The 72,089-nt window shown below is 39.8% G+C and overlaps 1 protein-coding gene across 2 annotated transcripts; it reads left to right on the top strand.

Moving 5' to 3' along the window:
• Positions 1–22,370: 22,370 nt before the first annotated feature.
• On the top strand, positions 22,371–50,352 carry PGAM5 (PGAM family member 5, mitochondrial serine/threonine protein phosphatase). 2 transcript variants are annotated; one of them, XM_053701897.1, is made up of 6 exons: positions 22,371–22,568; positions 30,139–30,326; positions 33,112–33,237; positions 46,589–46,677; positions 46,796–46,926; positions 49,313–50,352. In XM_053701897.1, the coding sequence occupies exons 1-6, from the start codon at positions 22,414–22,416 to the stop codon at positions 49,461–49,463; spliced, it is 840 nt and encodes a 279-aa protein (XP_053557872.1). In that variant the 5' UTR covers positions 22,371–22,413; the 3' UTR covers positions 49,464–50,352. The 2 variants fall into 2 exon arrangements, with proteins under 2 accessions (XP_053557872.1, XP_053557871.1); XM_053701896.1 differs by having other exon boundaries at positions 46,793–46,926.
• Positions 50,353–72,089: the final 21,737 nt, after the last annotated feature.

The raw sequence follows: 72,089 nt of genomic DNA, 5'->3' as shown, positions 1-72,089 counted from the left end.
ATGTGCAATTACCTATACCTCAGCAGATAAGCAAATTTTAAAATATTACATAACAAAAGAGATGCACACTTAACCTAACAGAGATATTTAACTATATATGCACAATAATTTGCTATAAGAACACAGCATGAAAATATTTGTTTTTTTTTTTAAAAAAGCTGCGTAAGTAACAAATGGGTTTTTGAAATATCAAGCCACGCAAAACATAATATATATATATATATATATGGAGAAATAATTACGGAGGGGGACGCAGCTGCTATGAGCTAGTCGAAAAAATCCAACCAGTTTCAAATAAATACTGGTTTGGTCATGAATGTATCAAATATATGGTGCAGACCCTTGAAATAAATAACATGAGTTGAAAAGGAAAGAATGTATCCTGGAAAAAATGTATACCTGGATAAAAGACAGGGAATTCAGCACTCTTTTTATAAAAGTTTTTATTTAGCTCAAAAAAATATATTCATGGTGTATCCAAAATTTTAAGCTATGGTAGCTACAAGAGAGGTACATCTCTGGCACCTTATAATTTCAAAAGAAATTCATCTCAGGCACCTTCTAACTAAATCTCTATATGAATATATTAATAGGTTGAAAACACAAAAACCCAAACAGTATATATAGCGGTGGAAAATACATAGAAATAACAACAAGCAAACCTGACCGGTCAGGGGATAGTGTTCATGCATGTACCGTGAAAAACCACATGCTAAGTGGTTTAATAATATGACAAATTAACAGCAGATAAAATAACCTACTGTTCTCCTATATCTTAACTTAGCCAACATTTACTTCTCAATATGCATGCTTGAGTATAATTGTAGTATTTAGGAGGGGAACCTTAATCAGACTACTACACCCTGCTGCGTACGGCACCTTAATATATAAGGCTTAGTGCCGGGCAGGTTGAAAATGGGATCTAAGTAGATTCTTATGGTGTGCCCCAAGATACATGTAGAAAAATGATACAGATTAGGCATAGGCATAACAGTGTACATACATGTATACGTTAGAGATATATATTGATGGGGAACAGTTATCAAACTACTACACCCTGCTGCGTACGGCACCTTAATGAGAAAGGCTTAATGCCGGGCAGTTATAGTAATGGGATCTAAGTAGTTTCTGATAATGTGCCCCAAAATATGTACATTTGTCATATAGTCAGCAAGCAAAGCATTAGACAAAGTTAAAGTGAAATAACTCAGCAAGAATGATAAGCAGGTAATTGCGTAGATACTGTAGGTAGTAGTATAACCCTGTCTTTTATCCAGGTATACATTTTATATATATATATATATATATATATATATATGCAAGCTTGGATATTTTAACCTCAAAGTTTAATAAATTTATATAGATATATAGTTGCATAAAGTCCCCACATTTGTGTTTGACTCCAAGTATAAAGTTTGAGCGTTCAGATATCTCAACAAGTGAGTGATTGCCTTTGAAAAGACTAGGCTCTTATAAGTATCCGGTTAGCATTATTTTCATCTGTAGATGTAATAGAAATGTGCAAATGTCCCAGGAGAATTGATATTATTCCAGATGTAATGGATACAATTTGCAGATAACTCAAAGAATTATTTGACTTCTGATGGAGAGTCCTTCTTTCTTATGTGATGGAGGTATTGGGCTCCAAAACTATTTTTAAATGATAATAACACTCTCTGTATTAATACTGCTCTTCAAAGCTTGGTATTTAAGGATCCATGTTTTAACCCTCCAAAGTTGTAACAGAGTAAATGAGTGGTGTAGTCCGTTAAACGCCCGCTGTGGATAATTTGAGGGCTGGGGGCTATTGTGCCGACTAGTAGGCCCTACTCTCGCAGGAACTCACCTACCTATTATTAAACATAGTAATACGGAGTTATACACATAGTTTGCCCCATTATGTGTTTCCAGTGAGTTTTGTGCAGAGTAAACTGAGTACAAAAAAGGCTGTACTTATCTTGCCCTTGTCTGGATGATATTTAAGCATGTAGGTAATATGTTTCCTTCAAGCGTCACAGCTGGAGTCCCTTCGAATACCGGACTTAACGGTGGGTCCATTCTCAGGTTTATTATACACCTGCATGATGGTCCTTTGTTTCCTCAGATTAGCGCCATAGTTGCCGGAAAGCTGTAGGGTGTTTCTGCTACCACCGCTCATCCGCGGGTCCTGGCAGGTGGTATAATCCTGTAGAGATTCCGGTACCACTACCGCCTTGATGGTATACTTGGGGCATCCCTTCCACACCCTGGCCTTCCAAGCTGGCGTACCCACTATCTGCCTCTCACACAGTCCTCAGTGTATTTCTGACAGGGTTGACTCCTCGCCAAGGGAACTCCACACTGTGGCTTGGGCACAGGCCTCCGATCTCTGCCAGCTTACTCTCACGTGCCCACTCTCATGGCTACACCCACTGGAAGTCTCACACTCTCTTCTTTTAATTGTTGTTTAATTTTATTTACATAATACCCTTTATCCATGACCACAGTAGCCCCTCCTTTATCCGCTCTTTTCAAAATGAGTTTAGATTTAATTTGTAAAGGTTGTAATGCCATAGCATCTCTAACAGAGAAGTTGTTATCCTTTATATATGTCTTGCCTCTTTTATGTTTTACACCTTCTGTTTTAATCTGCAACTTTTCTATGTCTTTCTTCACTAAGGATACAGATGTTTAAAGTTACTCTCCTGAGTATGGGCAAGAAACTGATTGGAGCTAGTGCAGGTGGCTCCTAGCAACCACTTCAAAGGGAAAGCTACTCCTCTGCCTTCCTGTAGAAACGGCAGCCCACTTGGGGGCTGTGACAGGATGTAATGGACCCTGTACTAATTAAGATAAAAAAAAAGAATTAAAACTTAAAATCATTTTTAAAATTATAAATATTACACACTGCAACGATTTTATTAAGTAGAACCCACTGCTTAGTGTGTTTTCATTGCAATAATGAAACAGGTAGACGAATGCAGAAGAAGGCGGACCCTCATGCCATTCGGCTCTATTCTGAGCCACATTTATTCTTGTGAAAGTGCAACACACTATGATCTGAATTTGCACAGATCGTAGAATGTTGGTTATGCAAAACTGGGGAATGGGTAATAAAGGGATTATCTATCTTTTTAAACATTAAAAATTCTAGAGTAGACTGTCCCCTTAAACACTCTCCAGGAGTCAATGGATTGATACAGTTTTGTTATGCAACTCCCTTTGTTGCTTGAGCTAATTTAGTTCCTAGCTATTTTGAGTCACATAGGATGAGCTGGAGCTCTGCTTGGTCTATACTTCATGTCTAGTTTTTTTGGACCAAATAAATAAGTGACTGGAACCTGGTGCAGAAACTGAAGCATTCTTGACAGGACCTAGAAATCTTATAATCAAAACTAGCAGTGTCAGTAAGTTGAAAGCTGAGCAGGATTTGGCAATTACAAAGTTATGAATGGACTGGGTCCAAAACGTTTAAGCAGAAAATTACTTGGCAATCTTAATAATAATAATAAGTGGAGGAATACAAACATACTGTATCTACCAAAAGTCATTGGTGCCCTTATCAGAAACACACAGATGCTTGACTTTAAAACTATGTGTTTAACCACTCCAAACACACATTGAAAAATGGTCATTCCTAAAATGCTCTACCAAAATAAAGCCTTCTTCTCGTAAACTAGAATGTTCCTTTAATATAGCATACTTACTTTAGGGACAATGCATGGAGTGGCAAGATGGTATGGGTTAATTCCACTAATCATTTGTAATATCTTAAAAACATTAACTCTGTGTGACCTTAAAGTTACAGCATAGAACCAACATGAATTAGCCTATAACCAATGTGGTCTGCTATGGTCAATGCAAAAACATGCAGAAATGAGATGCAATGAACAAGATTCACAAGCAGACAGATTGATTCATGGAGTGCACAACCATATAATCAGTGGTCTGGAGTTTCCTGCTTCTTTGTCATTCCAGTGTATATAATGGGTATGTTACTTCATAGCATATATAAACATGTTCTCATAAATTCCAACAGACAGAAATCTGGTTCTTTATTCTACTGATTCAGCTTATTGTAATATTAACCTCTTTATATATGCTGTTTTAGAATTTTTTTATGTAAAATATGAACTTTAATACAGATAAATACACACAATTTAATTTTGGCCATTCTATCTCTATTTATAGGTCACCAGAATTTTGCAAAACCTTGTTCATTATCGTAACACTTTGAATGGTTGCACTAAAGTAAAATAACCCAATTATATTTTTGCCCATCTGGGTTCCTATTGTGATGGAGCATCAGTATTCCTGCTTATATATTGCAGTTCTAGCGTGATCTTATAAAGGTACATTACATTAAATTAGAAAACTTGGTCTAGCTTTGTAAATTAAAACAAGAAAAGAAAAAATATTGTGGATTTGAGCACAATCATGGTACACTGGATCATACTGTCCAAAAGTACATATCTACTGCTATCATACTTGTGAGGGGACTTATCTGTTCTTGTTGCAACCTACATTCACCAATATAGAACTCACTGCCCCCTCGGGAGATATGGTTAGAACCCTTCTTCCTTTACCTTTTCAATATTGCAGCCCTTTCCACCTGCCCCTAATTCATAGTTCTAGTCAAAAGTTTTGCAGACATAACTAAGGGAATAGGTTCTTCCTTTTCATGGGGGTGACATTCCTACATGTAAGGACATCTGAAAGTTCTGTCCACATGCCCAAGGGGAGTGGATTTGTGTTGGCAAAGATAGTCTAGAGATATGAGCCAAGATATTGAATAATCTGTATTTTCAATGTAATGTGTTTTTTCCCGGCTCTGCATTAGGTAATCAACCCCATAATCCCCCCCATTACTTGCACTTTTTTCCGTGCCATATAATGTATTCCTGTAAAGGAGATGCTGAAAGGCAGCCTTGATAATGTGCAGAATGTATAAAACTCTAAATCTCACTCCATTCATGTCTCAGCTCTCTATAATACAGGGATTTGAATTCATGGTGACAAATATTTTAATGTAGGCATATTTGCTTGTCTTGTATAAATTGTGTCAAGTGTTCGGACAAAACCAGACAGCCATTGTGTGTGGCCACATATGGACCTCTGCCATGATTGAGGAGTGCCAGAGCAAAGAGCATTCTATCTTGGTGAATAACAGAACAATATATATATATTATTTTTTTATTAAATTTTTTACATAAATCTTAACAAACAAATCGTACATCATTGTTAAATGGGAGTACAGGTATAACAGCATGAGATGATCATTAAAATACAGTGTTACTACTAGAAATGTCAACAGTAGGACCCTCTCTTACCTCAGAGGATTTCAAATCTAAAGAAGGCGGTTGAAATGCAAAAAAACACTTTTGGATCCCAATTGAAAATAATAAACCTCAAAGAAATAGTAACATGCAAAGTTTATAAGAAATCTTACTGCTTGAGATAAGTTACTAGGAAATATGAACACAAATATGTAACTAAAACATAAAATCTAGCATGTCTCCAACACCTGCCACTGGTTACCAGTATCTTAGTGAGCTAAACGTTTGCAACATACAGTATATACAGGAGGAATATGGGAATAAAATGGAGGAAAAGATAGTGAAACCTTACTTTAATCTCTCTAATATATATATATATATATATATATATATATATATATATATATATATATATATATATATATATATATATATATATATATATTTGTCTAAAAAATAACTAGGTTTTGAGAATGTTACCATTAACCTAATTAACCATATCCAAGGTAGGCCATGCTGGAATTATTTATAGTAAGGCTGAAATTAAGCTATAATAACAACAACAAAAAAACTTTGGAAAACCCCAGAAGGAGAATAACAAGAGAAAAACTGGGCAAAACTAAAAAGCTAAGCACATTCTTAGCAAAAAAAAAAAACATTATCCCATAAATGGAGATCTAGTATCCATAAGTCTGCTATTCATAGTTGTGCTGTTGAGCTTATACTATGACCACATAAATTATAATATGCCAGGCGGTGGAGATTATAATACGTAATAATAGACAAATTAGGCAATAATTTATACAAATAAAGGGAACCAGTTATGCCATATATAGACAATAGGGATATATTGTAGACCTCTAAAAGTACATTAGTCCGCTATCTTAATATATTACAAAAGGTTCTTGTTGTGTCATGGAAGTAAAAAAAAGGAATTGACTGCAAAGTATAGTCCAGATAGATCTAAACTCAGACATTAGCATGAAAGTCAAGTAAACAAATAAACTACTAACAAACGACACAGTTTAGTTTACTCACTAAGAAACTTGGTATGATGCATGTTTTTTGGATCAGCAACTATGAACAAACTACAGTATAGAGAACCCCATAGCTCAAATGTTTAGCATTCATACAAGTGATGCAGTAGTCCTTAGTAGAGCAATCATAGAGTTAAAGAGACTAACAAGTCAGCGAATAAGTGAGAAGCCCCATTTATGAAATTATTAGGTCTCTGAGCCCCACCAGATATTGCAAAATTAAAGTGATGGTAAATCCTAGCGTTTGTGAAACACTAGGATTTACCATTGGAACTTCATGCTGAAACTTCCTTTATTTGTTTGAAGTGTTCACCGCACTGAGCTGCTCAGGCAGCCCACGGCAGACAGCTATTTTGTTGAGAGGTGACGTTTCCACCTCTTAGCCAATAGCCGTGCGGGCTATCTGTCTTGGTGGCCACACAGCTATTTACTAAGAGGTGGAAACGTCACCTCACAGCAAAATAGAATTCTGCCGTGGGCTGCCTGAGCAGCTCAGTGCAGTTAACACTTCAAACAAATAAAGGAACTTTCAGCATAAAGTGTTTTATACTTCATGACTGAAATTCCCTTTTATTTGTTCCAATGGTAAATCCTAGTGTTTCAAAAATGCTAGGATTTACCATAACTTTAAGCTGTCCAAGCTCCAATATCTGTGAAGACTCAGGTGACTGCATACCGTTTCCTTTTTACACTGAGGTAACAGTACAGGGCGATACCTATATATGTGCACTTCTTCATTGTTCGAGTAAACTGCCCTTACAACCTAGGTCAGCCACAGCCTCTTAATCAAATTCCTCTTAGGGCATCTCTGCTGAGTTGGCCTCCAACCTCCGCAGCAGTAAAAAGCTTGTCTCCAGGACCTCGTGGCCGTGGACAGTCCAACATGGTAAGTGACTTGTGATGGGGCCCCAAAGTACAGACATGCCCCCACCCCGTTGTGAGCCAGTAGGATCCCATATGAATTATCAGCAGGGATTACAGCATACAATGAGTTAATGCTGCCATCACAATTTGCTTATAGGTCTTTGCATAATCTTCTAATAACAGATGGAGCTCCCTTATACTATATAAGTAGCTGCCATGGTCATTATAAGTCCCAAGTACCAAGTGTTGGATTCAAAAAGCAATAAATGTAGAATGCACCTAATGTGCAGCTTTACAACAGGGACTGAGGAGTACCCTGTCGGGGGGGGGGGGGGTTGATGAGAGGCCACAACCTCAGGAATGTTTCCCGAATCGCTGATGCCAACATATACGATAATAATAATGGGTTCTCTTGATAGAGGCTCAGACGGTGATTACATCCCTGCTTTGTTTTATTCTAGATGATGTCTGTAAAAGATGATTTTATACATATGTAGCTGAAAAGATAGAACAGCAAACAGCTATGTGACCGGTCATGGCCGTCGCCAGAAAGTCCCCTCCATAACAATATTTTTTATACTGTAGCTCCTCTGTCTATATTTCTACAATTACTGAAGTGAAAAAGAGAATAATATGGATTCTAAAAGAAACCACAGAATTCAAATGACACAGGCGCTATACAGCTTAAAATAGTGATAGTGAAAAAATGAAAATTAATTAATTCTCAAATGTGTAAAAACAATTAATTAATTTTCATTTTTTCACTATCACTATTTTAAGCTGTATAGCGCCTGTGTCATTTGAATTCTGTGGTTTCTTTTAGAATCCATATTATTCTCTTTTTCACTTCAGTATTTGTTTAGAGGTAGAGAGATTCTTCTTGTTTTTCACAGGCTTAATAGGGTTTCACGGCGCAGTTAACCCATTTTTTCTTTTTTCACAGACTATATTTCTACAATACAATGTAATAACTTTTTTATACTTATATCGTACTGGAGATTTGAAATGAATGCTGACAAATTGCAATGTAGGTTTTGAAGGTTTGTAAAAAAAAAAAAAAAAGTTTGATTCTCATGTATGTTGAAGAAGTTATAGAGTATATATTTAATTTCAGATAATATAAGAAAAGAAACAAAATTGTTTAACAAGATGGATACATGGTAGAAAATATCCATCCCATGATATAAAGAGAAGCACTGCTATATAATCACATAAAAAAACTAAAAGTATGCCATCTATTTCCCATTAAATTAACCCCCCCCCCAAAAAAAAAAAAAGTATTAAAGGTACTTATTAAGTCTCCTCACTTAAAGGGATATGAAACCCAAACATTTTCTTTTGTGATTCAGACAGAGCATACAATTTAAAAAATGTTTCTAATTTACTTCTATTATCAAATATAGGCTTAGATTTGGAGTTTGGCGGTAGCCGTGAAAACTATCGTTAGAGGCTCCTAACGCTGGTTTTAGGCTACCGCCGGTATTTGGAGTCATTCAAAAAAGGGTCTAACGCTCACTTTTCAGCCGCGACTTTTCCATACCGCAGATCCCCTTACGTCAATTGCGTATCCTATCTTTTCAATGGGATCTTTCTAACTCCGGTATTTAGAGTCGTGCCTGAAGTGAGCGTTAGAAATCTAACGACAAAACTCCAGCCGCAGAAAAAAGTCAGTAGTTAAGAGCTTTCTGGGCTAACGCCGGTTCATAAAGCTCTTAACTACTGTGCTCTAAAGTACACTAACACCCATAAACTACCTATGTACCCCTAAACCGAGGTCCCCCCACATCGCCGCCACTCTATTAAATTTTTTTAACCCCTAATCTGCCGACCGCCACCTACGTTATACTTATGTACCCCTAATCTGCTGCCCCTAACACCGCCGACCCCTATATTATATTTATTAACCCCTAATCTGCCCCCCACAACGTCGCCTCCACCTGCCTACACTTATTAACCCCTAATCTGCCGAGCGGACCGCACCGCTATTATTATAAAGTTATTAACCCCTAATCCGCCTCACTAACCCTATAATAAATAGTATTAACCCCTAATCTGCCCTCCCTAACATCGCCGACACCTAACTTCAATTATTAACCCCTAATCTGCTGACTGGAGCTCACCGCTATTCTAATAAATGTATTAACCCCTAAAGCTAAGTCTAACCCTAACACCCCCCTAAATTAAATATAATTTTAATCTAACGAAATTAATTAACTCTTATTAAATAAATTATTCCTATTTAAAGATAAATACTTACCTGTAAAATAAATCCTAATATAGCTACAATATAAATTATATTTATATTATAGCTATTTTAGGATTAATATTTATTTTACAGGTAACTTTGTATTTATTTTAACCAGGTACAATAGCTATTAAATAGTTAAGAACTATTTAATAGCTAAAATAGTTAAAATAATTACAAATTTACCTGTAAAATAAATCCTAACCTATGTTACAATTAAACCTAACACTACACTGTCAATAAATTAATTAAATAAAATACCTATAATTATCTACAATTAAACCTAACACTACACTATCAATAAATAAATTAAATACAATTCCTACAAATAAATACAATGAAATAAACTAACTAAAGTACAAAAAATAAAAAAGAACTAAGTTACAAAAAAAAAAAATATTTACAAACATTAGAAATATATTACAACAATTTTAAACTAATTACACCTACTCTAAGCCCCCTAATAAAATAACAAAGCCCCCCAAAATAAAAAAATGCCCTACCCTATTCTAAATTACTAAAGTTCAAAGCTCTTTTACCTTACCAGCCCTGAACAGGGCCCTTTGCGGGGCATGCCCCAAGAAGTTCAGCTCTTTTGCCTGTAAAAAAAACCATACAATACCCCCCCCAACATTACAACCCACCACCCACATACCCCTAATCTAACCCAAACCCCCCTTAAATAAACCTAACACTAAGCCCCTGAAGATCTCCCTACCTTGAGTCGTCTTCACCCAGCCGAGCCAAATTCTTCATCCAAGCGGAGCAAGAAGAGGTCCTCCATCCGGTAGAAGTCTTCATCCAAGCGGGGCAGAAGAGGTCTTCCATCCGATTGAAGTCTTCATCCAAGAGGCATCTTCTATCGTCATCCATCCGGAGCAGATCGGAACAGCCAATAGAATGCGAGCTCAATCTGATTGGCTGATTGGATCAGCCAATCGGATTGAACTTGATTCTGATTGGCTGATTCCATCAGCCAATCAGAATATTCCTACCTTAATTCCGATGGGACGCCATCTTGGATGACGTCATTTAAAGGAACCGTCATTCGTCGTTCAGTCGTCGGCCAGGATGGATGTTCCGCGTCTAAGGTCTTCAGAATGCTGCCGCTCCGCTCCGGATGGATGACGATAGAAGATGCCTCTTGGATGAGGACTTCAATCGGATGGAAGACCTCTTCTGCCCCGCTTGGATGAAGACTTCTACCGGATGGAGGACCTCTTCTTGCTCCGCTTGGATGAAGAATTTGGCTCGGCTGGGTGAAGACGACTCAAGGTAGGGAGATCTTCAGGGGCTTAGTGTTAGGTTTATTTAAGGGGGGTTTGGGTTAGATTAGGGGTATGTGGGTGGTGGGTTGTAATGTTGGGGGGGGGTATTGTATGTTTTTTTTTACAGGCAAAAGAGCTGAACTTCTTGGGGCATGCCCCGCAAAGGGCCCTGTTCAGGGCTGGTAAGGTAAAAGAGCTTTGAACTTTAGTAATTTAGAATAGGGTAGGGCATTTTTTTTATTTTGGGGGGCTTTATTATTTTATTAGGGGGCTTAGAGTAGGTGTAATTAGTTTAAAATTGTTGTAATATATTTCTAATGTTTGTAAATATTTTTTTATTTTTTGTAACTTAGTTCTTTTTTATTTTTTGTACTTTAGTTAGTTTATTTCATTGTATTTATTTGTAGGAATTGTATTTAATTTATTTATTGATAGTGTAGTGTTAGGTTTAATTGTAGATAATTATAGGTATTTGATTTAATTAATTTATTGATAGTGTAGTGTTAGGTTTAATTGTAACTTAGGTTAGGATTTATTTTACAGGTAAATTTGTAATTATTTTAACTATTTTAGCTATTAAATAGTTCTTAACTATTTAATAGCTATTGTACCTGGTTAAAATAAATACAAAGTTACCTGTAAAATAAATATTAATCCTAAAATAGCTATAATATAAATATAATTTATATTGTAGCTATATTAGGATTTATTTTACAGGTAAGTATTTAGCTTTAAATAGGAATAATTTATTTAATAAGAGTTAATTAATTTCGTTAGATTAAATAATACATTTATTAGAATAGCGGTGAGCTCCAGACGGCAGATTAGGGGTTAATAATTGAAGTTAGGTGTCGGCGATGTTAGGGAGGGCAGATTAGGGGTTAATACTATTTATTATAGGGTTAGTGAGGCGGATTAGAGGTTAATAACTTTATAATAATAGCGGTGCGGTCCGCTCGGCAGATTAGGGGTTAATAAGTGTAGGCAGGTGGAGGCGACGTTGTGGGGGGCAGATTAGGGGTTAATAAATATAATATAGGGGTCGGCGGTGTTAGGGGCAGCAGATTAGGGGTACATAGGGATAATGTAAGTAGCGGCGGTTTACGGAGCGGCAGACAAGGGGTTAAAAATAATATACAGGGGTCAGCGATAGCGGGGGCGGCAGATTAGGGGTTAATAAGTGTAAGGTTAGGGGTGTTTAGACTTGGGGTACATGTTAGAGTGTTAGGTGCAGACGTAGGAAGTGTTTCCCCATAGGAAACAATGGGGCTGCGTTAGGAGCTGAACGCGGCTTTTTTGCAGGTGTTAGGTTTTTTTTCAGCTCAAACAGCACCATTGTTTCCTATGGGGGAATCGTGCACGAGCACGTTTTTGAGGCTGGCCGCGTCCGTAAGCAACTCTGGTATCGAGAGTTGAAGTTAAATATGCTCTACGCTCCTTTTTTGGAGCCTAACGCAGCCATTCTATGGACTCTCAATACCAGAGTTATTTTAAAGGTGCGGCCAGAAAAAAGCCAGCGTTAGATACGCGGGTCCTTACCGACAAAACTCTAAATCTAGCCGTAGGTGTCTAGACTAGAGCACTATATGGCAGGACATAGTGCTGACATCTAGTGCTCTTACAAATCAATAACTTTCTTGCAAACCTGCTGCCATATAGTGCTCCAGAAATAGGCAAGCTTCTAAGCTTATGTCCCTGCTTTTCAACAAAAGATACTAAGAGAATGAAGAAATTTGATAATAGAAGTAAATTAGAACTTTTTATCTGTGGGTTAAATATTTAAATATTTTTGTTTTCCCAAAGGATGTGTCCCCCTGTGTTTTGTTTTGTTATTTAAAAAAACAGAGCTCCGTCATAAAAAGCTGTAAGTGTCACTGGAGAAAACTTTATTGCCTAAGGTTAGTTTTACAGCCCCAACTTAACTGTTCAGCTACATACCAGTACTGTATCTCTGCTCCTTCAACAAAGAATACCAAGAGAATGAAGAAAATTATGTAATTGAAGAAAATGGCAAAGTTGCTTAAAATTGTATGTTCTATCGGAATCATGATTTTTTTTTTGTTCTTTTAAGTATTTTCCTTTTTATTACATCTTGCTGAATTCTCCATTATTTATTTTTTTTTAGTTTTCTTTCCTCACTCTTTGACAATGGTTGTCACAGGATTTCAACAAGGTTATATGAAATATACTGGTACAAATATACACTCACTATGGCAGCAATAAATGCACTGTGCCTGTAGTATGAAGGACCAGGCAGTGCCCTAAACACGTGGGCTCTGTATACACATAGGCCCCATTAATTATCTGCACATGCCCTCCTGAAAGCATTAATTGCCACAGTTTTATATAAAACTGTAAGATCAAGATACCACTGACTTATTTTGAAATGTAATTTTCAATGGATTAAACAGTGTGACATCTAATATAGCGTTTCTTACCCTGAAATGACCACTAAAATCTTTCCACTCTATATTCCGGAGCTGAATTCCTCAACCTGATAAATCATTTGTAATTGCTATAAATGGACTAGTTGAGTTTATTTTAACACACTATAATAAACAGAAGCATTGTTTGTAGTAATGCAAGCTGTTCCGAAATAGGTATTTTAAACTGATTATATTGTTAAAGATTTAGCCTCATTTTATTACATATGTGGGATAATCTCTAATATTTTGTTTTGGGACATTGCAGTGCATGCAAGTAACCACGACAACCATGATGTTGTGCACATTATACAAAACTGCTAAATCCCCTAAATACTTTTCACGAGGCTCTGCAGAAATGGGTTTGTTTTAATGTTCGGTTAAAGTCAAATAAACTGAAAATATGAATTAGCAAAATTAGATGAGATTTCTGTGTAGTGTTTGTAATTTACTAGCTTGCTGAATAGTCAAAATTAAACTTTCAGGATTCAGATAGAGCAGGCAATTTTAAGCAACTTTCTAATTTACTCCTATTATAATTTTTTATTTGTTCTATTTGTATCTTTATTTGAATGTATGCTTAGGAGCCGGCACATTTTTGGTTCAGAACCTAGGTAGCACTTGCTGATTGGTGGCTACATTTAGACACCAATCAGAAAATGCTACCCAGGTGATGAACCAAAAATGGGCTGTCTCCTATGCTTATATTCTTGCTTTTTCAAGTAAAGATAGCAAGAGACTGAAGAAAAATTGATAATAGGAATACATTAGAGAGTTGCTTAAAATTGCATGCTCTATCTGAAACATGAAAGTTTAATTTTGACTTTATTGTCCCTTTAGAGGGATACTAAAGCCACATTTTTGCTTTCATGATTCAGAAAGAGTATGAAATTTTAAGCAACTTTCTAATTTACCCCTCATATCAATTTTTCTTCATTCTTCTGCTATCTTTATTTAAAAAGCAGGAATTTAAAACTTAGAAACCAGCCAATTTTAGGTTCAGCACCCTGGATAGCACTTGCTTATTGGTGGCTGGCTACATATAGCAAACCAATAAGCAAGCATAACCCAGGTTCTGAACCAAAAATGGTCCGGCTCTTAAGATTTACATTCCTGCTTTTTATATAAAGTTAGCAAGAGAAAGAAGCAAAATTGATAATAGGAGTAAAATAGAAAGTTGCTTAAAATTGCACGCCCTATCTGAATCATGAAAGAAAAAAAATTGGATTTAGTGTCCCTTTAATGCTATAAACTATTTAATCTATGGATTGTAAATAATGAAAATAACGACTCACAATCTCAAACTTTGACGAACCACATCTAATTGTAGAGATACTTTTAACATACATTTAGATGGTGCTTGTCCGAAGAGTTGCAGGGAAGTGTCATCTGGCATGTGCAAGCCCAGTCACTTTCTTTACCTTCACTTTTTAAAGCTCCTCCCTTTTATACTCTACTGATTCTGTGTTTGAGGGAGGACATAACAATGTAAGGCACTTAGCTTGAGTGCCACAGTGTTATAATATGATGTGTTAAAATAAACACAGGAAGAATCACATCTATCCAGATGTTGAATGAGAAAAGCACATCATTAAGGAGTTGCTTATGGAGTAAATAATGATCCCTGTCAGCCTAATCCCCGCTCTGGTCTTCGGCCTCTCCTCAGTGTACAGATAGAATGTACTATGAAAATGAAAGTAAAATTATCTTAGACTGTTAGAACGTGGCCATTCAAGAACAGTATTGGAAAGGACTAAGAGAGAGGCAGGTGAGTTAGATCACAAACAACTTATCAGAAATTAAGGGTTTTGCGGTGGCAGATCTGGACATTCTCCTGTGGGTGTGACCTTTGTAACACAATCTTTACAATATTCCCATATTTGTAAATTATATAAACATTTTTCTTTATTGTCAGCAGATGAGAAATTACAACAGGTAGTATCTGATGGATGCTGCTTTTCCTATAAGAGAGGTTGTTCTGGGAAAATGGCAAACTTGTGAAATTAGCGAACCACGTCACTTCCTGTGACATGGGATCAGCTGTTTCACAAAGTTTGACCATATTGCGCATTCATGCCAGCATCATTACATACCTGGCCGCATACATCACTGCTACAGTTTCGAGACCCGTGAAATTTCTGGATCCTCTTTACCGTGCATGCGCTTTGCCATACATATATACACATTCTTCCCATTACAGTTAATACAGTGACATTAAAGTAATTAACCAGTATTTTGAACAATAAAATAAATTGTTATATTAAAAAATATATATTCTATTCATGTTTTTAATTTCACCATATAACTTTAATGGGAATGCGTATAAACGTACTTCAAAGCGGGGGGCGGTATTGACAGTTTCAAATGCCACGCATATGCGGTAAAGAGGGTCCAGGAATTTCACGGGTCTTGAAACTGTAGCAGTGACGTATGCGGCCAGGTATGTAATGATGCTGGCACGCATGCGCAATATTGTCAAACTTTATAAAACAGCTGATTCCACATCACAGGTTCGCTAATTTCACAAGTTTGTCGTTTTCCCAGAACAGAGGTATTACTGTTTATATTCTATCTCCAAGTGAACTATAAAAACACAAACAAAGTGGTAGCTCATAGCAAGCTTGTAAGGGGAATATTTAGATGTCGCAACTCACAGTGTAAACCTTGTGGTGATCCTGATGTGAATACACATTTTGCCTCTTTTGTCACCAGATGCAGTTTTGACATTCGTTCATGTGTCCGCTGTAGATCAAAATTTATAGTCTACGTCATGTGGTGCACACAATGTAGCCTACAGTATGTAGGATCTACCACGCAAGAAATAAGAGAAAGAATACCAATCAAACATTAAGAGACTATATACTTGCTCTCAGTTGGCAAAACACTTTATTGAGAAATACTTATGTGTGACTGCTACCTTGGATAATCATTGAGAATGTGGCCATTGCACATTACATCTTGGTATATGTGAATTCATCAATTTGCTGCTGAGGCTTCAATCATAGTAGTTAGTCTAGTATATATTGTAACTCAAAATTAATTATTTGAGAGTGATTGCAATTTTTTTTTTTTTTTTTACAAAGGTTTAATGTAATGAAGTAACTATAAACCAAGTTGACAAAACAAACAAAATAATTTCTTTAACTTTGAATTATTTTTAACTTTTTGAGTTTCATTACTTTAAATAGGCAATAATGTGTGGGACAAGTTTGTATTTGAAATAACATACAGGCAGTCCACGGGTTACAGACATCCAACTTACGTACAACTCGTACTTACAAACGGAGAAAATAGAGCTTTATCGCCAATCTTCTTTCCAGGATAACCCAAAACACTCAAAATTAAATTGTCACAAGGACAGGAAGTGATGTGAAATTTTCTGAACAAGGGCACAGATGGCAAAACAAACTTTTTCCCTATGCTATCCAAATTGAAAAAAATGTTTAGCTAGAGTTTCCCCTAAAAAAAAGTGCCTGTTCCAACTTACATACAAATTCAACTTAAAGGGACAGTCTACACAATTGTTATTGTTTAAAAAGATAGATAATCCGTTTATAACCCATTTCCTAGTTTTGCATAACAAACATAGTTATATAAATACACTTTTTACCTCTGTGATTACCTTTTATCTAAGCCTCTGTAAACTTTCCCCTTATTTCAGTTCTTTCGACAAACATCCATTTTAGCCAATTAGAGCTGGCTCACTGAAATTCCACGTGCGTGAGCACAGTGTTATCTATATGAAACACATGAACTAACACCCTCTAGTGGTGAAAAACTGTCAAAATGCCCTGAGAGAAGAGGCAGTCTTCAAGGGTTTAGAAAAGTGCATATGAACCTCCTAGATTTAGCTTTCAACTAAGAATACCAAGAGAATAAAGCAAAATTGGTGGTAAACGTAAATTGGAAAATTGTTTAAAATGACATTCTCTATCTGAATCATGAAAGTTTATTTTGGACTAGACTGTCCCTTTAAGAACAAACCTGCAGAACCTATCTTGTTCGTAAGCATCAATAGTCCGTTCCACCCGGTAGGGAAAAGAACAAACAGACCCCTCCGTGGTAAACCTATAGGATACTTCAATTAGGCGTTCACATAGCAAAAATAGATAATCAAAAATGTGGAAACTCACCCCCTTCTTCACGGCTCTTCGATGTATTAAGCACCTGTAGTTTGTGGCTGTTAGGTGTAGCACTCTCTGCGCTTTAGCCGGACTCTGTGTATCGGCTTGGAGCTTCCACGCTCAAACAAGCCTCACGTCGGTCGCTGTCGCTCTGACTCACCCGGCCTACAGGCGTGACGTCATCCTCCGTAGCCGACTTGCAGGGGGTAAGGAGACTCGGATTATTATGTTCAATCCTCACTCGTCCACCTCGTAAGTATCCAACTTGGAAATTCTTGTACTTTATTTTGGGAACTTAGAGCAAACAATTGCCGACTCCAAAAAACGGCTGTAGGTAACTAAGAAAAAAGATGCTGGAGTCGCAATTGTAAATTGATTACAACTTTTATTTTCATCCGGTAAAACAGGTCACAAAAGTAACAGCCCTTCCATGGTGTACAAGCTTACGCGTTTCAGCAGTTATGCCGTAGTCATAGCTTAATTACTCCCTCCTTGCCTTGGGCTTAAAAAGGGGTTAAAAACAAACTATTGGTTGAGAGGCTGTGACCAGTTTAACTCTTTCTTAACTGGTGTACTTGGTGTCTCTGTATATACTCTGTTAGAGACCTATCTACGCTACCTGTAATAAGCGAGTGTATCAGTGCTCAGTGTGTGATAAACTTAAATTAATCTATGTATATATTTGCTTACTTAACTAAAGTGTACTCATTATGGTGTCTAATTTACTCCTCCTAAGTGGGTCCTAGTATATATACTTAACTAAAGTACTAGTCCCTTCTGCTGACCCTAAAGGTTCCTACATCACCTATTTCATTATCCTATGTTTGTTCCTTTTATTATTTTTATTTTATTTTTGTTCTTTTTAGGATTCCTTCTTGTTGCAACCACTGCATATTCTTAATGTCAATAGTGTACTCCTATCACCTTTCATATTGAAAATAAAATCTAATTATATAATTCTCATTATTGATATCTTTATTGTTGCTATCCTAAACCAAAGGATTTTGTCTTTAGGGGCCTATAAGCAGTTAATCCTGCTGAGTAAATTAAAAAAAGTGGGAATTATTTGGACATATAACCTTGCTTAGTCTAAGTCTTCACTATCACATTGTATATAATTGAACTGTTTTAGATCCAATGATTAATGAGATCATAAGCTGAATTAAGTCCTGTGGGGTATCTTGTCTTTAACTTAAAAATCCAGAAGACTTCTTTTTTTGCAAGTACGGATTTTCTGTCCCCACCCCTTTGCCCAGCTTCCACTGTTTCTATTATTGTCCATTTAAAGTGTTTACTATCCTTGTTATGGAACAATTTGAAATGCTGGACGAGTGGGGTGGTCAGAGAGCCCGCTTTGATGTCCAACAAATGTTCCCTAATCCGCTCCCTTGTCTCTCTTGTAGTCATGCCCACATATTGTAGGTTACACATGACACAACCTGCTAGGTAATCACAAAACTGTTTCTGCAATTCATGCACTGTTTGTGATTAAAAAGTGCATTGGTGGCACTACATCTGAATCCCTCTCCTATTAGGAGATGTTCACATGCTTTGCAAGATTGGTTGCTGCACCTATAAACTCCTTTGAACCGGAGCCAGGAGCTATTTTGCTCCCTCCGTATATTTTTTAATTGTGTCGGAGCTAATAGATTACCCATTGTGACTCCCTTCCTAAATGAGCATTTACAACCCTTTTCCACCACATCTGCTAGTGCGTTGTCCGCAGCTAGCAATTTATAATGTTTCCTTATTATTTGACAAATTTTGTTATATTCGGTACTGTAGTCTGTTACAAAATATGTCTTTCCTCCCTTGTCTCTTTTTGGTTCTGTTTTCTCTAGCAACTTTCTTCTATTACAGGAAGTAACTTCTTCCCTTGCTTTTCGAATGACTGATGACTGATAACCTCTTTCTTTTAAGCGTTCTGCCAATTGATCAGCGTGAAGCTCAAACTGCTCAAAATTGCTACAGTTACGCTTCAATCGGGTGAATTGACCCTTTGCTACTGATCTAAAAACCGGTTATGGATGACTGCTCCTGGCGTGGAGTAGTGTGTTTCCCGTTATTGGTTTTCTGTAAACTTCGGTTTCAACCCCAACCTTGGGAATGCCTCTTAATGTAAGATCCAGGAAATTAATCTGATTCCTGTTTAGTTCGAAAGTGAACTCCAACCCAAAGTCATTGTTGTTCAACCATTGCACAAAAGCCTCAGCTTCCGCCTCTGTGCCCCTCCACACCAGGAGCATCTTGTTCGTAACCTGGGGACTGTTTGTAATGCAGCCACCAATCACCAGCTAGCTACCAGTAGTGCACTACTGCTCCTTTAACCCCTTAACGACCGAGGACGTGCAGGGTACGTCCTCAAAAAAAAGGCAGTTAACGCCTGAGGACGTACCCTGCACGTCCTCGGTGTGGAAAGCAGCTGGAAGCGATCCTGTTTGCTTCCAGCTGCTTTCCGGTTATTGCAGTGATGCCTCGATATGGAGGCATCCTGCGATAACCTTTTGAAGCCATCCAATGCAGAGAGAGCCACTCTGTGGCCCTCTCTGCACCGGAGATCGGTGGCTTCCTTCGTTGGTGGGTGGGAGCAGTACCGGGAGGCGGGTGGCGGCCATCGATGGCCCTGGAGATGTGGAGGGGGGCGGGATCGTGGGCGGGGATGCCCGGGGGCGCGCACGGGGGCGCGCACGGACGCGCGCGCACGGACGCGCGCGCGTGCACGGGAGGGCAGGGGCAGGTGCGTGCACGGGGAGGGAGCGGGTGGGAACCGCTACACTACAGAAAAAGGCAATCAGTTAAAAAAACTAAAAAAAAAAAAATACGATCAATGAGGTGGTGGGGGTTTGTGGTGGGGGGGGGGGGTGTTTGGGGAAGCTACACTACAGAAGAAAAAAAAACTAAGGAAAAAAAAAAAAAGCCCTTTTTTGTGCAAGCTGGGTACTGGCAGACAGCTGCCAGTACCCAAGATGGCCCCCAATAAGGCAGATAGGGAAGGTTACAGAGCTGTTTTGGGGGGGATCAGGGAGGTTGGAGGCTAAGGGGGGTCCTACACAGCAGAAGAATTATTATTTTTTTTTTTTTTTAAAAACCTAAACCCCCCAAAAAGCTTTTATTTTATTACTGGCAGACTTTCTGCCAGTACTTAAGATGGCGGGGACAATTGTGGGGTGGGGGAGGGAAGGGAGCTGTTTGGGAGGGATCAGGGGGTCTGATGTGTCAGGTGGGAGGCTGATCTCTACACTAAAGCTAAAATTAACCCTGCAAGCTCCCTACAAACTTCCTAATTAACCCCTTCACTGCTAGCCATAATACACGTGTGATGCGCAGCAGCATTTTGCGGCCTTCTAATTACCAGAAAGCAACGCCAAAGTCATATATATCTGCTATTTCTGAACAAAGGGGATCCCAGAGAAGCATTTACAACCATTTGTGCCATAATTGCACAAGCTGTTTGTAAATGATTTCAGTGAGAAACCTAAAATTGTGAAAAATTTAACGTTTTTTTTTTATTTGATCGCATTTGGCGGTGAAATGGTGGCATGAAATATACCAAAATGGGCCTAGATCAATACTTTGGGTTGTCTACTACACTACACTAAAGCTAAAATTAACCATACAAGCTCCCTACAAGCTCCCTAATTAACCCCTGCACTGCTGGGCATAATACACATGTGGTGCGCAGCGGCATTTAGCGGCCTTCTAATTACCAAAAAGCAATGCCAAAGCCATATATGTCTGCTATTTCTGAACAAAGGGGATCCCAGAGAAGCATTTACAACCATTTGTGCCATAATTGCACAAGCTGTTTGTAAATAATTTCAGTGAGAAACCGAAAGTTTGTGAAAAAATTTGTGAAAAAGTGAACGATTTTTTGTATTTGATCGCATTTGGCGGTGAAATGGTGGCATGAAATATACCAAAATTGGCCTAGATCAATACTTTGGGATGTCTTCTAAAAAAAAATATATACATGTCAATGGATATACAGGGATTCCTGAAAGATATCAGGGTTCCAATGTAACTAGTGCTAATTTTGAAAAAAAGTAGTTTGGAAATAGCAAAATGCTACTTGTATTTATGGCCCTATAGCTTTCAAAAAAAGCAAAGAACATGTAAATATTAGGTATTTCTAAACTCAGGACAAAATTTAGAAACTATTTAGCATGTTTTCTTTTTGGTGGTTGTAGATGTGTAACAGATTTTGGGGGTCAAAGTTAAAAAAAGTGTGTTTTTTTCCATTTTTTCCTCATATTTTATAAAATTTTTTATAGTAAATTATAAGATATGATGAAAATAATGGTATTTTTAGAAAGTTAATTTAATGGCGAGAAAAACAGTATATAATATGTGTGGGTACAGTAAATGAGTAAGAGGGAAATTACAGCTAAACACAAACACCGCAAAAATGTAAAAATAGCCTTGGTCCCAAACGGACAGAAAATGGAAAAGTGCTGTGGTCATTAAGGGGTTAAAGTGGCTTAAAATCACATGCTCTAGCTGAATCATGAAAGTTTAATTTTGATTATTTGCCTTTGTTCTGTAGTGATTCTAAGTTGATGGATGATTATCTCTGAGGTGCTGCCAATGCCAGATGCCCCCAATTTAGGAAACTGGACTTATTAAACAACTGGTTGTGGTAAAAATGACAGCTTTGTTTTTCCTTTCTTTTTTTTCAGATGTTGCAGTAAAACTTGTAAAAAAATGTTCATATTCACTAATATGTAAAGATGGCAGTTAAGACATTTAAAATGAAGAAGTACATACATTTGCATTGCAAAAGATGCCAAATATTAGCTTCACCGATGTCTGTCTATGCGGGGTTCTGTATGTGAATGAGAGTTACCTAAATTAAAATATACTGCTAAAAAAAACAAACAATTGATATGGCATAGTATTGGTACTGATTCCTTCCTCAACTGACATTAATTTTTATGCAAATTGCATGTATTAAACAATGTTTATTTAACATAAACATTTAAAATTAGGTTAAGAGCAAGAGGCAGGTTGATGCTGTAAATTCATTCTTCATTAAGAAAACGTATAAAATCTAAAGAAGCAGCCGCTCAACCTATCAAAGTCGATAGAACTACAAATCCCAGCATGCTCTATGGTTGATGTACCTCTTCAGCCTCCGTAGCACTATATTGCCTTAGCTTAGTTCCTGCTTGTGTTTCTCTGCTGTGATAGTTCGTTGACCATGTATCTTCGCAGAGTTCTTCTAGCCGGGGGTTCTGCAGCTGCCGGGGCTCTTCTGGCAGCTGTAGCGGTAGGGAAAAGAAGTGGAGACTCAAACTCTGCTAACGGCTCCCAGGCTGCGGCGACGGCAGCGCGATGGGACCATAACTGGGACCGGTGAGGCTGAGCTTGCGCATAGTTTTTTTATTATAAGGAGGCACACAGCATCGGTTCAAAGGGATTATCGGCTATTTTAGGTTAAATCTTATTTTAGCGTATTCAATTATTTTCTCAGCCATACAACATTATTTAAGACATAAATAATTATGGTGGTTCTTATGGGAGCTACCAACAATACTACACCTTCCTTGTGTCCATTGACCAAAAAGGGGGCCTTAAAGGACAGTCAAGTATAAATTAAACGTTCATTATTCAGATAGGACTTTTAATTTGAATTGACTTTCCAATTTACTTTTATCATCAAATTTGCTTTATTCTCTTGGTATTCTTAGTTTAAACTAAACATAGGTAGGCTCATATGCTAATTTCTAAGCCTTTGAGGGCTGCCTCTTATCACATTCTTTTTAAATCTCTTTTCAACACAAAGAGACAGAAAGTACAGGTGGGCTATATAGATAACACTGTGTTCAGGCACATAAAGTTATTTAAGATCTAGCACAATACAATGCTAAATTTAAGACAATAGATACTAAACAGTAACAGTCATGTGATCAGGGGGCTGGAAGAAGGTTCCTAGATACAAGGTAATCACAAAGGTAAAAAGTACATTAATATAACTGTGTTGGTTATGCAAAATTGGGGAATGAGTAATAAAGGGATTATCTATCTTTTAAAACAATAACAATTCTATGGTTGACTGTCCCTTTAATTTAGAATGGTAAAATAAGATTTTATCCTATTTGTTTTATTTTTTTATATCAGTGTTCTCCCCAGGACCTTTTTAGCTGGTGCAGTACCCTGCTAAAATTTTAGCCAATATTAAGTTAAAATTAGAAATGTTAAATTTGTGCTTTGGATAGCAGAAAATGATATAATATTAGAAAAGTCTTACACTGCCCTCACCCTACTTAAAGTGATTGTAAATCCTAGCATTTGTGAAACGCTAGGATTTACAATTGGAACAAATGAAGGGGACTTTCATAAAGTATAAAATACTTCACGCTGAAAGCTTTATTTGTTGGACGTGTTCACCACACTGAGCTGCTCAAAACACTATTTTGCTGAGGTGACGTTTCCACCTCTTAGCAAACAGCCGCCGGATAGCCCGCACGGCTATTGGCTTAGAGGTGGAATTCTCCCTAAGAACAGAAAAGGCAGAGGGGAGTGAGAAAAGACAAAGGAACTAAGTAGAGGAATATGGGAGGGCATAAAAAGACATGGACCAGGTGGCTCAAGTAGGCTCCAATAGCGTGTTGTGCAGTAAAGCTTTATATCATAAGGGAATAGCTATATTCTCCAAGTAATGCAAGTTCTGATGTGTTACTATAGCACATATATGTATAGTGTGGAAATAATAGGGGATTTGTAGAAGATGGAGTCTTATTATATAAAAACAAAATGTGGCTTGTATTCGAATAGGGCTATTAAAGGTGGAAGGGTGAAGTTTTTACATAGAAGGGTGCTAAAAGTTTTCTCTATCAAGGTCCAAAGGGTGACTTTTAATATACTTCCACTAAATATGTGACATAGTGCCTATTTCATCCCAATCTCTCCAGCAGTCAGACATACTAGGATACCAGGATCTTTTTTTAAAGGGACACGTAAAGGTATAGTAAAGTCCAAATTAAAATTTGATTCGGATAGGTCATGTAATTTTAAACATCTCTCTATTTTACTTTTATCATCAAATTTGCCTTGTTCTCTTATTCTTAGTTGAAAGCTAAACCTAGGTAGGCTCATATGCTAATTTCTAAGCTCTTAAAGGCCGCCTCTCATCTGAATGCATTTGACAGATTTTCACAGCTAGAGGGCGTTAGTTCATGTGTTTCATATAGATAACACTGTGCCCATGTACGTGAAGTTATTTAAGAGACAGCACTAACTGCCTGAAATGCAAAAGATCTGAGATAAGAAGGCAGTCAGCAGAAGCTTACTTCCATCAGCAAAATGTGCAGTCTTTTTATATTTACACTTTTCGAGACACCAGCCCCAACTGAGCATGTGCAAGAATGAACAGAATATACACATATGCATTTGTGATTTTCTGATAGCTGCATGGTTCAGTGGGAGTGGAAATAGACATAACTGAAAATTGTCAGAAACAAAATCTATTACTTATTTGAAGGTCAGACTAAGTGCTATTGCATTGTCTTGTTATTATGCATGTGTTCATTATGCTAATCTACTACATTTACTGGTCCTTTAATGTGACATAAAACCAAAAATATTTTAATTTTTTTTATTATTCAGACATAGCATACTACTATAAAAAGTTTAAAATGTACTTCTATTATCAAATGTTCTTCATTCTCATTGTATCCTTTGTTGAAGAGATACCTAGGTGTGTCGCATGCACATACCTGGAGCACTCTTACAAATGTATTACATTCTTGCATGGTGGATTTGGTTTAAATTTGTTCGATTTAAATCGCTAGTCACTAAGGGGCCGAATTATCAAATGGCAGACAAACATGATAAAATCAAACACATCATGAGAAAAGTGCAATTAAGTCTTATTAACCCACACTGTCTGCATGTCTTCTCTAGTACGGCCACAAGCAAGAAAGTACTAATAATACTAGTTGCACAAAAACAAAAATATACAGTGAAAGTTAAACAATAAATAATGCCTGCATAGCTTCACAACTAAATAGGATAACTATTATAAACCATAGATTTTCAACCCCTTTGCTTAATGGAGGCGCCTTTTGCATACTCAAAAAATCTAGACTGTTTTAGGGGTTAGTATATAAAGACAACTTTATAGGAATAATATAAATAAATTAATAAATATTTAAATGTCCATTTGCTGCATAAGTAAAGTAGTAGCTGTTTAAAGGGACACTGAACCAAAAATTTTTCTTTCGTGATTCAGATAGAGCATGGAATTTTAGGCAACTTTCTAATTTACTCCTATTATCAAATTTTCTTCATTTTCTTGGTATCTTTATTTGAAATGCAAGAATGTAAGTTTAGATGCCGGCCCATTTTTGGTGAACAACCTGGGTTGTTCTTGCAGATTGGTGGATAAATTCATCCACCAATCAAAAACTGCTGTCCAGAGGTCTGAACCAAAAAAGGCTTAGATGGCTTTTTTTTTTCTTCAAATAAAGATAGCAAGAGAATGAAGAAAAATTAATAGGAGTAAATTAGAAAGTTGCTTAAAATTGCATACTCTATCTGAATCACGAAAGAAATAAAATTGGGTACAGTGTCCCTTTAAGTAGTTAGAATATTAAAGGCACATGAAACCCAAAATGTTTCTTTCATTATTCAAATATGTCATATTAAACAACTTTCAAATTTGCTTTTTTGTCTATTATTCTTCATTCTTTTGGTATCCTTTATCGAAAGAGGAGCAATGTACTACTGGGAGCTAGCTGAACACATTGCTAAAGTAATGACAACAGGCATATATTTGCAGCCACTAATCAGCAGCAAGCTCCCAGCTCCGGAGGCTACCATTTCAACAAAGGATACCCAAAGTATGAAGTAAATTAGATAATAGACGTAAATTGGAAAGTTTTTTTAAATTGTATGTTCTATCTTAATCATAAAAGCTTTTTTTTGGGGGGGGGGGATTCATGTCCATTTAAAGTGTTTTAAGTTTTAAAATACTATTAAAAACAGGGGCACTTTCATTCATCAAAGTTTAGAAGGCAGCTGTTTTGATTAAAAACTTACCTTTTGTTTTTTTCACAGCCAGAGCAGTTTCCCCCACCCTGAGATCCTCTCTTCACACGTCAGCAATGACTAATCCAGCTTCCTCCAATAACGGCATGGCCTCAGGCAATGACTACCCTGGGGGGAAAGCCGTGATTGGAGGAAGCTGGATTAGTCATTGATGACGTGTAAAGAGAGGATCTACGGGTGGGGGAAGCTGCTCTGGCTGTGCAAAGGCGAGAGGTAAGTTTTTATATATTAAACGGCTGCTTTGTAAACTTTGATGAATGAAAGTGTCCCTGTTTTTAATAGCATACTACTTGAAACGGCTTTCCTATATACTTCTATTAGCACATTTTCTTAATTATCTTGTTATCCTTTGTTGAAGGAGTAGCAATGCACTACTGGGAGCTAGCCAAGCACATCTGGTGGCCAGTGACATGAATCATATATGTGCAGTCACCAATCAGCAGCTAGCTCCCAGTGGTGTATTGCTGCTCCTAAACCAGGCTACGTATGCTTTTTAACAAAGCATATTAGATAATGGAAGAAATATGGAGAATTGGATGCTCTTTCTGAATTGCAAGAGAAAAAAAATTTGGTTTCATGACCCTTTAAGCTTGCCAGAATCTCTGTGTATATTGTAGCTACACAGAATCTGCTCAAGAAATGTATGTTAAATGGACACTGTAGTGTAAAACTTACATATTCTGTTTTGTTTGAACATTTTATAAAACTCTCATTTTCATAATTTGATGTTTACTTCAGTTTTTCAACATTTAAACCATTCCATAAAAACTCAGCTGTTCAGTGAAGCACTTAACCTATGAATTTTATTACAAGACAGGAGGCTTAGCCACTTTGCTACTGGGAATTTCAGAGAAAAACGTGCCAAAAATACTAGCATAGAGCTGCTGTTTTAGTTCATTTCTTGCTGTTTTAGTTCATTTCTTGACTTACTGTTCGTCATATAATAATAGTTTTCTAGGACTATACTTTATTTGGATAATTGGTAAAAAAAAAAAATACTGTTAAATCTGATTGTTACACAGAACTTAATACAGAATAATACAGTATATTGATATTTAATATTGTTTTAAGTCGGGATGCCCCGAAATTTGTTTGCAGAAATATTTTGGCTGAAAATGGCATTATTTTTTTTTTGTTCTTGGTAAAATTATTGTGTAGCATATTATTGTTTTAAGATATTGTTGTCCAATTTTAGTGTGTTGCTTTCAATAAAAGTGTGGTTATTTTATTTTATTGGCTTGCAGGTTTTCAATTCAGATTCATTCATAAAATAGTCTAATTATGCAAAAAAAAACTAAAAGAAAAATATTTTAAAATAATTTGGAAAAAAAGACATTTTCAGTTTCTGTGTCGGCTAAGTGCATCCTGGATTTTCGGATTCGGTTTCGGTCCAGAAGATCGTTGTTGGATCTTAGGGGACGGGCTGGAGTATATTTGTTGATGAGTGAGCACAGGTATGGGGGGGCTGCATTGGTAAGGGCTTTGTAGGTCAGAGTGAGAATTTTGAATTTAATTCTCTGTGAATGGGGAGCCAGTGAAGGGACTCACAGAGGGGTGCAGCGGATACAGAGCGTCGGGAGAGGTGGATTAGCCCAGCAGAGGCATTTAGGATAATTGAAGGGGGGAGAGAGGAAGGCCAGTTAGTAGGTTGTTACAGTAGTCAAGCTGGGAAATTACTAGGGAATGGATTAGCTGTTTAGTAGTTTCAGCACTCAGGACGAATTTTGGAGATATTGCTTTTGGAGATATTGCGTAGGTGGTTGCGACAGGATGAAGAGAGCGATTGGATGTGGGGTATGAAGGACAGATTGGAGTCAAGTGTAACTCCTAGGCAGCAAACTTACGGTGGTGGGGAGATAGTGGTGTCACCAACAGTGATAGTAAAGTTAGAAACTGGAGTAGAATTAGTTGGGGGGATTAGAAGAAGCTCAGTCTTGGACATGTTGATTTTTAAGTGTTGAGAATGCCAGATAAGCAGTCGCTGATGTGGGAAAGGACAGAAGGAGAGAGTGCAGGGGTGGATAGGTAGATCTGAGTATCATCAGCATAGAGGTGATTGTTGAAGCCATAGCTACTGAAAAGTTTACCCAGTGAGGAAGTATAAATAGAGAAGAGTAGAGGGCCTAGAACAGAGCCTTGAGGTATTCCAACAGACAGAGGCAATGGAGAGGAGGAGTCTCCAGCAAATGAGACAGAAAAGGACCTATTGGAGAGATAAGAGTGGATCCAGGAGAGGGCAATGTCACAGAGCCCAAGGGAGCTGAGAGTCTGTAGGAGGAGGGGATGGTCAACAGTGTCAAAGGCAGCATATATAAATATATAAATTCTTCAATTTTTTTTTTTTCCAAATATGTTTTTTGAGTGACGATTCAACAACAATTACAAACTGATATCCAATGGTTACAATAAACCTGATAAGAAATGTTCTTTAAAGAGTAATCAGCCTTGTCTCTAATACATAAGGTAATACAAAAACAAAGATTTATCTTGTGTTGTCAAAATGTCCCTCACCCCCCTTTTTTTTTCTTTTCTTTCAGTTTCTAGTTATTTTTTATTTTTAATGTAGTGTAGTTGTCCTCCCCTCCCGGGGATTGTTATTTAGGAGCCCCCATCCTAACCTTTTTCTGTAGTGCAGTGTGCCATCCCTCCCTCTCCCTTCAAAATATTTTTTTTTTCTGCAGTGTAGTGACCCTCCCTCTCCCTCCCTCCGCTGCTTGGCGGTCCACTTGCCTCCCGCCCAACACCTCCTGCAGGCACCAACAGAGATCGTTACTGACTGTCACTGTCTGTAATGATCTGGCAAGCTGCCTTAATATAGTAACGGTTACTGTATGAAGGCAAATGCCTGCAGCTTAGGAATAGCATCTCTCTGCTGTCACTTGACAACCGAGACTTCTGGAGCTTCCTGAAGCTGCAACATAGATCTATGGTATGCGGTACAATGGACTATGGACCGCATGACTTAGATCTATGTCATTTAGGTGCAAGGGGTTAAAGGGACATGAAACCCAAAACATTTCTTTAATGATTCAGATCATACAATTTAAAAATGTTTTCTGTTTACTTCTATTGTCAAATTTATTTTGTTTTCATGATATTCTTTGTTGAAGTGATTTTTAGGTGATTTTCATTATGTCTTAAAGGGACACTGAACCCAATTTTTTTTTTGTGATTCATATAGAGCATATAATTTTAAGCAACTTTCTAAATTACTCCTATGATCAAATTTTCTTCAGTCTCTTGGTACCTTTATTTGAAATGCAAGAATGTAAGTTTAGATGCCGGCCCATTTTTGGTGAACAACCTGGGTTGTCCTTGCTGATTGGTGGATAAATTCATCCACCAATAAAAACGTCCTGTCCACAGTCCAGAACCAAAAAAAATCTTAAATTCCAAAATTAATAATAGGAGTAAATTAGAAAGTTGCTGAAAATTGCATGCTCTCTGAATCACAAAATAAAAATTTGGGTTCAGTGTCCCTTTAACTAGGGCACATGTGAAATAATAATTTGAAGGGTGAGAGTAGGTTAGTAACCATGGTTACTGATCAGCTGATTATTACACCTGTGCTCTAGTTAAGATATAATGAATATCTGGCTTGTTAAGGGTCCTGAGGACTGGAGTTGAGAAACACTGATTTAAACTACAAATTTAAAGAGCCACCACATTAAATTAAACTTCATAACCACACTTGTGTGCAGTAGCTAGATCCTGCTGTTCACTGTCTACACAACCACTTCTGTCTCCTGTTCCCAAACAATCAAGACAATATGCTTGAATAACTCATTATTTTATATCTAGTCTTGTCACATCTTAAACTGGTGGTTATTACATCCAACATATTCACTTGTTTGGTTTCATTTATTTGTTTAAGTCGAGAGCCACTCTCACTTGTCAACCTACACAAAGTGACTAAAGCAAATGAAGAGACTGGGGAGGAGGAGCTACAGCTGCACGTGAACAAGCGCAAAGCAAGGGCCACTCGACACATCTTTCTCATTCGACACTCCCAGTATAACTTGGATGGCAAAACAGACTCCGAAAGAGTACTTACCTCACTTGGTTTGTATTTTATCATTTCTGCTACCAGTAAGAAATGTAACGTGTCACAAATAGTGTTGTATGCATCAATACATTAAAATGCTTTCCTTTAGGTTTAATCAGTTTCCTTCCCCAATATAGACTGTGTTTGGATAGAAACCACACACAAACAACACACCCCGAAGCTTGCTGGCATTGTCTTTATGCAAAACCAGAATTGTGTAAGGGTTAAGGGTAGATCGAGAAGTCCTAATCCTAACTGGGGTGCTCTGAGTTTTAAAGGTTCAGTAAACATCTTGAGATTTTTATAGAAATTGTTTAGTTATTCATACTGAAATCATTTTGCAATTTATTTTCATTATTTTGCCCCCTTTTTATTTAATTTTGCTCTGAAAATTGAGTAATTTCTTATCAGAACTTGAAATGCACCCTACTGACTTCTAGCTAACTCTGCTACATGTCTGCCCCTGATTGGCTTTATCAGATAACAACTGCAAAACAATGTACTTTATACTAACTTTATGACAGTCTAGCCTTATTGTCTTTGGAAAAATAATTGTAGTCAAAATTTGTTTTAAATATGTTAAGACTTTGCTGATATGTTATAGCAGCATAACAGAAATGTCTTGTAACTGTAAGATGTTTGTCTCTTTAGACAGCTTATGTTAACTTTTTCTTATTTATAGGACATTTTGTGTGAGCTGTTAAAAATGTATTAGAAAATAATGAAAAGTAAAAATTGTACAGTCACCAAATACTTCATTTAAAAAAAAAATCAACGGAATTGCATAAGAATATGGTTGATACATTAGGAGACTTGTCACTATTTTAGCCTGCAGTTTTAACCCCTTTGCTACCATGAATTTCAGAGATAGACTTGCCCAAAGTACTGGAGATTTTTTAGCAGCCAGTATGCAGGTAGTTTCTTTATTATTATTATTATTATTATTATTATTATTATTATTATTATTAATTTCCTGTATTGATCTCTCCTCACCCTACCACACTCCCTGACCCTCATTAATAGCTCTCTTCCCCGCCCCCCCCATTGCATCATCATATTTCTTACTGGCAATATGCCAGTGTGCAGTTTTGGGGAAAGGATTTTATTTGTTTTTTTATTTATCTTTTTTATTTTTTGGTAGTGTAGTGGAACCTTCCACCTCCCTATTCAAGCAATTTAACTGTAGGGCCCCATTGCCCCTCTATTTATCCCCTTTTTCGTAGTGTAGGGAACCATCCCTCACTCTCTCCTTCCAAAAATATTTCCATAGTGTAGGGAACCATCCCCTCCCTCTCCCCTCCTGTTATGAACTATCCACCTGCCTCCCTCTTTCCCTCCCAAATTTTCACGGCACCACCTTACGCAATACAGACAGTGGCACTGTCTGTATCGTGATCTATCTTCATATAGTAAGGGAGCACAATCAGCGCTATATGAAGGCAGATTCCTTCTGTCCCCAGTCTAAGCTGTCTGTGGGGGACTGCAGCCTGTGCCAAAGTGTTAGACGTAGGTACTATGACAACACATTATGCTGGGCAAAGTACTATGTGACATAGTACCTACATGCATTTGGGTTAAAAAGTGGTGTCAGGAATTAAGTCCAGCGATATTGAATTTTGTGGCACTATACAAAAAAAAATGATTATGATAATAATAATTTAAGCATGTGAAGAAATTGTGGAGAAAATTCATAACATGGTGTTGAGGGACTAAAGATTGAAAATATGCAAAATAGCCAGCTACAGGGGTGTCGTATAGCAAAGAGCAGTTGGTGTTAGTGGATGTTTTTAAACGTGAGAAAATTGTCAGTATGATAGGTACCCTGAATGTTGAGCACAGACCCAAGAGAAAATAATTCAGAGGAATCCTGAGGATTTGTATAGCAAATTTGTTACAATAGATGAGTCGTGGATGCACCACTTTAATCCTGAGACAAAAGCACAATTTCAGCAGTGGAAAAAACGTCTCTCCTCCACCTCAGAAATGTTGCATACAAGTAAGAGCTGGAAAGTTTAGCATCAGTGTTTTGGTTTGGAGAGATCATATCGGATGACTATTAAGCCAACTTGATTGGAAGATAGCACTAAACAGAGAGAAGAGAGCAACTTGAATCAGTGCATTTTCACAAAGGCAGTGCCTCCTTGCACAAGTTCTTTGTTACCATGGCTCCTAATGCTAAATTGGATTTGGATTTCTCACCTCCATATTAATCAAGCTTTGCCCTAAGTGACTAATACCTCTTCTCAAATTGTGAAGGATCTCTTGCAATAAGTTATGATATTTTTTTTATTCAGATAAGCAACTTTCTCGTTTACTCCTATTATCAATTTTTCTTCCTTCTTTTGGTAATCTTTATTTTAAAAAGCAGGAATGAAAGCTTTGGAACCGGCCTATTTTTGGTTCAGTATCTTGGATAGGGCTTGCTGATTGGTGGCTACATTTAGCCATCCAATCAGCAAGGGCAACCCAGGTTCTGAACCTAAAATGGGCCGGCTCCAAAGCTTTTATTGCTGCTTTTTAAAATAAAGATACAAAGAGAACATATAAAACTTGATAATAGGAGTAAATTAGAAAGTTGCTTAAAATTGCATGCTCTATCTGAATCATGAAAGAAAAAAATTTGGGGGTTTAGTGTCCCTCTAAGCAGAAGAAAAATTGCTTTAAAAAATATTTCATGGGCCTACGTGTTTTATTTCTATCATTGGATAAGGACATATTGATCTTATATTTTTTTCTGAAAAGTTTTCTCAAGTGTTAACTTTAATTTTAATCTTTTTTTTGTGTGACTCTTCCACACCATAGGCCGAGAGCAAGCAGAGTTTACAGGAAAGCGGCTGGCAAGTTTAGGACTAAAATATAACAAGATCATTCACTCCTCCATGACAAGAGCTGCTGAGACAACAAATATCATTAGCAAACACCTTCCAGGTGAGACCATACAACAACAGTATTATTTACCCTTGGCCTTTCTAAAAGTGTTTGCATTTTATGTATTTAAAATAATTTATGAAAAGACAAAATGAAGGACCAACACATCTAATTGTATACCTTGTATTTGCAATAGCAAGCGATTCATACACTTTTTGTTTAAAATGTGTTTTTATCCTAAGCTCTCTAGTAAGGCCAAAAAGCTAAATCTGTAACCTATGTTTTCAAAATGCCCAAAATTGCCTAAATCAGCTTTTTGATTTACAGCAGTTACAGTTAACAGATTTTTTTTTTTTAAATTGTGAAACTTAAAGTACAGTCTGCACCAGAATTTTTATTGTTTAAAAGATAGATAATCCCTTTATTACCCATTCCCCAGTTTTGCATAACCAACACAGTTATATTAATATGCTTTGTACCTCTGTGATTACCTTGTATCTAAGCCTTTGCCAACTGCCACCTTATTTCAGTTCTTTTGACACTTTCATTTTAGCCAATCAGTGCTGACACCTAGGTAACTCCACGGGCATGAGCACAATGTTATCTACAGTATATGTCATACATGAACTAACGCCCTCTAGTTGTAATTTTTTTAAAAAATGCATTCACATAATAGGCGTGTGTAGGGGGGGCGACGACAAAGAGATTGACCCCCTGTGATCACGGGAAATAAACATTTACAGCAATGGCTTCACTGACATAAGTTTAGTCATTTTAAACAGAAAATCAATGTTCTTATAAAGTCTGCTGCTTAACATTTGGGATATAGGGTACATGAGCAGCGTCTAATTCCTCGGCAGCATTTGAGCAAAAGCTTCAACATCTAAAGCAATAGTGTGGGCTACACTGTATGCTTTCATCAAGCAATTTGGCCCAGATGCCCAGGCCTCCTTACTGCAAGCTTTGGTCAAAGAAAACTGCATTTTGTGTTTGTTCTATGTAAGATTTTCTTGTACGTTTCCTGTATTGCCATTTAGTACATATCTGGCACTAATTTATTATTGTAATGGATTTCTATTGTGAGTGGAAAAAAAGGGGATATCCTTATTTAAAATGCAGTAAGTTTTAATTTGCATTCGTTGCAACAGAAATATTCACTGAAGCCTCCCTATTGGGTTTTGTACATTTCTTTCTAATGGTGGCGAGAATCCATGAAATTCCTTACTGTTGGGGATTCATCACCTGGCTACCAGGAGGAGGCAAAGACACCCTACAACAGAGTTTTAATAGCTCTCCTACTTCCCTGACCCTCCTAGTATTTTCTTTTCCTAGCTAGGAGGAAGGTGAAGCTATAGATGCTCAGGATTTTATTCAAAAATATTCCCACAATATAAATCTTCTCTCTGGAGTTGTGGTCACAAGCCTGCCGCAGATGTTGCTGGGATAGTTCCTTAAGTCTCCTGTGTAACCATGCTGATGTACTCCCTGAGTATAATCTCTACTGTTAGTTAAAGTGCAGGATGGGCTATCTGTTGTATCCTCAGGAATAGTTGTAAGAATTGTGGAGGTCACATTTGCTAGGTAAGTACCTGCATGTCTCACACAGCCCAAAGGGTGCAGCTACTCCATAGCCAGGTCACCGCAGCTTAGGTCTCACAGCATATTCTTATCTTACATAAACTGTTAGTACACATATAGATTTATTTAATTTTTCTATTTATTTTTAAGCTGTTTCATTTTATTGTCATAATGTATAATTTACTCAGTCCCAGAGGACTGTAATGTTGGTGGTCTGTTTTACTAGGATTTAGATAATGTTTGTTTCTGCGTACCGGCACCTTTAAGTGCTCAGGTTTACATTCAAGCATCCATTCTTAGGGCCCCTCGTTCTGTCAGGCAGCTGCAGGAGCGCTAAGAAGGTGCTGGGGATCCATTTTGTGGAAGAAGGAAAAAAAAGCAGAGCGCTATTGTCGTTTTTTTTTTTTTTTTACCCACAGAGGGGAGAGCGTTAATTGCCATTTCTTTCATGTAATTGGCAAGAGTCCATGAGCTAGTGACGTATGGGATATATATTCCTACCAGGAGGGGCAAAGTTTCCCAAACCTCAAAATGCCTATAAATACACCCCCACCACACCCACAATTCAGTTTTTACAAACTTTGCCTCCTATGGAGGTGGTGAAGTAAGTTTTTGTGCTAGATTTCTACGTTGATATGCGCTTCTCAGCATGCTGAAGCCCGGTTCCTCTCAGAGTGCAGTGAATGACAGAGGGATGTGAAGGGAGTATTACCTATTGAATGTAATGGTCATCATAACGGGGATCTATTTCATAGGTTCTCTGTTATTGGTCATAGAGATTCATCTCCTACCTCCCTTTTCAGATCGACGATATACTCTTATATACTATTACCTCTACTGATTCTCGTTTCAGTACTGGTTTGGCTATCTACTTTATGTAGATGAGTGTCTTCTTTTATTTATGACACTCTCAGCTATGGTTTGGCACTTTATATGTAAAGTTCTAAATATATGTTTTATACTTATATTTGCCATGATTCAGGTTAATCAGTATATTTCCTTCTTGCAGACTGTCAGTTTCATTTTTGGGAAATGTATATGAAAAAATTTATTTCTTACCTGAAATTTTTCAAATTGACTTTCTTTTCTAAATTGCGGGCTGTTAGGCTCGTGGGAGCACAAAATGCTATAATTTATTGCGTCTTTTTTGGCACAATACTTTTTTGGCGCGAGAATTACGTTTGTTGACGTTATGACGTCATTTCTGGCGTTAGTTGGCGCCGAGAGTTTTCACGTAGTTGAGTCATCTATGACGCTTGTGTTTGTTGCAGACTATTTTGGCGCCAAAAATAATAATAAAAAAAATATATATATTTGTCAGTTGTGGGCGTCATACTTGGCGCCAGATTTTTGACATTATTTAAGTCATTATTTCTTTTTGCTTCTGGTTTCCAGAGGCTTATTCTGTTTGCATTTTTTCCCATTCCTTAAATTGTCATAAGGAAATTGATAATTTTGCTTTATATCTTGTTTTTTCTATTACATATTGCAAGATGTCTCAATCTGACCCTGTCTCAGAATCTACTTCTGGAATGCTGCTGCCTGATGTCGGTTCTACCAAAGCTAAGTGCATTTGTTTTAAACTTGTGGTAACTGTTCCTCCGGCTGTAGTTTGTATTAGTTGTCATGATAAACTTTCAAAAGCAGACAATACTTCCATTAGTAGTAATCCATTACCTGTTGTTGTTCCTTCAACATCTAATGTTCAGGATATTCCTGTTAATGTGAGAGAATTTGTTTCTAATTCTATTCAGAAGGCCTTGTCTGTTATACCACCTTCTAATAAACGTAAGAGGTCTTTTAAAACTTCTCATAAATCAGATGAATTTTTAAATGACCGACAGCATTCTGATTTATCTATCTCTGATGAGGATCTATCTGGTTCAGAAGATTCTGCCTCAGATATTGACACTGACAAAACTTCATATTTATTTAAAGTGGAGTATATTCGTTCTTTATTAAAAGAGGTGTTGATTGCATTAGATATGGAGGAGACTAGTCCTCTTGATATTAAAACCAGTAAACGTTTAAATTCGGTTTTTAATCCTCATGTAGTTATTCCAGAGGTTTTTCCAGTTCCTGATGCTGATTCGGATGTAATTTCTAGGGAATGGAATAGTCTGGGTACTTCATTTACTCCTTCAAGATTTAAGAAACTGTACCCTTTGCCGACTGATAGATTGGAGTTTTGGGAAAAGATCCGCAAAGTTGATGGGGCTATCTCTACTCTTGCAAAGCGTACTACTATTCCTACGGCAGATAGTACTTCTTTTAAAGATCCTTTTAGATAGGAAGCTTGAATCTTATCTAAGGAAGGCTTATTTATGTTCAGGTCATCTTCTTAGGCCTGCTATTTCTTTGGCTGATGTTGCTGCGGCAACCAAACCAAAACGAACACCGGATATGGTAAAAGCGTTTCTTTATTCTCCATAAAATATCGACATCAGGCATTTAAAAACAAAAAGCACGGTACAAGGGTAGACTCAGTCTGATGTTGCTGCGGCTTCAACTTTTTGGTTGGAAACTTTAGCGCAACAAGTACCAGATCCTAATGTGTATAGCATTGTTAAGCTAATTCAACATGCTAATAATTTAATTTGTGATGCCATTTTTTATATCATTAGAATTGATGTCAGGTATATGTCTTTAGCTATTTTAGCTAGAAGAGCTTTATGGAATGCGTATATGACTTCTAAGTCAACGTTGCTATCTCTTTCTTTCCAAGGTAATAAATTATTTGGTTCTCAGTTGGATTCTATTATTTCAACTGTCACTGGGGGGAAGGGAGCCTTTTTGCCTCAGGATAAAAAAATCTAAGGGTAAATTTAGGGCTGCTAACCGTTTTTGTTCCTTTCGTCAGAATAAAGAACAGAAACCTGACCCTTCCCCTAAAGGAACGGTTTCCAATTGGAAGCCTTCTCCAGTCTGGAATAAATCCAAGCCTTTTAGAAAATCAAAATCAGCCCCCAAGTCCGCATGAAGGTGCGGCCCTCATTCCAGCGCAGCTGGTAGGGGGCAGACTAAGATTTTTCAAAGATGTTTGGATCAATTCAATCCAAAATCATTGGATCCAGAACATTGTTTCTCAAGGGTACAGAATAGGTTTCAAGGTAAGACCGCCTGTGAGAAGTTTTTCACTCACGCATTCCAGTGAACCCAGTAAAGGCTCAGGCTTTCCTGAAGTGTGTTTCAGACCTGGGGTTATCCGGGGTAATTGTGCCAGTTCCCTTTCCGGAACGGGGTCTGGGGTTTTATTCAAATCTGTTCATTGTTCCAAAGAAAGAAAATTCTTTCAGACCAATTATGGATCTAAAAATTTTGAATCATTATGTAAGAATACCAACATTCAAAATGGTGACTAAGGACTATTCTGCCTTTTCTTCAGCAAGGTGCAAAATATTTCCACAATAGACTTACAGGATGCATATCTTCATATTCCGATTCATCCAGATCACTATCAGTTCCTGAGATTCTCTTTTCTAGACAAGCATTACCAATGTGTTGCTCTTCCTTCTGTCCTAGCAACAGCTCCAAGGATCTTTTCAAAGGTTTTCGGTGCCCTACTCTCTGTAATCAGAGAGCGGGGTATTGCGGTGTTTCCTTATTTGAACGATATCTTGGTACTTGCTCAGTCTTTACATTCTGCAGAATCTCACACGAATCAACTAGTGTTGTTTCTTCAAAGACATGGTTGGAGGATCAATTTACCAAAAAGTTCCTTGATTCCTCAGACAAGGGTAACCTTTTTAGGATTCCAAATAGATTCAGTATCCATGACTTTGTCTCTAACAGACAAAAGACGTCTGAAATTGGTTTCAGCTTGTCGGAACCTTCAGTAGCTATGTACATGGAGGTTTTAGGTCTCATGACTGCAGCATCGGACGCGATCCCCTTTGCTCGTTTTCACATGAGACCTCTTCAGCTTTGTATTCTGAGCTAATGGTGCAGGGATTATACAAAGATATCACAATTAATATCCTTAAATCCCAATGTTCGACTATCTCTGACTTGGTGGTTAGATCACCATCGTTTAGTTCAGGGGGCCTCTTTTGTTCGTCCAACCTGGACTGTGATTACAACAGATGCAAGTCTTTCAGGTTGGGGAGCTGTCTGGGGATCTCTGACAGCGCAGGGGGTTTGGAAATCTCAAGAGGCGAGATTACCAATCAATATTTTGGAACTCCGTGCGATTCTCAGAGCTCTTCAGTTTTGGCCTCTTCTGAAGAGAGACCCGTTTATTTGTTTTCAGACAGACAATGTCACAACCGTGGCGTATGTCAATCATCAAGGTGGGACTCGCAGTCCTCAGGCTATGAAAGAAGTATCTTGGATACTTGCATGGGTGGAATCCAGCTCCTGTCTAATCTCTGCGGTCCATATCCCAGGTATAGACAATTGGGAAGCGGATTATCTCCGTTGCCAGACTTTACATCCGGGAGAATGGTCTCTTCACCCAGATGTGTTTCTTCAGATTGTTGAGATGTGGGGTCTTCCAGAAATAGATCTGATGGCTTCTCATCTAAACAGGAAACTTCCCAGGTATCTGTCCAGGTCCAGGGATCCTTAGGCGGAAGCAGTGGATGCGTTGTCACTTCCTTGGAATTATCAACCTGCTTATGTCTTTCCGCCTCTAGTTCTTCTTCCAAGAGTGATTTCCAAAATCATAATGGAGCGTTCATTTGTACTGCTGGTGGCTCCAGCATGGCCACACAGGTTTTGGTATGCGGATCTTGTTCAGATGTCCAGTTGCCAACCTTGGCCACTTCCGTTAAGGCCAGACCTTCTATCTCAAGGTCCATTTTTCCATCAGGATCTCAAATCATTAAATTTGAAGGTATGGAGATTGAACGCCTAGTGCTTAGTCATAGAGGTTTCTCTGACTCAGTGATTAATACTATGTTGCAGGCTCGCAAATCTGTGTCTAGAAAGATTTATTACCGAGTTTGGAAGACTTACATTTCATGGTGTTCTTCTCATAAATTCTCTTGGCATTCTTTTAGAATTCCTAGAATTTTACAGTTTCTTCAGGATGGTTTGGATAAGGGTTTGTCTGCAAGTTCCTTGAAAGGACAAATCTCTGCTCTTTATGTTCTGTTTCACAGAAAAATTGCTAATCTTCCTGATATTCATTGTTCTGTACAGGCTTTGGTTCGTATCAAGCCTGTCATTAAGCCGATTTCTCCTCCTTGGAGTCTTAATTTGGTTTTGAGGGCTTTACAGGCTCCTCCATTTGAGCCTATGCATTCTCTGGACATTAAATTACTTTCTTGGAAAGTATTGTTCCTTTTGGCCATCTCTTCTGCTAGAAGAGTTTCTGAATTATCTGCTCTTTCTTGTGAGTCTCCTTTTCTGATTTTTCATCAGGATAAGGCGGTTTTGCGGACTTCATTTAAATTTTTACCTAAAGTTGTGAATTCCAACAACATTAGTAGAGAAATTGTTGTCCCTTCGTTGTGTCCTAAGAATTCTTTGGATGTGGTAAGAGCTTTGAAATATTATGTTGAAGCTACTAAAGATTTCAGAAAGACTTCTAGTCTATTTATTATCTTTTCTGGTTCTAGGAAAGGTCAGAAGGCTTCTGCCATTTCTTTGGTTAAAGCTTTTGATTCATCATGCTTATTTGGAGTCGGGTAAATCCCCGCCTCAGAGGATTACGGCTTATTCTACTAGGTCAGTTTCTACTTCCTGGGCTTTTAAGAATGAAGCTTCTGTTGATCAGATTTGCAAAGCAGCAACTTGGTCTTCTTTGCATACTTTTACTAAATTCTACCATTTTGATGTTTTCTCTTCTTCAGAAGCAGTTTTTGGTAGAAAAGTACTTCAGGCAGCTGTTTCAGTTTGATTCTTCTGATTATAATTTCAGTTTTTTTTCATTATAAAGATTAAAACTTTTTGATTTGGGTTGTGGATTCTTTTTTCAGCGGAATTGGCTGTCTTTATTTTTATCCCTCCCTCTCTAGTGACTCTTGCGTGGAGTTCCACATCTTGGGTATTTGCTATCCCATACGTCACTAGCTCATGGACTCTTGCCAATTACATGAAAGAAAACATAATTTATGTAAGAATTTACCTGATAAATTAATTTCTTTCATATTGGCAAGAGTCCATGAGGCCCACCCTTTTTGTGGTGGTTATGATTTTTTTGTATAAAGCACAATTATTCCAATTCCTTGTTGATGCTTTCGCTCCTTTCTTATCACCCCACTTCTTGGCTATTCGTTAAACTGAATTGTGGGTGTGGTGGGGGGTGTATTTATAGGCATTTTGAGGTTTGGGAAACTGCCCCTCCTGGTAGGAATGTATATCCCATACGTCACTAGCTCATGGACTCTTGCCAATATGAAAGAAATGAATTTATCAGGTAAATTCTTACATAAATTATGTTTTTGCGGCGGTTGTCATTTTGGCACGCTCTCCGCTTTCCCTGATATTGAGGCCTCTGTGCACTACTGGAGAAATGCCTCGCCATTCCGGAGCCGCATTGTAGTGGGTAAGACTCTATTCTAAGAGCATTAGGAGGCTCAGTCAAAGAGAAAAGGTGCAACTGTTGTATTTATGGGGACTTAAATTATTGCAAGTCAACATAAACTCATGCAGTTATTAGTCCCTAGTGTCCAACGTTGTCACTTTTTTATTTTTAAATGGATTGAATTGCTTGATTTTACTATGCTAGACACTGAAAGCAATTACTAAGCACACTATAGTCACACTACAGTGAGCATAGCTAAACGGATGTACAATAATGCAACAACGCAGAGAAAATGTTAATATAAGTTACACCCTATTGTATCAGCATTTTGATGCAATATGCCACATGGCTAGAATTTAGATATGCTTCTATTTAATTTTCTGTTATTTAAATGTATTTAAATGTCACCACAGACCAGGAAGTTAAACATTTTATTTATTCCAAAGAATCTGTACAGAACACTGTATGACAGATATTTGTTTACACACTTTTCTGCTGAGTATCTGCTGACATTTGCAATTTCCACTGTAATCAGTTTTTCTTATGTCAGTGCCTGTATTACACAAACCTAGACACATTTATTAATGTCTAACTTTTTAGTCAGTATGTGTCCAATTAGGCTTATTGGGGAAACATTACTAGCCCATAGTTCAGATTGTGATTGGCGTCACAATAAAAGGGAATCGCCTACATGCAGTATTTCCTTATACTGTCAAGGGCTACCTATTCACTTTATTAATTATTTTTTATCAACATGTTGTTTTCATCATCCTAATGTTTTTTTTTACATTAGAGCAGAAAGGAAGTGGTTCTGCTGGGTTTAGATCCTTATAGAAAGCAGACTACTGGCTCAGGTGTTGCACTTTGCTCACTCTCCCTCCTCCTGCTAAAGCTTGCAGCACTTACTTAATCTCTGTCTTACAGTCAGATGAGTTTGTCTTTTTATGTATACTCTATACAGGGTGGTGTTACTGATATTCCCCCAACCCTATCAATCACTTCAACATAGTATTGTCTTTGTCGCCGCATTAAAGTGCACATAACACATTCATCCTTATTCCTCTACTCAGGGTGAGGTTGCTGTGCCTAGAGTTCAAGCCAGTTCATATAGCTGACTCAGGTGGTTCTTTCCTCTCTCTGTCTTTTGAGATCTTTTGAGTTAGAGTTCAGATCAGAAAGCAGACAAGATTATTTTTCTGTTTTAGCTAGAACGTATGTTCTTTATTTAGTGTAGTATTGCATCCTAAACCTATAGAGCATAATTTTGCAAAACATCTAGAGATTATTTGCACATCATCTCTGGGTCTGTGTCATCATATTGGTCACAGTAATGAGGTCAAGGAATGTGACATGCCTGGAATTCTGTTTCCTCAATCTACTGAATTTCAGGGTTATTCATGTTCCAGATTTTCCCTTAGAGTTCTGTGAATTCTTTCTAAGTGCATGGACACATCTCTCCTTTGGTGAGAAGAACCTCACTTCCTTTGAGAGCAAACAGTCTTTCAGAGAGTCTAAAGAGGCACTAGGTCATTCCTAAATTAAGGCATGTCACTTTTTTCCTAAACATCTCCTTTGGTTGCTAGAGCAGTTTTTTTTTGTTGGATCCTGGCTTGGATTCTTTATTTAATTTAAGGTCACGAATGGCAAGAGAGCCTTCTTACCTCAGGAAAATAAAAGGTCTAAAGCTAAGAGTATGCCATCGCTTGGCTTTGCCCTGTCTGACAATCCAGGAATCATATACTTTTGGTATATGTCATTTCAGCACAATCCATTCCATTCAGGGTTTGGAGGAAATGGGAGTGCTTGTTTTTTGTTCCAATTCCACTGTACTTGCAGTCCTAGTGAAGGAGTGATCATTCAGACCCATTCTGGATCTGCTGTCCTTACACAAGTTTTAGAGAATTCTCTATTTTAAATTGGACCTTGTCAAATCTCTCAGCTATAGTCTGCTTGGCTGCACATCTCCAGGAACATCACGGTTTCCTTTGTTTTATGATTCTGGACAGATCTTATCCATTTTTAATTTTTCTTTGTAGTTTTACAAGGTCCTGGACACTACTCTGTCAGTCGTCAAGGTTCAGGAAAGCTGTGACTTCCTACTTAGATGATGTTTTGATTTAAATTTAATTTTTACTTGTTTTTGACCATTTATACTGCACAGCTACTCTCATTCTTTGCAGTCAAAGTTGGAGGTTCAACATTGCAAACGTCGACCCCACTTACAATGGTTTTGTTGCACGGAGTGATCATAGAATTTGCAGTTCCAGTCTCAGGTTGTTGTGGCTCAATGTATGGAGATAGGGGGTCTTATGATGACAGCATTGTTCGCCATTCCATTGAAGGCTTCATTTGTGTCCATTTCAGCTATGCATGCTAGGCTGGGAATGGAGACTTTACCAACCTGTCTCAGTTTATCCATCTGGATCCTTCAGTCAGCAGATTGTATTTCTTGGTGGATATTCCCCATTTTAGTTTCTTGAGGGAATAATCCTTTTTTTTTTTTTTTTTTTCTGTCTGTCATGGGAATTATCTTCCGAGGACGCCATCTTTGTGATCTTCAAAGATCTTCAGGAGTGGCTTATCCATTGGACTACAGCAGAAAGTTCACGTCCACAGCACTGTGTATCCAAAAACTTTTAATGAAGCATAAAGACAAGTTTAAAAATGTGACGTTTCGGGCTCACAAGACCTTAATCATGCAAGTTCATAGGTACACCTGTGCTACCTTTTTAAAGGCTGAATTAACCAATCAACATGCACAGAGATTTAACTATGTATACACCACCTAGTGGACAGTTGCAACATTTTGAAATGTGTATATATATTTTTTTTAAATTTCTTTTTGTAATAAGTTCTAATTAATAGAAATGTTTTTTCCTTAATGATTATTCATTGCTTTTTTTGTTATGTATTTCTATCAAGATTGGTATTTACATATGCTGTCTCTGTCTTTAGAAAAATAATAAGAAAATAAGTATTTTTTAATAGGGTACGTTTAATGTTGCGACTGTCAACTAGGTGGTGATATATATACATAGTTAACACATATATGGCGTATACATAGTTACATTTCTGTGCATGTTGATTCAGCCTTTAAAGGTAGCACATGTGTACCTATGAACCTTGCATGATTAAGGGCTTGGGAACCCGAAACATCGCATTTTTGTACTTGTTTGTATGCTTCATTAAAAGTTTTTGGATACACAGTGCTGTGGAGGTGAACTTTCTGCTGTATTACTTTGGGGCCTAGGCCGTGGCCTCCTGTCCAGTGTGCACTACCCAGAGGGTCATTTCAGGTGCTGAGCTATGTTTGTTTCTCTTAACCATTGGACTGTTATTTACTTTCTTTTCAGTCCGTCAATTGTAAAGAGTAGCCATATATCAATTATCAGGGTGGTACTTACTGCGCTCTAGTGATGTCAGTAGTTTCTAGCATTCTGAATAGGACAGAAGCTCGTCACTGTACCATTCCGGCAATTCTCATTCCTGTTATCTTTGGGGAAAGAGATTATCTGAGTGGTCAGGTTTTACACTTGAGACTGGTCATTCATTCAGAACATTTTTGACCAATAGGTGGGACATTGGGGTCTTCTCAGTAATTGTCTTGTTGGCTTTTCGGTCTGAATCATAGACTTGAGGTTCCTCAAGTGGGATTGATAGGGGATATTGTTTATCTGTGTTTTGTTTTTTTCCCCAACAGTTCCTTTATTTCCGTGGGTTGTTCAGATCTCTTAGGATCGAATTTCAACAATTTTTAATAGCTCCTGATGGGTCTTCCACAAATTATATACTGATCTGGTTCAGATGTTCAGTCCTTCCTTTTTTTTTTTTTTTTTTTTTTTTGTGGCATCTTCAACTCCCGATCTCATCTTAGTTTTTATCCAAAGAGGTCTCGGACTTTGTAGAGGACCTTTTTGATTCTGGTATGCCAACCAGTCATTAACAATTTCCACAAGGTGTGGAAAGTGTTCTTTCCTTGGGTTTCAGTTCGGGGTTCTACATAGCCTTCTGTTCAGCTTCCCAAGTATTACAATTCCTGGTGAGACAGAGGTTTGTTTGACCAGCAATTTGGCGGGTCACTTCTGTGTTTCCTATTTTATTACACAGAAAGCTTGCTAGTCTGCCAGACATTTCTGTGTTTATTTGTACTTGGGTTAGACTCAGACCAGGTATCAAGCCTATATTTTCTCTCTGGGAAATTGAGATTGGTTCTTATGGTTTTTGTCATTTTCTCCCTGTTGAACCTCTGACTTTTTTCGGTCCTATAGTGGGTTTCTGGGAAGGTTATGCTTTCTGTTAGCCATGATATCGGTTAGGTCCATCTCTGAAATATCGGTTCCTACTTGTGATCCCTTGTACCAGGTGTTTTTTCTCAGGCCATAGCCTTTTCAAAGCATACTAATCAGGACATCTAGTGTTTTTCCTTATGTTCTAATCACAAATCTTTGAGAGAGGGAGATTATGACACCATCTTGATGTAGTCATGGTTTAAGGTGTTATCTTCAGGATCCTGAGTTTTTTTAGTCAGTAGAGCACATTTGCAAGGCTGCAATTTGGTCGTCTTTGCACACTTTCATTATGTTTATCATTTGATGTATTTGCCTCAACTGATGCAGCTTTTGGCAGGGAGGTTTTGTTCAGGTTGTGGTTCCTGGTAAATAGGTACTTGCCGCTTTCTTTTTGTCACACACATTTTTTCTGGGACTCCACAACTTGGGTATTAGTTCCCAACATTAAGGAATTTTGTGAACTCTCACCACCATTAGAAAGAAAACATAATTTATGCTTACCTGATAAATATTTCTTTCTTGGTGGTTAGAATCCACAAACCTGCATTTTTCTTAGTGGCGTCAGTTTCTAGTTTGCACCTCTTTACCCTACTATCCTTCTTACTTCTCCTATTCTTGGCTATACAAAATACTGGGAGGGTCAGGGAAGTTGGAGGGATATTAAAACTCTGTTGTAGGGTGTCTGCCGCCTCCTGGTAGCCAGCTAATGAATTCCAAACCATAAGAAATTTTGTGGACTCTCACCAACAAGAAATACATTTATCAGGTAAGGTATTTATGTACACACCTTGATTGCTTGCATGTCAAATTCTGCAAAAGGGACAGGATGGGCCTTATAAAGCTACTGAGCATGTTATCCTTTGAACATGGAAGGTAGTCCTGATCTTTTTGGTGAATGTTTTTACTCTATTGAGTTGAGCAGTGAAATTTTGCAGATAAACTGGTTTTGATTTAGATGACTATATGTATGTTTATGTATATTTATTCCTTTAATGTTGATAATGAAGGTTGTGGATGCCACTGGAGTATGGTCAGAGATATTTCAGGGATTTTTAAACCTACCTCAATTTTACAGGTGTAGAACAAACAAGTTGTGATTTGCTAAGGGAAGGAGCCCCTATCCGACCAGAGCCCCCTGTATCTCACTGGAAACCAGATGTAGTGGTAAGGTCTCCTCATTACAGCCTGTATTTAGATGTATGCTCATTCGTGGTGCAGCAGTGTAATTGTGAGTTAGTAAAGATAAGCAGTTTTTGTTGTCTCGTGCATCTGCTTTCAGCAGTATTATGAAGATGGCGCTCGAATCGAGGCTGCTTTCAGGCAATTAATTCATCGTGCTGACCCCAAACAGGAAGAGGACAGCTATGAGATTGTAATCTGTCACGCCAATGTCATTCGTTATATTGTATGCAGGTTAGTATTCTAAATTTACCTTCTACATCTATTAATGATAACACCACCTCTTAGTTTAATTTTCCTGCTCATCTATGACTGTCAAACTACCCCCCACACTTTTTATTTTATATTAAATAAATGTAATTTAAGATATGTGGTATTTATCTCTCCTTAGACATTTTAATTTATTTTTTCATTCTAATGAACAGCACAAGCAACGTTTGATGTAATTTTTAAATGCACTCGAACACTGCCTTTTAACTGTTCCATTGCTTTGCATCATGTTTCATAAAGCAAAGATTTATTATTTAAGAATACAGGAAAAAAGGTCCTAATATGCAGAGGTGTCACTGAAATGATCAACCACTGGTATTTCCAAGATTAAATCATATAATTAACTTCCCTGTTAAACACTTCTGTTTTGCAAACAAAATATATAGAATGTTGTGACGGACTCTGGATACCCCGACTGGGTATCCCCGCCAAAAAGTCCTTCAACCCTGGAATCTGTAGCTGCAGTGCTGGAAAGTGATTTTAGCCAGTAGCCCACCCTAATAACCAGACAAGACCAGTATTAAAGTGAAACAAAAACGGATTTATTCACACAAAACTCACTCAATATTTATACACAATTGCCATCTAATAAGAGCTAATCCCATTAGGAGAACAATACCCCCCTCCAGGCAGTCTGGCTCCTTCATAGAGGCCATAGGAACATAGAGATCCCCGCAATGGAAAGGTTGTTGTTTCGGGTGAACCTGAGGGAGCAACGGCTATTCCAGGGTTTCATTGGAGAGTTCATGGTCCCCAGATGTCACAGTCCAAAAAGCGACATGATCCGTTACTGGAGCGATAGCCTGGGAAAGGAACTCAGGAACAGTCCAAAGTGGGGGTGTCAAAAACCCCAGGTTCCTGAGTGAGCTCCCTCTTAGAACTCACCCTAACCCATGCCTATCAACTGTATGTAAGGACTCAAAAGAGTGGAGCTCTGGAGCAAGGGGCTTTCGGAGCAAACTAGGTCAAACTCCAGCAGGAATCTCTGGTGACACGGCCAGGTGGAAAGAGGGTAAAGTGGGGTAGCGATCAGCTCTTTCAGGGCAAAGTTCAGTTACTGTAACAAACAAGGGGAACTGGGGGAAAACATAATAATCCAACTGGTGAAGGGATTGTCCTTGCAGCCTGGTATCCATAACCGTCACAACCCCTGATGGCAGGGCGGAAGGGAAAGGGAAGGACTGGCGGCACAGCATGCCCAGAGTTAGATCACCGGATCAACCCTCTAGGCTGGTATAGGCCGCTGGTCCGTGACAAATGTCAATACATAAAAACAGAGCATTTATAATATTTCTTCTCAATATAAGCCCCTCTTCTGTTAAAACTGTGTGCTGTCCCAGAAATGTGAGCATGTTGTGGATTTGATTTAAATCTAATCAATTTAAGACACTAGTCACTAAGACTTGTGTGATTCAGATAGAGCATACATTTTTAAACAACTTTACAATTTACCTCTTATAAATTTTGCTTCATTCTTTTGGTATCCTTTTATTAAAGGAGAAGCAATGCACTACTGGGAGTTAGCTGAACACACCAGTAAGCCAATGACATATACTGTGCATTATTGCACATGCTTAGTAGGATCTAGTGCCTTAGAAAGTGTGAATTTAAAAAGATTGTGCACATTTTAATAAATTAAGTCAATTGGATTTTTTCTAAACTACATGTTGTTTCTCTGCAAATCTATGTACACACAATTAATTAAAAACTTTCACGGTTTAGAAAGAATGGTTTTGAGGTCTTTTTCTCAATTCTGTACAGTATGTTCATTTTATAATATTTGTGCTGTGAGGAAGAGTCGCGTTATCTGCAGACACAAATTCCCTCAGTTTTGAGAACTACGAAACCAAGCATCTGTGATATCTTCTAGATATATAAAAAAAATGCCCAACAAACCTCTGTGAGAGCATTCCACTGTGAATAGATTAATGGAACCCATTTACCAAAAAATGTAAACATTGCAGCCATCAATATACAACCTCATGCTACGTAATTAAAAACGAATCCTTATAACAGGACGAATAACCTTTAGGATTTTAATTCATCTTAAATGCAATTCTTTAAATAGATTTTTCCTAAAAATTAAAAAAAAAAATGATTTTAGATTTAAAAAAAAAAAAAAAAAAGTTATTTTTATCCATGTGTGAACACATAGTGAAAACACAGAGTAGGTAATGGTTACGTCATTACATTTTATTCCTTTTGTTCTGTTGGTATAAAGCAGAGCTTTGATGAGCAACAAACTTGTGAATATCATCATATAAATGACAACAGTGTAATAGGACACCTTCTGTATATTGTATCCCTATTGCCAATATTGTGACTGATCATGGTCTTTTTCCTTCTACAGAGCACTGCAGTTCCCCCCTGAAGGTTGGCTCCGCATGTCTCTTAACAACGGCAGCATCAGTCACTTGGTTATCCGTCCAAATGGAAATGTTTCCTTAAGGGCACTTGGGGACTCCGGATTTATGCCTCCAGAGAAAGTTACCCGGACTTGATTGGTAGCTGTTAATTACCATCCTAAAGCGCTGTCACTGTCTGCCCTGTTGGCGCTTTGTACCAGCACCCTACGCTCTCTTTACCTAGGGCTGGGATGGGTTCACATCCCATAGCAGTGACTACAGGCTGATTTGTTCTAGAGAACATACTTGTGCTACAAATAAAGAGAATGGTTTCTCAGGCAGCCTAGGAGACATAAAGCACATGCAGGCAGTTCCCAAGTGGCATTACTCATTACAGTATTACTGTTATGATTGTTATTTTTATAGGGTTGCTATCACAAATTTAGGGGTTAGATGGCACAATAGCTAATCTGCACAGGGAATTTATTTGTTGAAGGGCTCATCAACAAATAGTATAGCACAAGGTGACCTAAAAGCCATTTCAGTAAGCACAGTAAAGATGAGTAATGTATTCAGTGTGTAGATTTACCAACATATGCAAGCAAAATAAAACGTGACAAAGGGAGTGTTTTTAATCTTTGAACAAAGCTATTTTCAAGTGACATTTTAAGAAAATGTAACTGTCAATTGTATTAATCTTAATATTCAGGGATATTTTATTTGTACTAGTGCATTTTGTACCTTCACTTTTCTTAACTGTTTTTTTTTTTTTTGTCATATGATATATTCTGGAATATTGCTTGATCACTCATTTTGTTTTTCTGCTGCACGTGTCCTTTACGCAGCTAATTCACACAATTGATAAGTAAGCCCTTTGACTTTGATGCATCATTTTGCAACTGAATATGGGACGTCCTATTAAGCAGCTAAACCCCAGTCATGTTTTTTCATTTAAATGGTTTTTTACACCCCGTGTTCTGTAGTTTTTCACTAGATACTTTGTTGATTAAAATAATGGATATAAAATAAAAAAATTCTTTCCTGACTTTCTTATGTTAATATTTTATTTTCTAAAACATATTTTAATTATGTTACCTCTTTTTTAGAATAATTCTATACAAATGATCACATAACCCACATTACCAAACGGCAGATTATGTAAAAAAAAAAAAGGGCAAAACTCAAAATGACCTTACATGAAGCACACTCATCTCACATGTGTTCTGCAGCAAGCATTAATTCTATTTTAGTGTATATATGTGTGTGTGTGCGTGTGTATAATAAATATATATATATATATATATATATATATATATATATATGAATGAAATAATGCTACATACAGTAAAACATTAACAAAAATAAGTTCATAGCAGCTAGAGGTTCTGGGGAAGACAACAGCTGGATAGAAAAAGGAAGTTGTTTACAGAGAATGCTGACAGTCATGGTAGGTCATAGCAGACCTGTAGAATTTTTTTCTTTTTCATCATCTCTCCCTTCTCGCTTTTAACTATCTTTCTCGGCTCCCTCCTCTCTTCAGTCTCTCTTTTTACCCTCGCCCTTCCATCTCAGGCCATATCTTCCCTTTATACTCTCTCACCTCTTTCATATCCCTTCACCCTTTTCTTTTTGGCCATTCTCCCTTAACTCTACCTTCTTCTCCTCTTCTCCTCTCTCTCCTCTCTTCTTCTCCTCTCTCTCCTCTCTCTCTCGTGACATTTTGAGATCTGTATCTACATAGAAATGGACTGCACACTTTAAAACTGTACTGGGTACACATCCCATGTCACTGCAAAACTCGCAGCCGTGGGTACTCACAGCCAGCAGTGGAAATTACACTCCCGGTGGGTGTAGAAGAGATAACTAATGAAGTTTTTATTTTCCATTGTTCTCTCTAAGTATTTGGCTTTTGTTTTCAAACAGATATAAGATAAGTTATATACAGTTCAAGAAGGAATAAGTCCATAACTGTATAAGTGTGCATGTGAGAATTCTCACCTTTCCTGCATGTTTGAATTTGGAAAAATGAATCATGCGACTTTGTATAACATGTGTTTGTGCATTTCATGTAATGCAAGTATAGATTGTGAGGTTGGTTGAGAATGTGATTTGTATTATAGAAGATTTGTGTGATCCTGTCTATCTAATGCAAGAGTTTTTGCGACATCCTTGACCAGAGTTTTCTTCTGACTCGTGTCTTAAGAGTCCAGAGTAACAAGTAGCTTAATTCTGTGGGTTCTGGATTTGGAAGATGTTCAAGTGACAGTAAGCAACAGGGAATTTTATTCCAATTTCCTCTTTGTAATAACTTAGAGGGAGGAAATCTTCATGCCTTTCCTGGATCTGAAAAGCTTATTTTTAGGGTTGTTACAATTATTTGATTTCAGTTTTACAACTCTATGTCAGTAGCCTATACATATGATCTAGGGGTACCACAGTGCCCTAGCCATGAAGAGGGTCCTTGTATCCTGCATTGCACAGGAATATATTAGCATACTATATTCCTCTCCTCACATTTCTGGAGTCTATAAGTGGACAACAAATTTGCTTTTTGTTTTGCAATTTCTTCCTTTTGTTCTTCTGAGGTTGAGAGATCCTCAAGCAGAATTGATAGATGCTCTAGCAGTTCCTTGGTCTCATCAGCTAGTTTGTCTTTTCCTCCAATTGTTCTTTTACCATGTATTATTGCTCGGATCAAGCAGCATCAAATTCTGCAATGTCATTAGCTCCTGTTTGGCTTCTGAGGATGTGACATGAAGATCCAGTCCAGGTGTCCAGTGCTTATCAGCTGCAAAATATACTACCTCAAAAAAGGTTTTCTGATTCTGTCATAGAGGCCTTGATTCAGGATCGTAAACCTGTGAATAGGAATATTGAAAATATGTGGAAAGGCAATCTATCTGGGTATTAAGATCGGGGATACACATGACATTCTATTAAAAGATCTCGAAATTTGCAATTTCTTCAGGATGGGTAGATAAGGTTTTTTTAGGCCATCACTCTAGTCTAAAGGCTCATATTTCAGCTCTTTTAATTTTATTGCATATTAAACTTGTTCATCAGGTCTTAATTAGAATCAGACCTGTAGTTAAGCCAATTTCTCCTCCACAGAGTTTTGCATATGGTTTTCAAGGTGTTGCAATATCCGCCCTTTGGGGCCTATCTATCAAGCTCCAAATGGAGCTTGATGCCCCGTGTTTCTGGCGAGCCTGCAGGCTTCCCAGAAACAGCAGTTATGAAGCAGCGGTCACAAAGACCGCTGCCCCATAACCTGTCCGCCTGCTCTGAGCAGGCGGACAGACATCGCCGGAAATCAACCTGATCGGGTTGATTGACACCCCCCCCCTGGCGGCCCATTGGCCGCGAGTCTGCAGGGGGCGGCGTTGCACCAGCAGCTCTTGTGATACATAGAAACTGTACTGAATTTGGAACTTATGACACACAGAGTGCCATTATTAGGAGAAGGTTTAAAGAAAAACATTATCCTGATACAATAATTGAATCAGGCTTTTTAAGAGCACAGGCCCTTAATAGAGATGACCTATTCACAAAAAAAGTTAGACCATCAGATACCACCTATCACAAGACCTCTTTCATAACTAGGTATAATACAAACCATAGAAAGATTAAAAAGATTGGGTCCAAGCATTGGAGCCTACTGCTAAGAGACCCTATATTCAAGCAAATACTAGACAAGTATTCCAAGTGCACTTTCAGGAGGGCACCAACGTTAAGAGAGGTTAGCCCTGAGTAAAGTGGTGATGTGCAAACAAGGCCTTAATTACAAAAAAATTACCTACAGTGCAATGAAAACAAAAAATAAATTAAAGATTACAAATGCAAACATAGTCGGTGCCACATGTGTGAGCATATTACGGAGTGAACCACACATCTTAGATCACATAGTACAGGAGAGACTTTCTATTTGTCACAAAGAATCACTTGTGATTCAACATATGTTGTGTATTGTATCTCCTGTATTTGTGGTCTTCAGTATATAGGACGCACCTGCAGAAAGGTATGTTGGAGATGGTCAGAACTCCTTAGGAGCATAAAAAGGGGTTCCGAAAAATATAGCACCTCCAGACACCATGGCCCTATACATGGTACTGAACAATGCCAAATGAAAATCACACCCTTAGAAGTTGTTTTGTCTAACAATTATCAAAATAGAATGTCCAGACTTCCCCCAACATGAGACCTACTGGATCTATAGATTCAGGTCATCATACCCTGACAAACTCAATTAAGTCATTGACACCGGTGCTTTTTAAACTATAGCATTATATCTGTTATTCATCTATTTTTGATTATTAATATATTCCTTTTATTAATATCATTTTTTGCCCATCATTTCTAAACAATGATTAGATATTATCATATCACTTTACCTATTATTATTTATATTGTCAACTGCACTTTTTATTCATCACCATTTTTTAAACACTATTTAGTAATTGTTTGAGAAAATATATTTCTTGCTCCCATATGAGAGCAAAGTTCGATTCACAAAAATATATTTATTCAACATAGAAATGTTTCCAATATGGGGGCGGAGTTTGGCCACGCAGGCGGATGGCTGCGCACTAGAGGAGTCCCAACGGCAGAATAATGGTATAGGAATGGCATAACCCACCACCTAACAACCCTCATGTCCACAATAATACAGTGGGAGACGATCTTGCTTAATATAAGACCGAAATAAAAATCCTGAACTACAGCACCTGTGCTTACAAGAGATCATTATTAACCACAGCCGTTACTAAAAACCGGAAGTGCAGCCGTGTTCACTAAAACAAGTTTTACAACGGTCGAGAACAAGCAAAGACTTCAAGCAGGCAGGGTGGCATAAACACCGGAACAGACACACCAGCCAAGCGCTGCAGGAGGACAAATCTCTGCGAGAGTGAAGCGAGTCAGGTACACCGGGGGCATACAGATTGTGACGGCCTGCCACGTGGGTGAACTGAAAAGCGATCCGGAGCCGGCATAGCAACATAGGGTAATCAAGAGGAGTCACAGTGGGTCTGGGCGGCGGGGAGAGAGGCGCCAGACACGTTAGAAACTGCGCAACTACTGCATATAGCGCCGCTTCCCCCCATAACCAGGCCACAGAGACTAGCTGCCTAAATAGCAAAGACCCAGCCTTGTACCCAGACACAATAATTGTATAATCTGGGGGGCTAAAAATCTTATTCTTTAAGCAGCATATCCCTAAGTTTAGGGGAGTTTGTTGTAGAGAGCGTAGCTTTTGTCCCTGCTCCCTCCCTCACACACGTACAAAAAGAGGTGCGTAGAGTTATATTATACTGAAAAGCTAAAAAAACTGCTGCTAATAACAAGGGACATTTTCTGCACTAGCAGCTATAACATTAAAGCCCCCTGAATCTAACAAGGGTCTTCCTGAGGTAATTCCTAATAAAAAATCCACCAGGTCATAGAAGAGTACACCTATTAGGCCCCTAAGCAAATACCTCAAACAGCTGGAACCCACCAACAGCACGCAGATAGACGACATGCCAAGCTGCCAACAGCCCCAACCCACTCCTGCACAGTTGCAGCAGGCGGACAAACAATCCCAGCCCCTCACCAAAGATGACTTGCAATACCTATCTTCAAAAGAGGATATCAAGGGGGTATTACATGAAATGCACAGCCTCTTTGGTGATCTCAGAAAGGACATTAACACTTTAGAATCCAGGGTAGCGCAGGTAGAGGTGGCCCAAGCCTCAGCAAGCAGTGCTGCCCAACAAAATAGTATGGACATACAGCACCAACAAGACACAGTACAGGCCCTCTCGGATAAATTGGAGGACCTCGAAAACCGTTGCCGCAAGAATAATAGGGTACGGGGGGTCTCTGAAACAATACACCCCCCTGCAATAGAGGGTTACCTGCAAAGTCTGTTTCGTGCCATAAAGGGGACCCCTACCTCTCCCAAGATTGTTATGGAACGAGCCCACAGGGCCCTATGGCCCAAACCACTGCCAAAAGGTCCACCTAGGGATATTATTGTTAAATTCCTCAATTTTAAGGACAAAGAAGAACTCCTTAGGTGCGCAAAAGCTAAACACCAAGTGTTCCACGCGGGGGAGGAGATCCAACTGTTTTCAAATATATCACCGGCAACGCTCCAAAAAAGAAGGGAATTAAGTCATGTCACCTTGAAACTTAGGGAGCACAAGATACAATACCGCTGGGGCTTCCCTGTATCACTAGTTGCATCACGCAACAACAGAACTGCTGTACAGACCTGGAGGAGACCTGCAAACCTTCTATTCAACCTTATCAATCCCAGCGGAAGAAAACCATCTTGCATCGCAAGACAGTGCTGAGAATGCAACCACGTCTGGATCAGGCTGACCCGACGGTAGAACCTTCCAAATATTGTACAACCAATTTGATACAGAGAGAGAGAAAGAAAGAAAAAGAAAGAAAGGGGCTCCTGAAGCCCTATTACTAAATTACAGTGTATCCTTTACTGAAAAAACATTACTGATTGGCCCATGGCCTGACAAACTCTTACTGGACCTTATGCACAGGACTATTCCAGTGTTGTTATATTCATACATGTGCCCCCATTTATTCCCCATGACTACTATGGCCTTACAAAATAGATGATAACTGCAAAGAGTCATGGCCAAGTAATTGAGGATGAGGCTGCCCTCTCTCCCCCCCTTCCCCCCTCTCCTCCTCCTCACCCCCTCTTCCCCCCCTCCTTTCCCCCCTCCTCCTCCTCCCCTCCTCTTCCCCCCTCTCCTTTCCCCTATAGGTGACAGAGACACCACCCCTCTACCTTGGTGGGGGTTAACAGGAACAATAATCGTGTATTATCAATACCCAATGGGAAATGGGCATGCCTCAATAACTACCACATAACTTGTCTCCCAACACCCGATCCCACTACACCCCTCTCCCTCTTCTTCCCCTCCATCCTCAACTTATCCCCTTTCCCCCCCCCCCTCCCCTCCCTTCTATGCATATTCCATAAATAGTATAACCGCTTGGCGGGATGTTTAGATGCCAAGAAGAAAATATAGTAATAAGAGAGTTATTTCTGCCTAAGGGTTACTACCCCAGCAGACACTAGTTCATTGTTTCACTTGTTTTACGTATTTTATATAACCTCTTGCATAGTTCTTTCCGTAGGAGTAGAGCAATAACACTTGTAACTTTTACTCACTGCCTTAAGTCTTGGGCAGAAACTGTTAAAGTAACATCTTGGTTACTTCTCCGTATCTCTTCTTTCATCTTCAACACCTAAAGGCCCCCTCTTTCTTCCTTCTTTTTCTCCCCCCCCCTCTCTCCCTCTCTCTCTCTCTCTCTCTCTCTCTCTCTCTCCAGGATGGACCATAAGGAAGGTAGATTCCGCTCCCTTTGCCTCACATTAACAACCATAAATGCTAAGGGTCTAAATAACCCAGGTAATAGATCAATAGCGCTTAAAGAATTTAAAAGACTGAACAGCCACATAATTTTTGTCCAGGAGACACACTTTCATAAAGGGAGGGAACCAAAGTGGTTTGACACTACATACACTACAGCATACTTCTTTTCAGGGTCAGCAAAGAAGGGTGGAGTGGGTATTCTGATGCATAACACAGTACCACTCAAATTAGTGCACATTGAGAAAGACCCAGAGGGGCGGTATTTAGTTGTGCAAGGCACGCTTCATGACCACCCTATCACACTTGTAAATATATACGCACCAAACGTGGATCAACATCAGTTCGTTAAGCGTGTTGTCAAGGTAATACTAGATCACGCCAAAGGACCAGTGTTTGTGGCCGGGGACCTAAACCTCCCCTTAGACCCGCAAACTGATACCTCTAACGGGGTCTCTAGTGTCCCCAGCAGAAATGTTTCCAATATGAATACCACATGAATTTGTAATAAGTTTAAGATTTAGAATCTGGTCACTTATTTTTACCTAATTTTTTTTATTTATCCACTATCCTTTGTAGATAGATACATTATCAGACTATACGGACTCTTGTTATATAGAGTCAGATAGCTTTAGTTTTTTTTCTTTATCAAATAATTATGAGTTTTTGTATCACTTGATTCTGTGCAAACATGTCACTTGAGCGTTTGCATTCTTTACCTAAAGTGGATATGATTGGTCTATAAAGACGCACCCACATAAGCGATATAACCGTCACTAGCTAATTCACTTAGTAATAGATAGCATCTCATTTTCTTATGATCACACACTTTATTGGGTTTTTTTTCTTTCCATGTCTAATAGGTCTTTATAAACTACTGCATAGTTTAGTTCAGTTCACTTGCGAGTAAATGATTGACAGGTCATATCCAGGTCGTATTGAGACACGATTGATGCTTTAGATCAGCGGTCGCCAACCAGTGGTCCATGGACGATGTTGGTGGTCCTTGACACCATCAAGCAGGAATTAATTCAGATTATTATAACCTTGGTGACTAAATAATCTTGATTTTATTAAAGACAGGAGGCAGATATTTTGCATAATTCTTTACTGAAACCAAAACAGCAGCAAAGAAAACTGAAAGGAAGAAAATAATAACATAGCAACAGTGTATAACCAATCAGGATACAGCATAGCAATAAAGAGTCCAGAACAATCTAAGTCCTTCCTCTTTTCTTTGGTGAAGCTCTTGAAAGACTACAGAAGAACGGACATCAATAACCACCTGTGAAGAAAGGAATTTGAAGCTTTGTGGAAGATCCTAGTCGAGCCTTGAAAGATGCAAGGAAAAATCCCGTCCACAGAATTAAACTGTAAAAAGAAATAAAAAATGACAATAATAATTGTTCTCTTAGGTACAGAACTATAGAATAAAACATAACCATGAATATACATAACATTTCAATATCTTTATTAGAAAACTTTTTTTTTAAAATCCTACACCGGGAGAGGCAAGAAGAAAAAAGGGTGGGAAAATATTCGCCTCCTGTCTTTAATAAAATCAAGATTAATAATCTGAATTTTATGTCAAGACAGGAGGCTTCATATTTTGCAATTTTAACGCAATAAAAGACTCAGAAGCGTGAAGAATGGGTTTAAAATAGAAACGAGAAAAAGTGGTTGAAGAAGACCAATCTGCAGCTTTAAGGATATCTTGAAGGTTACTGCCAGCTAAAAGAGCTTTGGATGCAGCCGCACTCCGAACGGAATGAGCGCCAAACGAAAGATCAATGCCTGCGGAGGACATGAGCCAACGCACCCATCTGGCTAAAGTGGGAGAAGAGACAGGGCGAAAGGGGGGAACAAAGGAGATTAGTAATTGACCCCCAGAAGAAGGGCGGGAAGAAATCGTCCTAAAAAGATAAGATTTCAAACAGAGAGCCAGACAGAGTTGAGGATCGTCAGGGAAATATGGGTAGAAGATGGAAGATGACATGGATTTTGTGTGTTTAGAGATGGAAAAGGTAACGCCCTCAGGGGAAAAGGAAATGCCTTCTACGTCCAGCGCACGGATATCTGAAATCCTGCGGAAGGAAACCAAGCAGAGTAACATAGCCAATTTGCCCGACAACTGTTTAAGAGAAAGTTCTGCATTGGGAGGCCAATTCCTAAGAAAGGATAGCATGATGGAAACATCCCAAAGGTGAGAGTATCGAGCAGGAGGGGGAACTTTCAATCGAATGGCTTTTAAAATCCGGCAAACTAGGGGATGTCTTCCAACCGGATTCCCATCAACCGGAAAATGGCCCACTGAAATTGCAGAACGGACGACATTAATGGAGCGATAAGCTTTCCCTTGGGAAAAAAGTTCAGAAAGAAAATTTACAATAAGAACTACAGGGGCTGAAAAGGGATCAACCTGCCTGCGAGAACACCAACTAACCCATGACGTCCAGGCTGAAGTGTAACATTTCCTGGTGCCAGGGGCCCAAGATTCTCAAAGGAGATGTTGAGCGTCTCTTGAAAGGCCTATGGAAGACCAGGATCCTCTGAAATCTGCCAAGCTAGCAGGGAAAGGCGATCATGGAGAATCAGGGGATGAGGTTCTCCTTGTGGGTCTGAAAGTATGTCAAGCTGATTGGGCAGAAGAAGAGGCGGAGAAACAGCCATCTCCAGATGGAAGTAGGAACCAGGGCTGCATTGGCCAAAAGGGGGTAATTATTGTCAGGGAGCATTTGAATCTCCTGACCGTCCAGAGGGTTCTAGTGATGAGCGAGAAGGGAGGGAAAGCATATGCTCCGGATTGTGGCCAGCTCTGCAGAAAAGCATTCGAAGCCTCGCTTCCCGGATCTGGAAGCCAGCTGAAATAACGAGGCAACTGATGATTGATCCTGGAAGCGAAAAGGTCCACAGAAAAGGGACCGTGTATTCTCTGAATTTTCTGAAAAACGGGGCGAAGAAGCCGCCAATTGCTGGAGTCTCTCCAAAAACGAGAAAACCAGTCCGCGACAGTGTTGGAAACTCCAGGAATATACTGAGCCTGGAGGGAAATGTTGCGGGAGGCACAGAACCTGAACAATTCTGAGGCAAGATCTGATAGAATCTTGGATTTCGTACCTCCTAAGCGATTGATGTATTGGACCGCAGATATGTTGTCCATACGGAGGAGGATGCATCAATTCGTAAATTGTTTGGAGAAAGAGCGAATGGCAAAAGAGCCCTCCAAGAGCTCTAGACAATTGATGTGTAACGACTGTTCCAGAGGGGACCAAGATCCCCCTGTCGCAGAGGTCTCGAAAGACGCCCTCCAACCCAGAAGACTGGCATCTGAGGAAAGTACAAAGTCTGGCGAGGATCCAAAGATAGCCTTGCCATTCCAGGATTCCATGTGACGGAGCCACCAGGACATCTCTGCACGGCCCTCTTCGTTCAAACAAATCATCATATGATATGAACTGCATTCTCAGAAAGATTGAATCATCAGCCTCTGCATTGCTCGGTAATGCAGAGGGGCAGGAAAAATTGCCTGAATGGAGGAGGCGAGGAGCCCAATGATTCTGGAAAGCTAGTGGATAGATACTGTTACAGAAGCATTAGTTATTTTGTTGTGAAGAGCTTATTTCCCAGCAGCAATGCCTGAACCAGCAAGCCAGCGCCTAAGAAGGGCTCCAAGAAAACCGTAACAAGTATCATTTCATAAAGAGTTAACTCTTTTTTTTCAGCTTTTAGAAACTATTGTCTAATCACCTCTGGAGCCAGACTGCTAATTGATAAGATGAACTTGTAAACTTGTTATCTTAAGTACTGTAATCCTATTGTGGCCTGTCAAAGGACAGTGCTCTCTATCTAAATGTGTGATGGGGGATTTTGTGCTTCCCCCCCTCTCCCCCTGGGAGTGCCCTGTGTGCATGTAACCTTAATAAAAAGCAGGCTGGGCATCCCAGTCCTGAGTTCTTGTTTGACCCTCAATCGCAGCGTTGACTCGTTTTTGTGGGCAGAAGGGTATCCTAGCTGTACTGCAGCTAAGGGAGATTATTCTATATTTGCGAGACTCATATAGAATACTATGGAAAGCAGCTTCTCCCCTCTTTAGCAATAGGGATCCAGGCTACTAAGCGGTCCATCTCTCAGCGAGACTAAGGGTAACCGTAACATTTGGTGGCAGCGGTGGGATTTTCCTGGATTTCCTAGGAGAGGTACAGAACGGATGGAGAGCGCTTACGAAAAATTGAAGCGTACAACCCTAAAAGATTTACTTGAAAGCAGAGGGGGGTACGCCAGCAACCGGCCGAGGAGAGAGCTGATCGCAGAATTGACCGAACTGGATCAGAGCTTCACAATGGCGGAAACACCGACCACGATTAGTGACGAAAAAACCAGGATTGTTCGGGAAAGGCTCTCATTATACGGGCCGAACCCCTCCATGGAATTGGTACAGCAGTTGATGGCGGAGGCGGACGAGGATATACGAGAGACTCGAGCCCACGAACTCAACCTAGCGAACGCACACCGCAATGCTGAAGCCCCGCAGGTAATCATCCCTGTCGAAAATGCTGGGAGGCCCAAGATACCCTATGCGGCATTTCGACCCTTCCTAGAGAGCGAGACAGGGATTGATGAATATTTGGCGGACTTCGAAAGGCAATGTGCCCTGCACCAGATTCCCAACAGAGAGTGGCCCACGATATTGTCTGGGAAACTATCCGGGCGAGCCCTGGAAGCCTTTCGTACTCTGGGTGCTGAGGAAGTGACACAGTATGAGCTAGTTAAGGAGACACTGTTGCGACGGTACGCTGTAACTCCGGACACGTATCGCCGACAGTTTCGGGGCACGGAAAAGAAGCCTAACGATACCCATATGGAATGGGCGCACCGAATGCGGAGAGCGGCAAATCACTGGCTGAGCGGAAGTAAAGCGGTGACTGGGGAGGAAATTTTACAATTGTTTCTCTTAGAACATTTTTATAATGGCATGGAACAGCAAGGGAAGGAATGGCTGCGAGACAGGCGGCCTTCTACCTTAGAAGAAGCAGCCAAATTGGCTGATGAACATTATGACTCCCGTCTTCACGAACCCATGAACTACCGAGCTCCAGCACGGGTCGAACCCAGAGAGGTTTACCGTGCACCCCCTCGTGCTGAATTCCGAGCCCCGGTGCCCACAGGGCCCGTCCGACACTCAGGACCACCCAATAACAGCTCTGAGCGTCCCAGACCGACTTGCCACTGATGCAAGCAACCAGGGCATTTCATGGCTAGCTGCCCCCTTAATACGCACCAGACACCCAGGAATTACAATTACCCCTCTGGGTCCTATCGTCCGGCCCGGGCCCTCTGTGTTAACCAAGAGGCCCCTATGGAGGGATATGTGGGGCCGCTTCACGAGGCAGACCCTGTATATGCTGCCTCAGATAACCGCCAGCACCATCGGCAGAGGGTATGGCTCGAGGGGCGATCTACCGAGGGATTGCGAGACACAGGGGCTACTATCACGCTGGTACAGAGTCATTTGGTGCCAGAGCACAAGCGATCCGGACAGACTGTGGCCGTTAGAGTGGCGGGGGGGGATGTGTACAAAATTCCAACAGCTAAAGTGCATCTTGATTGGGGAGCGGGAAAGGGGGATGTGAACGTGGGCCTAATGGATAATTTACCTGCCGAAGTACTACTGGGCAACGATTTGGGCCCCATGACTTCTGCCTATGCTCCAGTATGCAACAACGAGGCGGACCCAGTGACTACACGGGCCCAAGCCCGGACGGAGCGAGAGCTCTCACCAGTGAGGGAGACACAGGTAAGACCTACCCCGACCTTGCCTGACAGGTTAGGCCCCATACCCTGGGACACCCCAGATGCTTTCGAGGCAGAGTCTAAGACTGACCCGACCTTACAAAAGTACCGGGAACGAGCAGAGACCGGAGGGGGCGGGGCAGATAACGAAACATTCTTATGGGAAAAAGGGAAACTATACCGCTGGACAGAGAAAAGGGGACAGCGTAGGCGACAGCTGGTAGTGCCCCACAAATACCGTCAAGAAATCCTCAAAATAGGCCACGACATCCCCTTAGCAGGCCACCTAGCCGTTACCCGTACCCTACACCGCATTACTCACACGTTCTTTTGGCCAGGGGTGCACGCTGACGTTAGAACTTACTGTAACACCTGCGATGTGTGTCAACGAGTAGGGAGGCGATCACCCTAAAGCCCAGCTAGTAAATATGCCCATTGTAGAGGAACCCTTCAGCCGGGTTGCTATTGACCTAGTGGGACCACTGGCTACCCCTAGTCCCTCCGGTAAGCGATACATTCTTACCGTAGTGGACTACGCTACCAGGTACCCAGAGGCTGTCGCCCTATCCAACATACAAGCGGATACGGTAGCGAATGCACTAGTACAGGTGTTCTCCCGGGTAGGATTTCCAAAAGAAATCCTATCCGACCGAGGCACCCAATTTACGGCTGAATTGACCCAACAACTCTGGCAGGTTTGCAAAATTAAGTCCCTCCTGAGCTCCCCATACCACCCCCAGACGAACGGGCTGTGTGAGAGGTTCAATGGGACCCTCAAGCAAATGCTCAAGACGTTCACTCAGGAATACCGAGACTGGGAACGCTTCCTGCCGCACCTCCTATTTGCTTATCGGGAGGTGCCCCAGGAAACGACAGGGTTCTCTCCCTTCGAGTTGCTCTACGGAAGAAAGGTACGGGGACCCCTAAACCTGATCCGGGAGCACTGGGAGGGAGAGATGGAGGCTGACGGTGTCCCAATTGTGCCATACGTGCTGGAACTCAGGGACCGAATGGAGCAATTAGCCAAATCCGTGCGGGCTAATCTCCAGTTGGCCCAGAGAAGACAGAAAGTATGGTACGATCGGGGGGCCCGAAAGAGAATCTTCACCATAGGACAAAAGGTGTTAGTACTTAAGCCGGTGAAGACAGACAAATTGCAGGCGTCCTGGCAGGGTCCCTACCAGATCGTAGAGAAAAGGGGAGACACCACTTATGTGATAGCTAGCTGCCACGACAACAATCTTAGAAAGACATTCCATGTAAACCTGCTCAAGGAATATTTTGAGCGACCAGAGAACGTGACGGCCGTATGTTGTTCCCCTCAGGAAGACCCCGACAGTTTACCCATTCCAGACCTATTAGAAAAGAGCCTCCCCACAGGTATAGTGGCGCAGGTTCAGATAGGGGACCGACTTAGCCCCACTGAAAGGGAGCAGCTCAACCAACTCCTCCAGTCCAAACACCTCACCTTCTCCCCGAAGCCAGGGTACACTACTTTAACCACCCACCAGGTAGATACTCCGGGACAAGCTCCCTTGCGCCAGGCTCCGTACCGAATCCCCGAAGCAGTTAGGACAGGAATGAAGAAGGAGATCGATGAGATGCTCCAGCTCAGGGTAATTGAGCCCTCCGATAGTCCCTGGGCCTCCCCTGTTGTCTTGGTGCCCAAGAAAGATGGGACCACCCGGTTCTGCGTAGACTATCGGAGGCTCAATGAAAAGACCGTGACGGACGCTTACCCTATGCCCAGGGTAGACGAGCTACTCGATCGTATAGCCAGGGGAAATTACCTGACCACTATTGACCTCTGCAAAGGTTACTGGCAGATTCCCCTGGCCCCGGAGGCTATCCCCAAGTCGGCATTCGTCACTCCATTCGGCTTATATCAGTTTAGGGTAATGCCGTTTGGGATGAAGAATGCCCCAGCTACATTCCAGCGCTTGGTGGATAGGCTCCTGGATGGCTTCCAGAGTTTTGCTTGCGCCTACCTGGACGACATAGCGATCCACAGTGAGTCCTGGGAGGACCACTTAGCTCATGTGGGAATGGTTCTGGATCAGATCCGGGCTGCTGGCCTGACTCTGAAGCCAGAAAAATGCCACTTTGGGATGGCCGAGGTACAGTACCTGGGTCACCGGGTGGGGTGTGGAAAGCAGCGACCAGAGCCGGCCAAAATAGAAGCTGTCGCCAATTGGCCCACCCCCATCACTAAGACTCAGGTCCTAGCCTTCCTGGGCACGGCAGGGTACTATAGACGGTTCGTACCAGACTACAGCACACTTGCCAAACCCCTGACTGACTTGACCAAAAAGAACTTACCTCGACAGGTCCTGTGGTCTCCCCACTGTGAAACGGCTTTCCAGGCTCTCAAAAATGCTCTAATTAACGCTCCTGTCTTGGCGGCCCCAGCCCTTAACAAACGTTTTATCGTCCATACAGATGCTTCCATGTTCGGGCTGGGAGCCGTCCTCAGCCAAGTAGGCGAAGATGGAGGGGAGCATCCAGTTGCCTACATCAGCCGGAAGCTCCTGCCCCGCGAAGTCAGCTATGCAGCGGTCGAAAAGGAGTGTTTGGCTTTGGTGTGGGCATTAAAGAAATTGACTCCCTATTTATATGGTCAGGAGTTCACTCTGGTCACCGACCATAACCCGTTGGTGTGGCTGAACCGGGTCTCTGGAGATAACGGCAGGCTATTACGTTGGAGCTTATCGTTGCAACCCTTCAATTTCACCATTACTTACAGACCTGGGAAACAGAATGGCAACGCCGACGGGTTGTCCAGACAAACCGACCTCAGCCCCGCATAACCAGCGGTCTGGACAGCCTTAGTCTGCCCCGAAAAGGGGTCAGACCGTGTCTGCCAGAGTGTTCCACAGAAAGGGAGCACTGTTACAGAAGCATTAGTTATTTTGTTGTGAAGAGCTTATTTCCCAGCAGCAATGCCTGAACCAGCAAGCCAGCGCCTAAGAAGGGCTCCAAGAAAACCGTAACAAGTATCATTTCATAAAGAGTTAACTCTTTTTTTTCAGCTTTTAGAAACTATTGTCTAATCACCTCTGGAGCCAGACTGCTAATTGATAAGATGAACTTGTAAACTTGTTATCTTAAGTACTGTAATCCTATTGTGGCCTGTCAAAGGACAGTGCTCTCTATCTAAATGTGTGATGGGGGATTTTGTGCTTCCCCCCCTCTCCCCCTGGGAGTGCCCTGTGTGCATGTAACCTTAATAAAAAGCAGGCTGGGCATCCCAGTCCTGAGTTCTTGTTTGACCCTCAATCGCAGCGTTGACTCGTTTTTGTGGGCAGAAGGGTATCCTAGCTGTACTGCAGCTAAGGGAGATTATTCTATATTTGCGAGACTCATATAGAATACTATGGAAAGCAGCTTCTCCCCTCTTTAGCAATAGGGATCCAGGCTACTAAGCGGTCCATCTCTCAGCGAGACTAAGGGTAACCGTAACAGATACCATGGGGGATGCCAGCACCTCTCGAATTTCTGATTTGATCTTGTCGATATTCTCCTGAGGTAGAAGGAACAGACCTGAGGTGGAGTCTATGAGAAAACCTAGAAATTCTACTTTCTGAGAGGGGATTAAAGCCGACTTCTCCGAATTGATAACAAATCCTAGCCCTTGAAGAAGGGAGGAGGTTGTGTGTAAGTGACAAAGGAGGGAAGAATGATCCTCTGCCATGAGGAGAATGTCGTCCAGGTAAATAAGGCAAATACCTTTGCCTCTGAGGGTTGCAACGACGGGCTTTAGAAGTTTGGTGAAACACCAAGGAGCTGAACTGAGGCCGAAAGGCAGGCAAGTAAATTGCCATATCCTGTCGTCCCAGAGGAACCTGAGGAACACTGGGACCGTAAGGTAGGCATCTGTCAAGTCTAGGCGGACGAACCAGTCCCCAAGACGGAGTAGGTCCCTGAGCATGTGGATACCCTCCATCTTGAAATGGCGGTATACCACGAAGAAATTTAAGTCCAGAAGGTTGATGACAGGGCGAAAACCACCTGTCTTTTTCTTTACTAGAAAGAGGTTGCTTAGAAATCCCTCTTCTGGGTTCGAAACTTCCTCTATTGCACCTTTGAGACGGAGAGATTGAACTTCTGAACCAATAAGGTCTATATTTGATTTTGAAAGATTCAGGGATTTTGGGTGACCACTCTGGAAGGGAGGGCATATGAATTCCAGCTTGAAGTCTCTCACTGTTTGAGCAATCCAAGGATCCTGAGAAATTAAATCCCACGAATGGGAAAAAAGGGACAGTCTGCCTGCAAAGGGAGATATGGGGAAAGAAGTCAGGAACAAAGGAGGAGTACTCACTCTGGGTAGCAGGAGGGCCTGGAGGTAAGGTGGGTCTAGGAAGGGCTGATCTGGTCCTGACAGCTCGAGATCTTGGTGGGAAGAGAGTTCTCTGAGGATAGGAGGGGTACTGTTGGAAAGCGACTGTTTGGCGTTGCTGAACCATGAACTAATGACGGCGGGCAGACGACCCCTGAATCTGCCGGCCCTGCCAAAAACCCAAGTGGAGGGATTGAAAACTCTTCTAAGGGAGGCTTGAACCTATCAATAGAGGTAAAGGTGGAAACATAATGCCTCATGATATCCAAAAAGGGTTCTCCAAAGAGAAGACCTTTGGCCGAAGAGCCTGCTTCCTCGACAGCGAGAACAGCCAATCTAGGATTAATTCTCAAAAGGGCAGATCTTCTGCATTCAGTAGAAATGGCTACGTTGGCGTTGCCAAGGAAGCAAAAAGCTTGAAAGGCCCATTCTCGAATGGCGAAAGGATCTAAAGGAGAGCCAGACAAAAGGGCTTCATCCGAAAGATGTAAAATCTGGGCCAAAGGACCCGAAGTGTCCAGGAGTTTATCCTGAACTCCTCTGAGAGCCTTGTCTAAACCCTTTCTTGGATCCCTTCCCCTTCTAGTTAGAAAGGTAGCGAGTTTAGCGTCAAACTCAGGTGTTACGGATTCCCTACAAGGGAGAGAAGGTCTACGACATTCTGCACATAACTTATTACGATCTTCACGATCGAGAGGCTTTCTGAGAGATCTCTGCAAAAAACGAGAAAGATGAGGAGCTAATGCCCAGTCCGATGACCTGGGATGTTTAATGTTTTTAGGGCTAAAGATGGGATTCCCAGCCGGGTCAAACATTTCGTCCTCTAGTTCAATATGGGGAGAGCGAGAGCGAGGAGCCCCAGCCTGAGGAGCTGGATTTGGATCAAGCTCTAGGTCAGACTGAGGATCCTCCTCCCAATCTAGCCCTGGAAAGGACTCCATATAGTCCTCCATATCAAAATTCTCAGATTCAGAGCTCTGAATCCCCCTTTGTGCACCCAGGGGGAAAGGGTTCGTTTACCCAGTTTAGCCTCTGGGGAGGAGGTTCTGACACCCCTATGTGAAACGCCCGGGGGAGGGGCTTTAGATTTCGGAGCCTTGCCTTTATGTGGAGCAGAGCGAGAATGAGTCTTCCAATGACGCTTGCGCGATATTGGAGGGTCTGAATCAGAGGAAGAGGATTCCTCAAAATGAAGGGACTGGGGTTGTTCCAAAACTTTCTCAGGAGGGGGTACATTATGTTTTAGGGCAGAAGCTATGGCCGAATTAATATAGGCTAAAAGATCCTCTTTGGATTGAGAGGAAGAAGGGGCGGGGTCAATGACAGGGTCGGCAGACTCCATTTCTTTAATTGATGTAAAATGAGTTTTGATCTAAATGAAAAAATAAAATATTGAAATAAACCCCTAAGAAAACATTTTTAGTAATAAGAAAAATAATTTTTTTAAATTTATGTTTAATAAAAGAGGCAGGATTTGAACCCTGAACCTACAAACTGCCAGAATACAGTGTTAGCCCACCAAGCTAAAGGGAAAATTCAATGAAAGCAGACATATAAATGTAATAACTTTTTTTTTTTTATAAATAAAATTGGCGGGAAAAAACGGATTTACCAAAAGTAAGGGCCAAAAAACTGAGCCGTTTCTAGCATATATATATATAAATATATCTTTATTGGGGATGTTTTATCATTTATGCCAATTCAGACTTAGTATTTTAATTTAAAATAATTCAACCGCCACACCCCCGAACCGGAGCCCATACAGGCCGCGGCTCACACACCCGACCAGCTAAGCTATTAATAGCCACTGGTCAGATGTGTGTCCGCGAGATCCGCAGCGGCACCGGCTTTTTCCAGAGAGGAGGGCAGTTTGAAGAAAAGTCACGAGGGACCGATATGCTGTCCGGTGACTGGAAAACGGAGCAGTCAGTCTGAAAAGCGGCTGTTCCATAGAAGGGTACAAGGCACCTTATTGCTTCCCAATTGACAGTGTCAGGTACCCCGTGGGCCTGCAAGGCAGCCTTTGATTTCAAAGAATAAAGAGCGGAGCAGTCACACTGAAAGCGGCTGCTCCGTAGTAAGTAATAAGGCAAAAATTAATAAGCCAATATACTGTAAAAACATTTGCTAAAAGGAAAATACAGGAAAACAATATGAAAGATAATACAAACAAATAGGATAACTAAATAGAATAAACTAGTTAAATAAATACTTAGAAAATAATGCTAAAACAGTTTTATATATATAGAATAATAATAATACTTCAAAAGAAATACGTGACCTGCTGTCTTGGTAGCAGCAAAGAAAAGAGGAAGGACTTATATTGTTCTGCACTCTTTATTGCTATGCTGTATCCTGATTGGTTATACACTGTTGCTATGTTATTATATTCTTGCTTTCAGTTTTCTTTGCTGCTGTTTTGGTTTCAGTAAAGAATTACGCAAAATATGAAGCCTCCTGTCTTGACATAAAATCTCCTCTGATGGTGTCACTCCCGTCGCGCCACAACTCCCTACAGTGCCTGGCTGGACATCAGTGAAAACCGACGGAGGAGTTGTTAAATTACAATCTCCCTACACACGTTGCGTAGTACTGCTCAACTTGCGTAGCTAGTACAGCGTAGCTGTATTTTTAACTCCTCCTGCCCGGCATGCTGCTCAGAGGAAGATGCTTCAAATCTAAAGCCAGCAGAGGTTTGTATAGTCTTGGCTTAAAATAGTGGAATTAAAGTAATTAAAATTTATTTTCTTCCCTTTACCTGTCTCTTTATAGTAGTATTCCTAATTCCTTCAGATGGATTTACATCAATGTTTGTCTTCCTCCCCTCCATCTTCTTTTATTTAATGAAATATTAATTATTTTTAATTCTAATAATTTTCCCGCGCACAAAGCCATTCCACCTGAATTCCAGTAATTGCCATCCAGCAGATCTGCCATATCCCACCAGTATTATAACAATTGCTAGTAACATCAGTCGTTGTTAGCTCACATCCATATTGAGAGCTTTCTGATATAAACTTAATTTATGACTCCAATGTCTGTCCATGATCATTAGTAGTTTTGAATAATTCCTAACTGGGGAGGTAACTTGGAAGTCTTGTGGTCCTTTTAAACATAATTCTTTTTTTCCCACTTTCTGCCTCTCTGTTTCCAGCTCAAAGTTGGCACTCACCCTTCATCTGTCATGTGGAAGTGTTCTCTCAGTTCTGCCATTCAGTTAGTTAATTCCAAAAAATAATTCTTAAAAATGTGTAAATATATACATAATGTAAACTTAGCTATGGTTATACTAGTTATGTACAGTATGTGTGTGTATGTGTGTATATATATATATATATATATATATATATATATATATATATATACACATACATTATAAAGGTTTGTATCTTTTAAAAAAAAATCATGTTAGTGGTCCACAAGATTCAAAATTGTGAGTTTAGTGGTCTCTGAGGTCCGAAAGGTTGGCGACCCCTGCTTTAGATCACACCCTCCCTCCTACGTAGCAATCTGCTAACCTAGATGGTACGCCTGTGGGAGGGACTAGCATACGTCATCTGGGAAGTGGATTTGATTTATTGCAACATATGTACTTCGAGAATTGCACAAATTACGAGTGCATCACACGAAGATAACATTATTACTTCATACAACGCTATACAGGATATCTGTTTAAAATATTAGGATTTCTATTATATAGATACAAATATACCCCGCTATTTCGACAGGTCAAAAAAGACCTGGAGAAGTGGAGAAACTATAATTTTTCCTGGCTTGGGAGACTGGCAACAGTCAAAATGAATGTCCTACCACATATTCTGTACTTATTCAGAGCTCTATCTATCAAAATTGTGAACTCAGATCTAGAAAAGATGCAATCAGAACTGTTATTCTATATTAGGGGCCCCAAGACAGCTAGGCTTGCTAAAACAGTTAACAGACACAAATCACTGGGTGGAGTGGGTGCACCCAATCTAATAGATTATTATAAAGCAGCCAGAGCGGCCCAAGATTCGATGCTGCTTAAGCAGACGGGAGAGGCAGTGTGGACCTCTTTGGAGGCAGAGATAGGGGGCTGGAAATACTCAGACTCTCCTCTGGGACGCACGCGTTACACTTTCAGAGGTGTCCCATCTGAAACCTTACACTTTAGATCTGACTTTGGACTTATGGACGAAACTAAAAAAGAGAGGAGACATTTTCCCTGACCACTCACTGTTGACACCACTCAGATACCTGCTCCAGTGGGAGGCGAGGACGCAGCTGGGGAAATGAGAAAATAAAGGATTATACAGGGTGGCGGACATTCTAGATAATGGGAACATTATGTCTTTTACTCAGCTCCAGAAAATAATTGACCCTATCAAGCTCCACTGGTATATATACCTCCAATTGAGGTCTTCCCTTTCAACCTTTCTTAGAAAATCACCAAAGAGGGTATCCACTATTTTAGAGATGGGCTGCATGGGTCCCCATAGGGCCAAACACTCCATCTCCAGACTATATATAGCCCTTCAGGGCCCTATGAATAAAACTAAGACACATATAATGCTTGCATGGGAGAAAGATTTAGAAATAGTCAAGGAGATCCAGGACTGGGAACTACTGTTGCAGACAGCGGACAAAGGTCTTCTTAGCGCTAACTTGAGGGAGAACACAATGAAAACCATTTTCTTTCATGTAATTAGCAAGAGTCCATGAGCTAGTGACGTATGGGATATACATTCCTACCAGGAGGGGCAAAGTTTCCCAAACCTCAAAATGCCTATAAATACACCCCTCACCACACCCACAAATCAGTTTTACAAACTTTGCCTCCCGTGGAGGTGGTGAAGTAAGTTTGTGCTAGATTCTTCGTTGATATGCGCTTCGCAGCAGGCTGGAGCCCGGTTTTCCTCTCAGTGTGCAGTGAATGTCAGAGGGATGTGAAGAGAGTATTGCCTATTTGAATTCAATTATCTCCTTCTACGGGGTCTATTTCATAGGTTCTCTTTTATCGGTCGTAGAGATTCATCTCTTACCTCCCTTTTCAGATCGACGATATACTCTTATATATACCATTACCTCTACTGATTCTCGTTTCAGTACTGGTTTGGCTTTCTACTACATGTAGATGAGTGTCCTGGGGTAAGTAAGTCTTATTTTTTGTGACACTCTAAGCTATGGTTGGGCACTTTTATATAAAAGTTCTAAATATATGTGTTTAAACATTTATTTGCCTTGATTCAGGATGTTCGATATTCCTTATTTCAGACAGTCAGTTTCATT

Source organism: Bombina bombina, chromosome 2, assembly GCF_027579735.1.
Source record: "Bombina bombina isolate aBomBom1 chromosome 2, aBomBom1.pri, whole genome shotgun sequence".
Taxonomy (NCBI): domain Eukaryota; kingdom Metazoa; phylum Chordata; class Amphibia; order Anura; family Bombinatoridae; genus Bombina; species Bombina bombina.
Note: the sequence above shows the minus strand (reverse complement) of the source record. Positions and strands in the feature narration are given on the sequence as shown.

Excerpts from the sequence above, each read along its gene's own strand:
- PGAM5 (XM_053701896.1), top strand. The coding sequence starts at position 22,414 with ATGTATCTTCGCAGAGTTCTTCTAGCCGGGGGTTCTGCAGCTGCCGGG. Across the intron at positions 22,569-30,138 it reads TGGGACCATAACTGGGACCG|TCGAGAGCCACTCTCACTTG; the intron begins GTGAGGCTGAGC and ends TATTTGTTTAAG. Across the intron at positions 46,927-49,312 it reads ATTCGTTATATTGTATGCAG|AGCACTGCAGTTCCCCCCTG; the intron begins GTTAGTATTCTA and ends TTCCTTCTACAG.